Here is a 72,089-nt window from a genome sequence, read left to right as displayed (position 1 = left end):
TGCCGCATCCAAGCAAGCCATAGAGTTGGACAGGACGAGGATCTTGCTTGAGACGAGGGTCTAGAAGGTTAAGGATGATTGCAAGGGCTGGGCTAAAGTGGCAGCTAAGGCTAAAGACGAGGCCAAGGAACTACAGAACCTTGTCAAAGAGCTCAGGGCTGACATTGTTGAGAAGGACACTCGTCTTGACTACCTTCAAAAAAGGAACGACGAGTTGAGTGACCTTCTTAACAAGGCCAAAGAAGATGTTGTAGCGGAGTTTAGAGCTTCCAAAGGGTTCACTGATCTGTTGGACACCAACTACGCAGCTGGCTTTGAAGACTTTCGTATGGACACTATGGAAAACTTCCCTGAAGTTGACTTTAGCTCCATCATGCTCAACCTTGGTGCTACAAGCTCTCTGCTTCAGATGAGCTTTAAGGATGTTAATGTTGAAGATGATGCTACCACTCAGCCTGCCTAGGACGAGCCTCATGTCGGAGATGAACCCCCTTAATGAAAGTATTAAATTATGGCGTCTTAGTTTTCCTTCTTTTCTTCTCTTTTTTTTTTCTTTTTTTTTTATTTTTTTTTTTTATGTATGAGGTCCTCTTGTTTTGGACCATTTAAATTTATTTAAGTACATTTGTCTCATCTATAGTCTTTAAGACAAGCTTTCAAACAATTGTCTTCTAGGCTTCAACTTATAAGGGTTTTTGAACGATGGTCGTCTACCCTTTTTAAAACTTCATGAAGGAATGTTTACTTTCATTGGTTTACTTACTATTGAACATGTCATTGCTTGGACAAGTTTATCTTTTGTTTACACCATTCATGTTATACTGGTTTTTCAGTAGTCCGTTCACTTGTGATGTTTTGCTCGTCTATATTCTTCATTCCTTCATGTTCAACATGTTTGCCATTCTTTAAATTTTACAAGTATAACTCGTCCTATAAATAGCATTGATTTTACTAGTTTTGTTCGTTGAGAAATTTGACAACCACTTTTTTTCCTCGTCCATAGACCGGACAATTTACTTTCGTCTTTAGATAAGACGCCTCCAGCATTTAATTTGTCCAAATGTTGGATTGTCTTGGCTGGGTGTGTTTATCCATAGATTTCAAATATTTTTATACGTATGCTTTTCCTCGTCCATTCCTTGGACGTTTATGCTTAAGGTTTTATCCCGTCCTTTGGACGAGTATGCGTTTTCTCGTCCATCAATTAGACGAGTATGCCTTAAGCTTATTTTCTTTGCTTTATCCTCATTTCAAGGAAAGTTTGTAGACGTTACACCCTTGCGTCCAGGGATTTTTCTCGTCTTGGGCCTTGGCCATCTTGTGGAAGAAATTATGGGAGTTAGACTTATGTATCACATACATCGAAAATCCAAACTGCATATACATAATATAAAACATCGTCCACCAGTATGGCACACGCTTAGAAGCTAGTGCCTTAGGGAAATAAAAATAATTATACAAACAGCTAGACTAAGTATGTAACTTCATCCACCACAAACGTGTCTTTAGACAGTGCATAAGTTAGAGCCTAGTGCACTTCTTAGGGGATAAAAATGCTTAAAACACACAGTAGTAGTTATAAACATAGAGTAGTAAACGTGGATAAAGACGAGAGAAACACTTCAACTTCGTCCATGGTGCCGCTTGTCCAAGCTGGCCCTCTATTGATAGTACCTTCCAAAATGCTCAACGTTCCAAGAGTGCTCCAACTTCCGTCCATCTAGGGCTTCCAAGTAGTATGACCACTGCCTTTTGCAATTAATGACCCTATAGGGTCCTTCCCAATTAGGTCCTAGTTTCCCATAGGTTGGGTTCTTGGTTGCCAAAGAGACCCTTTAAAGACGAGGTCCAAGCTGGCCCTTTATTGATAGCACCTTCTAAAATGCTCAACGTTCCAGGGGTGCTCCAGCTTCCGTCCATCTAGGGCGTCCAAGTAGTATAACCACGGCCTTTTGCAATTAATGACCCTATAAGGTCCTTCCCAATTAGGTCCTAGTTTCCCATAGGTTGGGTTTTTGGTTGCCAAAGAGACCATTTAAAGACGAGGTCCCCAATGTTGAAGCGCCTAGGTTTCACCATCGCATCATGTTGCCTAGCCAGAAGATTTTTGTATCTTACTGTCCTCTGCTCTGCATCCATCCTTACCTAGTCAATGAGATCGAGGTTAAGACGAAATTTTTCTTCATTCTCCTCGTGTTGATACTGCATTACCCTAAGGTTGGCCATGTGTACTTCCGCAAGTATGACTGCTTCGCTTCCATAGGCTAGCTTGAATGGGGTTTCCCCTGTGGGGGTCCTCACGGTCGTCCTATAAGCCCATAGAACACCTGGTAATTTGTTTGGCCATACTCCATTTGCCCCCTTAAGCCGAGTCTTGATGATTTTCAGCAATGATTGGTTTGCAACTTCTGCTTGGCCGTTCGCTTGTGGGTGGGAGGGTGAGGAATAATGATTTTTTATTCCAAATTGCTCACAAAATTCCCTAAAAGGTGTGTTATCAAATTGTAGTCCATTGTCAGATTTTAGTACCCTGGGTGTCCCGAACCTGCATACAATGTTCTTCCATACAAATTTCTTGACATTTTGCTAAGTGATTTTTTCCGAAGGCTCGGCTTCCACCCACTTAGTAAAGTAATCGATCCCTACTACCAAAAACTTCATCTGCCTGGTTCCAAGCGGGAAGGGACCTAAAATTTTCAGTCCCCATTGCGCAAAGGGCCATGGGGCCATCATCGAGGTCAAATACTCTGATGGTTGTCTAGGGACGTTGCTGAAGCACTAGCCCCTTGAGGATGGTAGGGAAAACTCTACACATAATCTCATCTAGAACCCCCTGGAGGTGCATGGTAGTCTTGAAGGTGGCGATATGATCACACGGGTCGTGCGTTCCATCATATGAATCCAAAGAAGGCATCTTGAACTTTGGAGGCAAAGGATGACTGTTGATGGAAGCAATGAAAGGGGAGTCTGTTCGATGAACCAAATCATCCACTGGGTTTGCCCTTCTCATATTCTCCCTCATCTCATCCATAGCCTTCCTCATTTGGTCCATCTCTCTTTCCAAATGTGGCACCCTTCGCGAAGTGGTTTCCCTCGACTGATTCTCAGGTTCAGCATTCTCTCATCTATCTTCTTGACTCTGGGCTTATCCTCCCGCGTGTCTTTCATGGTGCTGCCTCCTTAAACTAATCTCCTTAGTCAATTCTCGATTTTGACGAGTTAGTTCCACCATGGCAGCTACCATGGACTGTATGTGTTGGATGGAAGGCGACTGCACGACAGGCGCTGACTGACGGTCACGGTAGGATTACTTGAAGCATCCCTACTCTCCTGGTGGCCTGGGCTAGTGGCCCCTAATCTTGTCTGAACCATACAGCCTTTTGTTGAAGAAAGGTAAATTGCAAAACACAATTAACACTCCCTACAGAAGACGCCAATTGATGATGTAAGAAAAATTAGTAAGCTGGATGCTTCGGGCTTCAAAGGACTAGCAATTGATTGAAAGGCCTTAGAAAAAGAACACACGATCAAAGGTGACCAGGGTGGACCAGCCAAGAACCCTCAGATGCCAAAGTTAGTTTCTTTCTCAACTTCTAGAGTTCCAACTTTTCAGGGATTGTAAAAACGTACCTTCACTTGATGTGAATAAGTATTTATATAGTGTAGTCTTGGAGTGGTTTACGTGTCTCATAACTTCCCCTACAAATGAAGAGGTCAGAGGGTTCAAGGTTAACTTCCACAATTGCTATAGGAGTTAGAATATTTCATCTTTTTATAACTATTGTTGGAAGTTAATTTGTGTCCTGAAATAATGACATATGGTTCAATTTACTGGCTCATGTGGATAATCCTCCATAGAATTTTCCAAGTACCGTGGGTTGTCCAGGCACTTGATTCATGGACGACCCTTATGCCTCTTAGACGACCGTCCTACAAAGGACGTTTATTTTTGTTTATTTGACTTGGACGACTCTCTTGGACGAGTTTAGAGTTGGTTCAATTCTTCACCATCAACTTCCATTAAGATACTATGGATGTCTTAATTGATTGAGACCAAACTAGAGAAATGTCTTTCATATTTCCTTGAAAAAAAAAAAAAAACGTTTGATATACCACTAACGTAACTACATCTATAACTATTTAAATCATCCATGATATCCATTTCTTATTGATAACTATAAAAACTACAACTAGCAAGGGAACATACAAAGTAATCAAGAAAAAATGAAATGAAACCAAACATCAATAGTAACCATTATTTGAAAAATAAAAAAGTGGCCAAGAGGAGTAAGAAATAAAATAGAAATGACTATATAGAGACATTGAAAACTTTATAGTGCAACAAACCCAACCATTACATTCACTTAATTAAATCAATAATCAACAATTAAATATAATAATACAAAATTTAAACTTAAAACTAATCAAACTCTAACTAGGGAAATTATATTTCCTATCATAGCTAAAAATGAGATGTTTTTTAGTAATTTAGAACTTATATTAGAAATAAAGTTGGAAAATTTTTATAATCTCATTTTTTGACATTTCATTTAACCTTTTATATATATATATATATATATATACACACCATGACTTAAAGAAATCTAATGAGCAATTCTATCTCTTATTCAATGTCTATATTATGCAGATCATCAACCAATAAATATACGATAATGGTAAGAAACATTATAAACAAGATTATAAAAAATATGATAAAACTATTTTTTTTAAGTTCTTTACAAAGTTTAGGAATTCAAATAGTATTTTTACCTAAAAATATCATGCGCAACGCGCGGGTATGCAACTAGTACTCATCTAAAAATCCAACCCAACTGGAAGTTTATTGAGATGTTATTAAGTATGGTACGATGTATTAAGTTTTAAATAATAAAAAAATTGATATGGTAATCTCTTATTGGATAATGTAAAATATGAATTTTACACCCCATCCGTACCAAATTCAAACTTGTATTGCATTTAGGTCTTAGTTTAAACTAATATTGTTTAGCACAACTCAATACTCTAAAACCAAATTGTATACATACATACATACATACATATATATATATATATATATATATATATATATATATATATATATATATATATATATATATATTGGGTTTCAAAAGCTTAATAACAATATTAAAAGTCAATAAAAAGTCCAAAGCATTTAATTATATTACAAATAAATATAGTATACATTTACATAAATCATTTGATCTAGCATATACATATGCATATCATTTATAAAAATAAATAAATACACATACAGATCAATAGACCCATTACAAACTTAGATTGGACGCCTTTGTACCTTTGAAATTAGATTCAAATAGCTTATATTTTTAAAAGACTGAAATGTAGGCCCTTATAATTCTTATTGTGTGCAAAATAATATAGGATTCAAAAAATTAAATTTAAAGTTATATTTGTACAATTTTTCTTTTTAAATTAAGATATATCGCTTACAGCCTACCGAAACTTAAGAAGTCGGAATAACAATCAACAAAGCGTGCGTGGCCATAATAGAAATTGGAAAAAAGAAATATAGGGTAAACGCCAAATGCATGGTCCAATTAGTACATAGTAGCTTCAGCCCACCACCACCACTCATCCAGACGAACGCTACCAATAGGATGGAATAAGATGGCATTATGGCCTTTTCAATTTCCACTACTAACAACAACCCCTGCGAAACAATACACTGCTAAGATGTAATACACCGACCTTGTTACAAAATGTGGCTAAAGAACCGGTACTCAGTTGGGACAATGGCCCTCCTTCCAAGTTGCTCCTGAATCGACAAAACTTTCTCATGGATACATAACCCATAAAATTATAAACAAAATTAATTTACAAGACCATCATTTGGAAACCTTTTTAACATTTGACCATAAGAAACAGTAGCAACTAGCAAGTGATTCTGAACCAAGAGCCATCCCAATATGTAAACCAAGCTGTGCCCACAAACAATGACCATACTACCAATTGATCAGAAGGCAATCCCATATCACAGGGAATGACGAACCCTGGCAGGGGACAAAGCTGGGAAAACCTCCAACTGTGCTTTGATGTCAATTGCCCACTTAGGCTTCAACAGCAGTGACTCCTTCCTCATCCGTAGAATCAGGTGAAACAACTTCTGTAAGATTTCCATCCACAGTCTCTGTTTCTGGTTCCTTTTGTGTCTCAGCGAGAAGTAGCTTCTCCTTGAGCTTTACTGTAAGTTCTTCTCTTACACTTTCATTCTGAGCCAAAAACTTCTTCAACGCATCCTTGCCACGGAAATTCTGATCATTATAATAGTAAAATGTACCAGCCTTTGAGAGAAATTTATGTTTAACTGCTAAGTCTATGATCTCTGTTTCCCGGCTTATACCCTTTCCAAACTCAAGCTCAAATTGGGCAGTTTTAAATGGAGGAGCAAGCTTGTTCTTCACAATCTTCACAAGAACTTGACTTCCTACAGTCTGCAAAAGAAGACAATAACATTAGGATGCATTGACAAGAAGAAAATATACAAAAACAAAACCGATTTTAGTCAAGGACTCTGGTTCAAAGAGTCCTTAGGCTTCCCCCATGTGTCCCTTCAACGAGGATTTAAAGATCAAGATCTACCAAAAAAATGGGTCCCTTCACATAATAGTAAGAACATTACCAGACAAGACATTGAAACTATACAAGTCATACAGAACAGCATCAAAGCTTCTGGCATTGTTTCTCACCAAGAAAACAAGCATTTGGAATTGCCAATTTCAAAACAGTCCAAATTTATTATAATACTGGCTTGGAACAAAAGAGTCCAAAGCCAAGAACATTTTAAGGACTCAGCATTCAATTATTCAGTAAACTACCCACACAGTGATCCTCTTATTAGCAACATTAAGCAATCCATTGATCCCCCTTTCAATTGCTTCAACTTACCACTGTTTATACATTGCCGTGATTGCTTAATTAAGGAAGAGAGGTGACTGCATGTTTAAGTAAGTGTGGTCCATTTAAAGCCAAGAAAATCTTATGGGACTACAGATGCAAATAGGGTACACATGACATATTGTAACGCCCTCTTCAGATACAACATTCATATTCATAAGTGAAAAGAGTAGATGGAAATATTATACCTCTTCACCCTTCTTGACAAGCCCTGTTCTCCTAATATTAATGCGCACTGAAGCATAAAATTTCAAGGCATTACCACCACATGTAACTTCAGTGGGCCCACCAAATCCTCCAAAAGTAGAAAGCTTCGATCTTACCTAGAAGATACATCTAATCAACTTAGGGAGGTATCATCATCAAGCAGACAACATCATATTTCAATGAGGTATCACGACAACCAATAATAAAGGGATGGAGGTCAGTTGTGGGTTCAAGACCCACTAGGAGCATGTGCTACCAAAAATTTAAAAAAAAAAAAAACATACCGGGACAATCAAACCATTATTAAGAGGATACATTGTAACATTACACAAACGTCAGTGAAAAACAAGTACCACAGCAGCATCTAATATCCAATAGCTCAAATTGATTCACATCATACCAACTATTAACAATGACATCTCAGTCAAAGATTTTATCTTCTTTGAGAAGTAATTACCTTAGTCAAACCGTAAACACAATGCAATATATGTGGTAGGCATCATACAAATTCCAAACCCAGCACTTCAATTAATGAAAAGCCCTAAATATCAGGCAGAATACTATAATCTTTAAGCTGGGAATGTAGGGGGAAGGGAGAAATCAAATGCTTGCTTTTAGGAAATGCAAAGAATAGCTACATATTATTTTGAAAGCAAAAACAAAACAAAACAAAAGGTAATGCATGCTTTTTAAAAAGAAATGCAAAGCATAGTCACATATCTATTTTGAAAGCAACAGCAGTACAAAAAGTATAAGAAAATTGGGCCTAACTGAGCACTGAGCAGGTCGAAGACCAGCCCTAGCTCAACCCAGCTGCTAACACCTCAGACTATGCTCAGCCCAAGTTTAATCAAACCCATGCCTTTCATTTCAAACCCACCTCATTATAATTATACAACAGCCTACAATAGTACAATCAAATTTAATACCTGATTTATAAATATCAATATAGTCTGTGATAGTGATAAAGAGTGGCTCAACTTGCGAAGTGCCTGGCTCATCAATCTAGCCTGCATTGCCATGTGAGCGTCACCCATCTCCCCATCAAGTTCCCCTTTGGGAACAAGGGCAGCTACCTGACATTAGAAATTCAGCTATTATTGTCAACATTAAAATACTGCACAAGAACTTAAATATGAAAAAAAAAAATCAAATCAAATCAGTAACCCGTCATATGCATGTTTATGCCACATGTTTCTATGCAAAGAAAACAGCAGAAAATTCTTCCAGAAAAGCCTAATAAGACAATAAGGGTATCTGAAAAGAAGCACCTAAGGAGTGGAGAAAAATAATATCACAAAAAGATTTTGAAAGAAACAAGTGTGTTCCAGCAGCTACCAACAATGATCTTGAATACCAAGCAAAAAGAGCATGAACAAATTGAGCACCTCACTTACACTATCAACAACAATAACATCAACTGAACCACTTCGGATTAGGGTATCCACAAGACTGAGAGCTTGTTCACCACAATCTGGTTGCGAAAGAAGTAGTTTCTCAGTTTTTACCCCAATAGCCTCAGCCAGTGCAGGATCCAGGGCATGTTCCGCATCAACAAACACACAGTAACCTACAAAGAAATGGCATGAAAACAGCTTAATTTCCTTGAAGAAGCTATGGACAAATTATTTGAAAAGGATAGAGTCATTAAAAGTTCACCAATATCTGCACATGGTCAAAATTGATTCTTCATTATCAAGGTTACAATACAAACACAAACCCAGAATAATTTAAGTGACACAAGGTATGCATAACATCTTTCTAAAAATGTGTATGTTTTTGTTTAACCCCTCTATACCTCAAATCGATGATTTCATAGTGCAGGCTATACCTTCTACTGCAAAGGTGCCATAAAGTATAAGATGTCCCATAACCATTTTTCCCAATTATTATGAAATTAGAAAGAATAACTACAAAAGCATAAAAGTATAACCTCCTTGCTTTTGTGCTTCAGCAATTACATGTAGACCAAGAGTGGTTTTCCCAGAAGCCTCTGGACCATAAATCTCCACAACACGTCCCTACAGACATCCGACAAAGACATTTTATGATCAGTGGAAACATATCACCTGAAATAAAAGGCTTGTTCTCTGTATACTTCCCTCGTACTCACAATAACATGCATGTACATTCATAGACATATACACATTATACATATAAATATCTATATATGTAAATAAACATATATCCATATATGTGTGTGCACAAGTAAAATACGTAAAATGGCATTTTATAGAACAAAGAGGCTTCTGGGTTAGGTAACTGACAGGAAAATGTAACAATTGTAGATAATGAGAGAATAAGAACAATCATTGCCATACAGAAGCTACAAGGGGAAGAGGCTGAAAACAACATAGGAAGCAAAACATTAAATACTGCACGACAACATACCAATCCTTATTGATTTGTACCTAGTTTAAGTGGTCTCGGGCATGAGGTTTTACTCATTGTACTTCCATTTTTGAGTTTCACACTTCTCATGAATTTTATGTTTGATTCATTGTAATTTAATACTTTGTGTTCATCACTGTGAACATGAACTAATTCTCTTTTTCAATAAAACTTTTACACTTATCAAAAAACAAGGGAAAAGGGTTGAAAACAGCAAAGGAAAAAAAAAAAAAACACACACACACACACACAAACCAGAAAACCACCCAAAACCTTGTGTTCTTTTAGCCACCAACATTGTAATTAATTTACATTTCAAAAATGAAATTTCATTAAACAGAAGAAGTCAAAGTCCATAAATTTCAGAACAGAACTGATACCTTAGGAAGTCCACCAGTTCCCAGTGCCATATCCAGAGCAAAAGAACCTGTGGACACCACCGGGACATGCCTTGTATTGACAGACGGACCAAGCCACATAATAGATTCCTTTCCAAATGAGGATGTAATCTGATCCAGGGCTTGTTGTAGAGCCAAATCTTTCTTGGAAATGCTATCATCACTGGACTCACATCCATCCGACTTAGACTTCCTTTTACCTTCAGGGAGATAGATATTGAAATTATTGATGATCCAGTAATTAACACATGTCACAAAGGGGAAAATGCTCATTTCTAGAATACAATCTTCACTCGGATTTGACAATAATAGACAGTATAGAAATTATTTTTACAGTGTATATGTAACCATACCCCCAGGATAAATTACAATTCACAATGTTCATCATCATACAGCATAGTAAGTATAACCCAGTGTTCTCATTTTATGTATGGAACCTGAAACACTAACAACCCCTTAGATGGCAACAAGAAAGTTTTGGTCCCTAGTTGTGTCAATCCCTCCCTCATAATTTCTAATGCACATCAACCATAGCATAGTTCCTGATAACATGTCCAGACATGGAAATATAATTACACGACAACACCAGAAATTCTATAGATCTAAATCAACATTTTTGTCGAGACCAAGGTAGCTTCAGCACCTTTAGTCGAAAATTCGCAGAACTGAGCAGATGTCCCTAATATCCCTCTCCTCAAGCCCTGCAAACAACAGAATCAATAATAAATAAACAGAAAAAACTAATGCACCAAACCCCAAAATTGTAGAAAACGCAATAAAGAGAGACAAACAATTCTATTAAAACCCTGACCAAATATTCCAACAACAACCATGCCTTAGTCCTAAAATTTCAGGGTCGCCTATGAATCCTCAACAACCTAATAAGGGTCGGCCACATTTATTCTTTTCGTCATCCCATTTTATCGGAAGTAACATGTTACTTTCTTAAAAACTAAACTTTAAGGTACCACCACAGCCCTCCTCCTTATGGTACACTAACTTTTGTCAAATAATTACAATTTGAAATGTGACTTTTGTCTTACTGGGGTCCTAGCTCCTAAGACATATATTACAATAAGTCAAAACGTTTGATTCCTTAAAATTTTCCTACACTTTCTCAGTGACCAAACAGAGTGTAAGTAACAGAGGCACCAAATAACAAACAAACAAATAAATAAATAAAGGGGTGTGAGAAAATAGCAAAGAAATGTGTGGAGAGAGTAACCTCTGGTGAGAAGAGAGAGCGTTTTAGAATGGAAGCGTTCCGAAGAAGCCTCGCCATAGACTTCCACTCCACTCCACTCCACGCCCTAAATAAATTAACTTCTTCAGAATCGAAACAGAAGGAAACACTTAGTTGTGATAACTATGCATGTCCATGACTGTGCGAGAATTTGAGGGGGGGGGGGGGGAAATAACACAGAGAGACAGAGACAGAGCTTGGTTTTTTTTTTTTTTAGGGTTTTAGGTTTGATTTCCCTCCTTTTTTAACTCAACTCTGCTGGTTAGAGGCGTGGGAGTGGGAGAGTGTGTCGGAGAGAGTTGAAGACTTTGGGCTGCTTGGGCCTACATCTGTGTCTGTGGTAACTGTTGGAAATTTATTTTTTCTTTTTTCTTTTTTCTGTATTTGTACTTTATTTGTTTTTGGGTTTAAGAAGTTGGGATTACTTAAAAATAAAGCCCGTTTAATAATATTGTTTTAGTAACATTATTTAAGTGTTGTGAAAATATGTGCGAGTGAAAGAGTATTATGAAAATACTTATTATGTTATTTAAACAATGAAAACTACTGTTTAAACAATACAACCAAATACCTCATGAATATCTCGAGCTTGACTAAAAGTAGATGTTGCAAACGGGCGAGTCAGGTTGGGTCGGGTCAATTGGATAGCGGGTTAAGTAGGTTGCAGGTTGTTAGGGTGCATTTTTTTTTTACACCTAATTTTATTTAAATACCAACTATTTATTTTGAAACACCACTAATAAGTTATTGGATTTTTCCAAATATTTTTTGCCCTATTATTATGTTAGTCACAAAGATTTCATATCTTATTCTCTAAATTAGGTCACGATATAAATTATCACAAAAAACCCAAAAAACCGATATCTTATCTTATTTTATTATTATTATTTAGTTGAGCCCAAAATTGGCCATACGAGCCAAATTCACACATCACATTCTTTTTTAAAGCCCAAGACTATTTATGCTTGACAATATTTCAAAAGCCCAATTTTCATTGGCAATATCAAAAGCCTAGTAAAAAGCCCAAAATTATCAATACTTGACAAAATACTATATCATAAGTATTTAACTTAAAGTCCAATGATTAACAATGTTTTAAGTTCTTAAACCTATTACTATAATACTAAAAGCCTATGAAATCTATCTTCTAAAACCCATGGTAACCATTTATGTTATGCAACACTATTCATTTTTCCAAAACTCATGGCAAACATATATCAAGCCCATGGAGAATTATGAATTTGTGTTACTATTTTTTTTTTTTTTTGAAAGAGTTTTAACTTATGGCGTCCACTCCTAATGATAACTCTTTATCATCAGACCAACAAACCAATTAGTTTTTGGTGTAGGCGGGGATTAAACCCCAAATCTCTAATACAACCATCAGAAACTTTACCAATTGAGTTAATGGGAACCCATAGTGTTATTAATATAAAAACCCATGGAAAGTTATGATTTATCTTAATCCCATAATATTTATTTATTTCATACCATATTATAAACCCATGGTAACTGATGATGCGAAGAAAATCAGTAGGCTGGATGTTTCGGATTTGATAGGACTACTTGCTGTCTCGGTGGCCTGAAAAAGAAAGGAAAGCGATCAAAGGTGACCGGGGTTGCCGGCCAAGAACCCTCCAATGGCAAAGTTAGTTTTCTCTCTATAGTTTTGGAGTTCACAACTTTTTAGGAAATGTAAAAAACCTACCTTTGTTTGGTCTGAATGGGCGTTTATATAGTGTCTTAAAGACAGTTATCAAACTTGTAACCTCCCCTGGATTCGAGGAGGTGTGAGGGTTCAAATATAACTTCCACAACTGCTTAGGAGTTATATATTTCTCACACAATGGTTACTGGAAATTATGCGTGTAATAAGGAATTATAACACACTCGGGAATTTTACTAAGTGTGAAGGCCTCGTCCAAGGATCTTCCTGTTGAGCATACCTCGCTTAGGAACAAAGGTCGTTCCTCCTATGGATGACTTTTGTTCAGGACTAGGTTTGTGGCTCTCCAGGACGAGACGACGTGGCTTTGTTTCCCTGATCATACGAATCTCGTCCAAGCTTCTTCCTCCATGGACAAGATAATCATTTACGAGGTTTTCATAGTCCTTGCTTCACTGGCCTTAACCTGGACGACCTCTATGGACGATGTCAAGGTTGGTACTTTATCATACCCTATTAGTTGCCCCCTCGTCCAAAGGTCGTCCAAAGCTCTTGGTCTTTGGACATGTGTTTCCTTATTCATGATCATGCATTACTCCAGGTGTCACGATCTTAACGGTCAAGTTCCTATGGTCTTGGATTGTGCCACGTGTCATAACTTTATTGGTTAACCGTCGCGTCGGTTTGTGTTTTCGAGGAAGTTGCCATATGGCTCTTCCTGATTGATCACGTCGTCCCAGGTATCATTTTTCAACGCCTATAAATAGTAGATTTCCTCTCATACCCTCCACATTTTTCAAATTTTCTCGTTTGACATTCCTCGTCCATCGCCTCGTCTAGAAGTATTCCAGCGTCCCTAGTTTCCCTTCGTCTAGAGCCAGGTATCTTCTTTACACTTGTCTTTAGGTTTCCCTTAAAATTTTTAAAATGTCTGAGGTTGTTTCTTCGTCTAGTAATAGTACTGATAAAGAGATAAACGAATACCACAACTCAACTAGTTACAGTGGCTCTAGTATTAATAGTAGTAGTAGTGGGGGGAACATCACAGACGAGTATATTTCTAGGGTTCCTGGGGTTCCCTTGGAAGTCTTTCAAGAGGAACTTAGGATGAGAGCAGCGTCTGGGTCTGGGGCTAGTCCCTCCAGCGCTCCCTCGTCCACCCCTCAAGACGAGGTTAAGACCATATACAGCTGTGCTGTAGGGGTTCCTTCTAAGACGGACAATAAGAAGTTAACGTCTCTTAGGAGCTGGTACCAGATCTCAAATGAGTTAAACCCTAGGTTGGCTGTTCGTGATGAGTGGTGTTGTCAACCTCGTTTTGGTATAGCAGTTTATGAGGCTTATCTTCTAGGAGGTCTTAGGTTGCCTCTTAATGCATTTGCTAGGGAGTTACTCACTAGATTAGGTTTAGGGCTGTGTCAGTTTAACCCCAATGCATGCAGACTCATCGTTTCTATGCAAATTTTGTGGAGAGAGGTTTTTGAAGGGGATCGTCCTCTTACTGTGGACGAATTCCTTTTCTGCTACAAACCCTCTGAAATTAGTCAATGCCGTGGCTTTTATCAATTTACAGCCAGAAGAAGAGATTGTAGGATAACAAAGTTGTTGGTCACATCAGATAGGAATTGGAAGACGGAGTTTTTCTTCGTCTCTGGTTTTTAGGCAAGACACCCTGTTAAGGTGGGCAGGGATCCATTTTCCCCATATACAAGAGAGTTAGGGAACCTTCGTCCTGAAAGTATGCTTTTACTATTATACTGTTTCTTTTATCATATATGTCGTTCTATACTTACTAAGCTCCTCGTCCTTTCTGCAGGTGTTAGAAGGCCGTCCTTGAACAAGTTTTATTTGGGACGTGTTCAAAAAGCTCGTCTTCACCCCGAGAGGGACTTCCATTCCTTGGTTACCTTTCAACGCCTTGCTACTTGGGGACTTAGTCCTGAGCCCTCTCTTGAAGCCACAGCTCACGAAATTACAGTCCGTAAACGTAAGTTTTTGCCTTGAGAGATTCCTTTGTTATTTCTTTCATTTCATCATCATCATCATTTTTTTTTAAATGATGCTAACAACTTTCTTTGCAGGAATGGCTACTATGAAAGAGAATAAGGGCAAGGAAGTTGTGGACGAGGCAAGCAAGCAAGACGTTGAAACTTAGCCTCGTCCTGCCGTAGGTGATAAGAGAAGCCTGTCGAAAGGTGTTGATTTTGAGAATCTCCCTAGCCGTCTGAAGGGGAAGAGGGCGAAGCATAAGAGGTCGTCCAGGGCTGGGGTCATCACTCTTGTTGTCCCCATTCCTCCTTCATCTCAGCCGCCGTCCATCCAGATCCTGGACATAGAGTCGTCTGAGACTACCCACACCCCATGGTCCAAAACCACTACTCCTACCTCGTCCTAGCCTCCTCTGAAAGTTGCTTCAAACATCGTCTAGAATGAGGACTTGGCCTGGGAGAGGTTTGAGAAGGCCATGTCTGGCGAGGATGTTGCTGCGTGCTACAACATGTCCTTGAGAGAGTTTGAACACTCAGGTGTCCATGACCTCTTCAAGGTAATTAGTACAAACTTTTCTCCCTTCTTTTTTATTTCGTCCGTGTCTTCCCTGTCATATGCTTTATTTATTTGCTTTACACGAAAATTCGTGATCACTTGTACAGGCTATGTCGAAGTTCATAGCCGCATCCAGACAGGCTACTGAGCTGGACAAGACGAGGATCTTATTGGAGAGAAGGATAAAGGAAGTCAGGGACGATTGTAAGGGCTGGGTTGAAACGGCAGCCAAGGCTAAGGAGGAAACTAAGGGGTTGTTGAACCTCGTCGAAGAGCTGAAAGCTGATATAGTAGAGAAAGACACTCGTCTTGATCACTTTTAGAAGAAGACCGATGAGTTGAGCAATTCTCTTGAGAAGGCCAAAGAAAATGCCGTAGAGGAGTTTAAGGCCTCAAAGCAATTAACTGACCTGCTGGGCGCCAACTATGCGGCTGGGTTTGAAGACTTTCGTATGGAGGCAAAGGAAAAGTTTCCCGAGGTTGACATCAACTCCATTGTGCTTCAATTAGGGGGTGCTGCTAGTTCTTTTCTTTAGACGAGTTCTGAAGATATCAATATTGAAGATGACGCCTCGACCAAGCCAGTCCAGGACGACCCCAACGCTGATGCCCCTGCTGCCTGAAGACGAGATTTTGATTAATTATTCAAAGTGTTTTTGTTTCTTTGTTTTGGTCCATTGTTCTTAGGACCTTTTTTTAAGATGTATTTGAATACAATTCTCTCGTCCAGAGTGTTCTGGACGAGTTTATTAACAATTGCCTTTTAAGGCTTACTTTGTAAGGGTTTTTGGACGATGGTTGTCTACCCTTGTTTTAGACTTTGATGAATGTATACATTTATCCAGTATTTAATTTTATTGTATGGACGAGTTTATGCTATGTTTCCACCATTAGATGTTATTGGCCTTTAAACAGTGTGTATTCGAAGTGTTGAATGGTCGTCCATGCATTTTTCTTATGGACGACCTACCTATGCCTGGACATCTTTGTTAGCCATTTCAAAATTTTCTAAGTATAACTCGTCTCAAAAATGACAATGATGGTCATGCGTCTTTTTCCTCGTCCATGGGCTAGGTAGTTGGCATTCGTCTTTCGCTTAGACGTTTCTAGTGTTTGCCTCGTCCCAGAACACTTGGGCGTCTTGGCCAGATGCTCGTCCATGGACAAGTTTCACTGTATGCCTTTTTCTCGTCTGTTTATCTTCAGACGAGCATGCCTTAGCTTATTTTCCTTTTCTTTATCCTTATTTTGAGGAAAGCTTATGAACATTACATCCCTGCGTCTAGAGATTTTCATTCGTCTTTGGATTTTGCCCCCCTTGTGGGTATCATTATGAAAATTAGATTTATGCATTAAATACATTAGAAATCCAAACCATATTATTGTATGAACATTGTCCACAAATATGGCAGATGCTTAAAAGCTAGTGCCTTATTAAAATACTTTAAGAAAATACTTAAGAAAATACATAACCTCGTCTTTCATAAACTGGTCTGTAGACGATGCAAAAGTTTAAGGACTAGTGTACCTTTTATTCTGAATACACACCATAGTAGTAATAGTAGTAATAAAAACACAACAGTAAGTATTAGTAAACACCATAGCTGTGACCTCGTCCATATCTGTACCCTCGTCCTTGGTGAATCTCATCCAAGCTCATTTACTGATAGTACTTCCTCAGATGTTTCACGTTCCATAGATGCTCTAACTTTCGTCCGTCCAGAGCTTTCAAGTAGTACGACCCCTATCTTTTGCAGTTGATTACCCTATATGGTCCTTCCCAATTAGGTCCCAATTTTCCATGAGCTGGATTCCTAGTTGTCAATGAGACTCTTTTAAGAATGAGATCCCCAACACTGAAGCGCCTAGGTTTCACCATGGCATCATGCTGCCTAGCCATCATGCTGCCTAGCCATGAGATTCTTGTATCTTGCTGTCCTTTACTCCGCATCCATCCTTACCTCATCAATGAGATCGAGGTCAAGACGAAGTTGTTCTTCATTTTCTTTCTCCTGATACTTCATCACTCGATGGTTAGCCATGTGAACTTCTGCTGGTATGACGGCTTCACTTCCATAGGCTAGCTTGATGGGGGTTTCTCTTGTCGGGGTTCTCACAGTTGTCCTGTAGGCCCAAAGAACACCCGGTAACTCATCTGGTCATATCCCCTTTACCCCCTCAAGCCAAGTCTTGATGATTTTCAGCAGGAATCGGTTCGCTACTTCTGCTTGTCCATTCGCCTGCAAGTGGGAGGGTGAGGAATAGTGATTCTTGATTCCAAACTGTTCACAAAAGTCCCTGAAGGGTGCGTTGTCAAACTGACATTCGTTATCTGATACTAGTACCCTAGGTACTCCGAACTTACATAGAATATTCTGCGAAACAAAATTTTTGACATTTTGCTGAGTGATTTTTGCAAGAGGTTCGGTCTCCACCCACTTGGTAAAGTAATCAATTCCTACTACCAAAAACTCCATTTGTTTGGTTCCCGCGGGGAAATGACCTAGGATATCCAGTCCCCACTGTAAAAAGGGCCACAGGGCCATCATTGGGGTCTGGTACTCCGACGGCTGTCTAGGGACGTTGCTATAGCGCTGACACTGGTCACACACCTTAACATAGGCCTTAGCATCTGCCTGAATTGTAGGCCAGTAGTAGCCTGCACGGACGACCTTATGAACAAGAGATCTTGCTCCTAAGTGATTCTCACATACTCCTTCATAAACTTCCCTCAAAACATAGTTTGACTCGTTTGAATCCAAGCACCTTAGGTAAGGTTGAGAAAAGCCTCACTTGTAAAGGAATTCATTTATGAGAACGTACTTGGCTGCTCTGACCCTTAGCTTCCTAACTTCATCCTTGTCTTCTAGAAGCCTGCCATCTTTAAGATAGGTTACTATTGGACTCATCCAATTTTCTCCTTCTCCTATTTGCTGTATATCTGGGAGGTCTATGCTTGGCATGTACTAGATCCTGTCGTATGCGTTCATAACTCCTCCTCCCAAAGCTGCTTTTGCCAAGGCATCCGCTTCCATATTTTCCTCTCTTGGGAGTTGAACAAAACTCACTTCCGTAAATTTTTGGACAAGCCGTCTCACTTTACTAAGATATTTCTTCATCCTATCTTCCTTAGCATCACACATTCCATTCACTTGGTTGATGACGAGCTGAGAATCCCCTTTGACTATTATTGATTCCGCCCCTAGGGACTCAGCCAATTCTAGCCCTTTAAGTAGACCTTCATACTCAGCTTCATTGTTGGTGGTTTGGTACTGCAAACGAGCTGCGTACTCTAATTTGTCACCCTCCGGGGATTTTAGTATGACTCCAATCCCTCCTGCATATAGTGTGGATGACTCGTCTACATTAATAATGCACCTTTCATCTCCTTCGTCTTTGTTTAGCTCGTCCTGGCTGGGAGTGAACTCCGCAATAAAATCCGCCAACGCTTGTGCCTTGATCGCGCTCCTTGGAAGGTATCTGACATCAAACTCGCTAAGTTCCACCGCCAACTGGATTAATCTTCTTGCAGCTTCCAATTTGTTCATTGCCTTCTTTATGGGATGATCCGTCAAAACGTTGATAATATGAGCTTGGAAATAATGCCTCAGCTTCCTGGAAGCCGTAATCAAGGAAAATGCTAGCTTTTCCATCATCAGGTATCGTCCTTTTGCTCCTCTCAACGCACGGCTTGTGTAATAAACTGGTTTCTGGATCCTCCCTTCTTCTCTGACCAACGCCGAGCTTACTGCGTGTGGGGACACCGCCAAATACAAATATAGTTCCTCTCCAGGTACAGATGGACTTAGCAATGGCTTTGTCATGAGGTAAGTCTTCAGGTCTTGGAAGGCCCTCTGACACTAGTCCGTCCACTCAAATGCCCTCCTGAGGACATTAAAGAATGGCAAACACTTGTCAGTAGCTTTTGAAACGAACCTGTTAAGGGCGGCAACTCGTCCGGTAAGAGACTGGACTTCTTTAATGTTCTTCGGTGGTTCCATATTCAGTATTGCCTGGATTTTGTCTGGATTTGCTTCAATTCCTCTGTGCGAAACCATGAACCCTAAGAACTTCCTCGACGAAACTCTGAAAGCACACTTGCTTGGATATAATTTCATGTTATACCGCCGAAGTGTATCGAAGGTCTCTTGAAGGTCGTCTAGATGCTTTTTCTCATCCAGGCTCTTTACCAGCATATCATCCACATAAACCTCCAAATTTTGCCCGATTTGAGGGTGGAACATCTGGTTAACTAGTCTCTGGTAAGTCGCCCCTGCGTTCTTCAGACCGAAGGGCATTACCTTGTAGCAAAATAACCCTTGGCTAGTAATGAATGAGGTCTTTTCTTGATCTGCCTCGTCCATCTTTATCTGGTTGTAGCCTGAGAAGGCGTCCATGAAGCTCAACAACCTGTGACCTGCCATCGAGTCCACCAGCTGGTCGATGCGTGACAATGGATAATAGTCCTTGAGGCAAGCCTTGTTTAAGTCAGTGAAGTTCACGCACATTCGCCACTTGCCGTTGGCCTTCTTTACCATGACAACGTTCGCCAACCAGTCCGGATAATAAACTTCTCAAATGAAATCCACGGTAATCAACTTCTGGACTTCTTCTTTGATGGCATTATCTCGCTCAGGAGTAAAAAACCCCTTCTTCTGACGCACTAGTTTGGAGTAGGGACACACATTCAGATGGTGAGTAATGACATTCGGATCAATTCCCGGCATGTTCTCATGACTCCATGCAAAGACATCAAGGCTTTTCTTCAAAAACTGGACTAGAGTATGCTTTGCCTCTTCTTCCATGTTCGCTCCAATTCTAGTGAACTTCTTGGGTCTGCTCTCATCTAAAGGGACATCTTCTAACACCTCAGTGGGTTCGGCTGCAATCCTTCTCTCATCTATGCTCGTTGTCTATACGTGCTCGTCCATCGCTAGTATGGCTAGGTAGTACTCTCTGGCGGCTAACTGATCTCCTTGTACTTGGCCCACCCCGTGCTCAGTCGGGAATTTGACAGACAAATGATAAGTAGAGGTTACCACCTTCCAACTATTCAAGGTTGGCCTTTCAATAATAGCATTATATGATGATGCACAATCAACAACAAGGAAGTTTACCTCTTTGGTTATCTACTGGGGATACGCTCCAACCACCACTAGTAATGTGATGGTGCCCACAGGCTGCACCTTCATTCCTCCAAATCCCACCAGTGGCAAATTCACTGGTCGGAGTTGATCTCGTCATAACCTCATTTGCTGGAAGGCGGAGTAATACAGAATGTCCGTCAAACTGCCATTGTCTACCAACACCCTCCTAGTCATGTAATCAGCAATGAGTAGGGAGATGACTATCGCGTCATCGTGTGGGTGGTGAACTCGTCCAACGTCCTCGTCTGTGAACGTAATGGCTTGCTCGTCTGCTTCCCTTGTCCTGGGAGGTCGTCTAGAAAGCTGGACGTTTTGCACCACCTTCAGGTATGTTTTCCTCGACTTAGATGACTGTGCCGTCGAGGTTCCTCCAATAATTACTCTTATTTCTCCAAGTGGGGGTCGTGATGACTCCTCCACCTTAGCCTTCAGTTTCTCGTCTCTCTGGTCTCGTCCAAGGAAATTCCTTAACTTTCCTTATTTGATAAAATTCTCTATCTGCTGCTTCAAATCAAAGCACTCATTCAAGTCATGCCCGTGGTCTCTGTGAAAGCGGCAATACTTGTTCCTATTGCGCTTGTTAGGATCTCCTTTCATTTTGTCTGGCCACTTCAAGGACGGATCATCCTTGATTTGCATAAGCACCTGCTCTAGTGGCATATTCAGGGGCGTGTATTGCTGGTTTCTCGCTGAGGAACTCGCCTTCTTACCATCTTTCTCTTTTTTATCTTCTGCCCGAGCCTTCTTCAGACAAGGACCTTGGTCTGGGTAATGCTGGTGACCTGCTTCCGAGCATTCTAATCTCTTTCTCTTCTTGGCTATAATAGCGTCCTCAGCATTCATGAAATTCTAAGCCGAATGGATGAGTTCGGCCATAGTCTGTGGTTTCTGCTCGTAGAGCTTATGAATGAACAAGTCAAAGTTGACCCCATTGTGAAAGGCGGCCAATAACAACTTGTCGTCCATTTCATCTACTGTCAAGGCTTCTCTATTGAATCAGGTAATGAAAGACCGCAAACTTTCGTTTTCCCCTTACTCAATAGTTAGCAAACTAGAAGAGGAACACTTGTGGCGTTGCCCTCCAATGAAATTGTTGACATACAACTTACTCAACTCCTTGAATGAGCCCACGGAGCTTAGGGGTATTTTACTGAACCACACCCGTGCTGGTCCCTTAAGTGTGGTAGGGAAAGCTCTGCACATAATCTCGTCCGGGACCTCTTGAAGATGCATGATCATCTTGAAAGTAGTAATGTGATCACACGGGTCACGATTTCGATTATACGAATCCAAGGAAGGCATTTTGAATTTCGGAGGTAAAGGGTGACTATTAATGGAAGCCATGAAAGGGGAGTCCGTTCGGTGAACTAAATCATCCACGAGATTCGCCCACCTTATGTTCTCCTTCATCTCATACATGACTTTTCTCATTTGGTCAATTTCCCTCTCCAAGTGTGGCACTCTTCTTGAAGCAGTACCCCTTGTCTGATTTTCGGACTCAACATTTTCTCCTCCACCTTCCTGACTTTGGGCTTGTCCTTCCGCGTGCCCATCATGGAGCTGCCTCCTTAGATTGATCTCCCTGTTCAACTCCTGATTTTGACGAGTCAATTCCGCCATAGCGGTAGCCATCGACTGTATATGTTGAACAGAAGGCGGTTGCATGAAAGGCACTGATTGGCGATTGCGGAGGGGATTACTAGAAGCATCCCTACTCTCCTAATGGCTTAGGTTGGTAGCCCTTGATCTTGTTCGAACCATTCAGCCTTTTGTCTAGGAAAGGCTAATCGTTGAAAACAAAACAGATAGTTGACCAAAAAGAACACTCTTTCCCACAAACGGCGCCAACTGATGATGCAAAAAAAATCAGTAGGTTGGATGCTTTGGACTTGAAAGGACTACTTGCTATCTCAGTAGCCTGAAAAAGAAAGGAAAGCGATCAAAGGTGACCGGAGTTGCCGACCAAGAACCCTCCGATGGCAAAGTTAGTTTTCTCTCTATAGTTTTGGAGTTCCAACTTTTTAGGAAATGTAAAAAACCTACCTTTTTTTGTTCGGAATGGGCGTTTATATAGTGTCCTAAAGACAGTTATCAAACTTGTAACCTCTCCTGGATTCTAGGAGGTGTGAGGGTTCAAAGATAACTTCCACAACTGCTTAGGAGTTATATTTTTCTCACATAACGGTTACTGGAAGTTATGGGTGTAATAAGGAGTTATAACACACTCGGGAATTTTACTAAGTGTGAAGGCCTCGTCCAAGGATCTTCCTGTTGAGCATACCTCGCTTAGGAACAAAGGTTATTCCTCCTATGGATGGCTTTTGTTCAAGACGAGGTTTGTGGCTCTCCAGGATGAGACAATGTGGTTTTGTTTCCCTGATCATATGAATCTTGTCCAAGCTTCTTCCTCCATGGACAAGATAATCATTGACGAGGTTTTCATAGTCCTTGCTTCGCTGGCCTTAACCTGGATGACCTCTATGGACGATGTCGGGGTTGGTACTTTATCATACCCTATCAGTAACTATTTACGTTACGTAATAATATTCATTTTTCCAAAACTCATAGCAAACATATATCAAGCCTATGGAGAATTATGAATTTGTGTTACTAATATAAATGCCCATGGAAAGTAATGATTATCTATTTTAGACCGACGACATCTATTTATTTCATAGCATACTACAAGCTCATGGAATTTATATAAGAACATATGTTCACTATCTATCTTATATCATAACATTCATAATATCTATTCCCAAAACTCATGATAATTATTTATCCTACAAGCCCCTTATGATTATCTATAGAAAAACTCATGAGAGTATCACATTATAGTGGTTGTTACCATATTTTATTTGAAACCCATGGATATTGCCTCTATTTAAAACTCATGATAAATATTATTCTCAAGAAATATTGGAGGTTATTATTTAAAAGCCTCGAAGAAAATATCATTTACAAAAATAATCCACAGCAAAAATTATGAGAAACTATACAAGTTGTTATTTAAAACCCATGGAAATTAATGCCCAAAACCTATCATAAATATTTATTAAAGCTCATGGATTCATTTTATTTCTACTAACAACTAAATCCCATGTGGAATAAAAATCCATGGCAATATATGGTAGCTTTGTCCACTTTGTAAGGTTTGCAATGGGAAAACAAAATGATAGACCCAAGTGGTGAGAACCACCAAGTTAGAGGCCCACCAAAATACTCAACCCTTATGGCCAAGCCCAACATGAAATCTCAGCCAAAACAGCCCATGTGTGCAAACTGACCCTGCTGGAGAACTCCATTCAGTTCTGCCTTCTGCTGGAGGTCACCTCAAGAAGCATCTAAGCTCCTAAACCAAATCAGGAACTAACCACCTGTCCCACTACCAACTCTGACGTGAACAATACTAGAGGCTAACACCTAAAGGCTAATGGGCAATAAATACCCTTCTTCCCCAAGTTTTGGTCACAACTCAAGGAAGGCATAACCAAGACCGCCAAACTCATGAAATCCTCAACCAAATAGTTTATTTTATTACTAAAAATGTATATAATTGGTTCATGAATCAAGCCCCTAATCATAAAGGGGAAAATTTGGGAACATGTGATTTGGAAGGCATAAAGGGATCTCTAGCATAACCCTCTGAAGTGGACTTAAACTTTGACACCTGGCTTGGAGTGTTGAATCCTACTTCCTAGGGTCCAAATCTCAGTTGCAGCACTAGGATGCCTCCTTAATACCTGCCTTAATCCCATTAGCTGAACACAATCTCAGAATTCTAAGCACTTAATGCAAGACTATGCTGATTTTTACCCATGTGTGACATTGCCCAAAGAAGCAAAACAATCCCAAAAGCAAATATCCCATTTTAGGCCAAATCTTAGGATAATTACATCAGCTATTCTGTCCTTAAATCAATCCTACGTTTTGGACTTTTGCTAATTAATACTTCCTTAAACTCCCCTATAAAAGCCTAAGCATACCAACCCACAACACACCAAAAACCCTCTGCAAATCTCTGTTATTCTTGTTATTTAGTCAAATTTTAGCTTGTAGTTAGCCCCACTAATCCACAAATAAGCCACTTCTATCCACACTCACTTAGCCTCAAACATTCCCTTTCTTTTTTTGCATATTCGCAGCCCATAAATGCTTCCTAATTAGTCATAAATAACTCTTTACCCATTAAAGACTTAGTTTCAGCATTAACTCTGTCATACCATCACAAGCTTACATACCCACTCACTCAAAACAACCTATACTACCATATTCATCCCCCACATATATATTCCCCAAGAATCATAATTCAACATTTGCTGCACTGAGCTAGAATCTCTCTCTTTCTCTCCCTTCATTCCATCCTATTTTCCCTCTTTTACTTGTAATTATGAAGCCTTTAATCCTTGTTTATTGTTGTTATGATGAAAGTCATAATGTTTTGGATACCATGGAAATTTTCTCTTATGTTGACTTAATAACAATAAAGAAAACATATGATTTTTACCATGTAAACACGTTTATTAACCTATCAAACGTCTACTGCTGAAGGTCTGTTATATTCATTGTTGGAGCGTTTTTCCTCTTGTGTACTTGTTATGATGGACCCACTTTTATATTAACCAACTATGGAGGAAAATTTCACCAAAAAAAAAAAAAAAAAACTATGGAGGAAATGCATAATTTTTACTAAGCAAATACTTTCATTGATTTTCCAAACATCTACCGTAGGACGTCTCTCTTGCTTACCGTTGGACTATTATTTAAGCACTCATTGTGGTGGGCCATCATTTGTGCTAGCTTATCTTTGAGGGAGGTATTTTGGGGACTTACTATAATATTTGTTGGATGCAACTCGGACTTTGAACAAAATGGGTCTTTTACACTTCACCGATAGCCTTTGGGCCATATTCCAAGCATAAAGTCGAGTCTCGGTCTTGACTCCCCTAACATCATGTGGGTGATGAGTAAAAAAAGCCCCCAACACGAGTCAAAACATGTCACTCTAAATTGGTTAGAAAATGGGTTGGGTCCATCTAGCTGCAGGTCGGGTTGATTTGACTTATATTTTTCACATGAATTTTTTTTTCTTTTTAGAAAATAACATGTGTTTGTCATTTGGAAAGTCACGCAGCAAATTAATTGATGTAAAATGCATTACTTTGAATTCCCCACTTGTATAAAAAATTAGCTTAGCTAAACAATTAACACTTGTTCAATAATTTAAAAATTATACAAATCCCAACATTCTCTAACCAAAACAAAATAGCACAAAGGATAAGTAAAACAAATACACAAGTTTCATTTCTACACAATATCAACGTCTCAAAACATAAAACAAAACTACAAATGCCTTATTGGATAACTAATTTGACAACGAATAAAAACATATAAGAAATTTATAATCTTGAAAACTAATTTTATAATCTATTATCAATTGTTGGCACTCTCTTTCAATTTGAGAATTTAAATTAAAGTTTGATTGTTTACTTATTTATACATAGTCTTTTTTGAATATCATGTCACTGTTAAGCAACACACATTCTAGAAAATATCATAATTTATTTTCAAAAGCCGTTTATTTTGGATATGAATTGTTAAAAAATAGACCTAAATGTTCATAATTTATACTAATTTCATTGATACTTTAACTTCACTATTTTCACACTTATGAATGTTTCTCATACATGTCTATAATTTTAAATATAAATTTTTAACTCTATTATAACCAAATTATCTTGGCATGTACTTTGTTATTTAATATCTAAAAATCTTTATTCATTACAGAATGCCTCAACCATTCATCTTTCGCTTCATTTGCATGCAGTTATGTAAAAGTCTCAATTGTTTCCTTAAAGCTCAAAACAAACGATTTAATCAAATTGTCTTAATTTTTTTTTTACCAAAAAATAAAAGTTTTAAAAAATGATTTGGGTTGGGTTGACCCACAAAAAATCAAGTCAGGTTGCGAGTTAACCTGTTTTTGCTTTGGGTAAAAAAAAAAAAAAATGGGGCTCGAGTCGGGTATTTTTCGAGTTGCGTCAGGGATTTCTAACCCTTTTTGCCATGTCTAATTAAAAGGCCTTGCTCAATCGTCTTTCTACATATTTAGTATTTCGGCTTCATGATAAAAAATGATTATTAAAGAGCATAATATATTTTTTTAATTTTATAGTTTATAAATAAACTTATGGTTAGAACACTCATTTTTAAATTGGTGCACTATTAATATCACTTTGATGTTTCTCAGAAAAAAAAAAAAATAATATCACTTTTATCATGTGGCAATCACAGTAAAATTTGGTCAATGACTAAAAATATTGTGAAAAAACTTGTCACTAGACTTAGGTTATGGTTATTGTAGGTGATGAGATTATTTGAAAGTTTAATAGTCCATTGAAAGTTTGAAACTTGAGAGGATTTCATCTATTTTACAATTACAAATCTTATCTATGATGACCCTATAATTCTTGTCAAAGAGTAATGTTAGAGATACTACACCTTTTACTCCATGGAGCTTATAAATGGATTTGTCATTAATCATAAAAATACAATTCAAACATTAATTTATTATGCGGTTTAAGTCCACTAATCACATATAATGATACCAAAGATGGTCAGTCGAATTCCTCATTTAACATGATAGAAGACCAAATGTATCCTATAACAAGGCTGAGTACTAGAGAGTAGTGACATTGGAGTAGTGCCGGCTAAGTACCCTCCGATAGTATAAAGTTAGACACTTGGGAATGAGTATAAAATATAGTATATGTTATTGAAAATAGATTGAGTGCCTCATTCTATCTTTGGAGGCTGATTTATATGGTTTTTCTCCTAGTTAGCAATTAGAGACCTATTCTCAAAAAAGCAATTAGAGACTTAATTGTGGCGTCGTAATGGTAGTTGTAATGCTATAGGTAATTAATGGTTATTCATGACTATACCAATAGTTATTTTTTCATTCTCTTCCGTCGGTTATAAAAGAGTTATTGATGCTCTTAAATGTTGTGATCATCGTCTACCATTATGAATGACTATTTTTACTTAATTAAACAACATACATTATTGTATCAATTTATAAGTTTTATACGGTAGAACTTGTATTCTTTTAAGCTTTAGCATTTTCCATTGCCAATATCAAAACGATTTGTGGACGTTACTTGGAATTTGGATATGCACGGGGTTGCCACGTGAATCATAATGTTTGAAATTTTCTACTGAAGAAAATACTAACTTTACCGGAATACGATTGATTGAGAATATTTATATGATGCGCTCGCTCATCATACGAATAACTTTATATTGTTGCTATAGGTCCGTTGAGCAGCTTGAGCTGTCAGAAAACATCATGGAAACAGGCCACGCGATAACCTAGAAAAAAAGAGACAGCTCTAATTGTTCCGAGCTGCCAATGGATCTAATTCAGGAAGCTATTTATCAAGTTTGAGCTTGGATTGGTAGAATCTACAACTAATAAAGCAAATAGCATGTATTTAGATCCGATCCCCAGTAAGTTTTTTTTTTTTTTTTTTGAGGTGCCAGTAAGTTCTTTGCTTATTTTAGTATGTTCGGAAATGTAAATTTGGCAGGGAAGAAGAAATAGAAAAGAAATAGAAAAGGAAAGAAAAAAAAAATAGACCTTGCAAAATACTACGAAGTCTCTGTAGTAGTTCCGTTAGAAATGAAATTAGGAATGCAGACTGAGCAAAAGATTAGGGCATGTTTGGTACATGTGTTTAAACACATGTTTTTAATTTTTAAACAACATTATACGTATTTTTACATACTTTTTCACTCACACGTATTTTCAAAAAAATTGAAAACTGTTGTTTAAACACACGTACCAAACAGACCCATATAACCCTAATAACATCTAAATTAGGAATGCAGACTAAGCAAAAAATTATATAACCCAGTTACAAATGAAATTGAAATGCAGACTAAGCAAAAGATTATATAACCCTAATAACATCAAAATTAGGAATGCAAACTAATCAAAAGATTATATAACCCTAATAACATCAAATAGTTCGTCAAATTGCAACCCTCATCAGGCTACAACATTTACATATAACGTCATCACTTTCACCATTACATGCACTCTCGTCTGGCTACAACATTTACATATAACGTCGATAACATCATCACTTTCACCATTACATGCACTCTCGTCCGGCTACAACATTTACATATAACATCGTCACTTTCACTGTTACATGCAGTATACCTGCTTCACCAATTTTTTTTTATTCCCTTGCTGGGTAAAGCTAATGAGAATTTTCACAGTTACATGCAGTATACCTGCTTCACCATTTTTTTTTTTTTTTTTATTCCCTTGCTAGGTAAAGCTAATGAGAATTTTCCTGTGGGACGCCTTTCCACTAGGGAGAGAAGTGTTGCAGAATGATCTAGGTTATTACAGATGTACTTGGTAAACTAATGGCCTGTTTGAATTGAGGGAAGAGAAAGGGAGTAGAGAAAAGTAGAGTAGAGTAAAGTTGACTAAAAATAAACTAATTTTAGTTCAATTCTCCTCTACTCTACTCCCCTTCCCTCCCCCTTAATCCAAACGGACCATAAAGAATAAGAAGAAGAATGTATATGTCACGTGAATGAGAAATATAGGATTGCACCCACAGATATTTTCACCATCGTTGAGTTGCTAAGTTAGTCAACCATCCAAAGGTCAATCATCCAAAAGTCTATCATCATTGATCACACAACAGTCGCAGAATGTTGACAGTGATGACTGCTCTAATAACAGGATGAACCATTCAAGAGAACACAAAAGCAATCATAAAAAAAAAGGACTGATAAAACATAGATATAGTAGAAGAGTTTCTGGATACATTGACATTCAGATAACCCCAACATGCATCAACAAATCACAGCCCATTTCTCACTATAAAACCAGTCTCTTCAAACCAACATGGAGGAGGAGAAAAAAGACTCAAATCATTCACCATAGAGGGAAAAAAAAAAATGAAAAGTAATAAGAACCATCCAAAACTGCCCAACAATCCCTTCTCAATCAACATTGCAGTGACCCCAGGACAACCCTCATGCATTTAACATCTCCTGCTACAACAAACTCTACTATTTTACTGTTGCTTGCATTCTGGAGGCCGCTCACCCGGCTGACCATCTGCAGCTTGTGTTCTTCCACTCTTCTACAGATTATAACACCACAAGTGATCAGGACATTCCAAATAAATTAAAAACAATTAACTAGAGAAATGAATGATAAGATAATTTTGGGTAAGGTATATTCTTTTCTGAGGGAAAAAGAAAGGACAGGCGAAAAAAAAGGGGGCCGGGAGGAGAGGTAATCTATAATGGAAATGAAGGAAACAGGAAAAGAGGTAACACACCTTGTGTCCGGCTGACGACTGCAGCAACATCCCAAAACAATATGACAAATAATGATTAGCATCAGTTTTAAAAACAAAATAAATAGAATAATAAATAGAATAAAATCTGGCCACATCAATAGAATACCCACCTTCTTTTTGGGCTTGGATTCCTCTTCATCTTCTTCGTCGTCGTCGTCATCATCTTCTTCTTCATCATCATCCTCTTCATCATCATCATCCTCTTCAACATCATCCTCTTCATCATCATCCTCTATGTCTCCAAACTCATCTTCCTGAATAGCCTCCCCCGTAAACCATGACACAGCATGGGGGATGATCTTATCTCTAATAGTTGACCTACATAGAGCATTATCATGAAATTACAACATGCTTCATGCTACTAGGAATCAGGGTTTCAGTTCAATAGTATAGACAAAGAGCTCTAACAGAATTGTAACTTAATAGATCTGCCCATTGACAACAGAAAATGTATGTACTCACCCAATGTCATAATCTTGTTCCATTTGATTTTGGAGCTCCTCAGCCTGCAAGAGGATTAAAAATAAAATAAATCACATAATATGCAGTCAATAATCATCAATTATTTCTCAAAAAACTGTTGTGATCTAGGTCATACAGCATCTTCATCGATATCTTCATCATCCTCAGGGACTTGAGGGGGATTGAAAAAGTTGAAGAAGCTTTCACAACTTTCAGTTTTTGTAATTGGCTTGGCATTCTTCGATCCCTTCTTAGGCTTCTTCTTAAGAAGCTTCTGTGTCAAGCATTTTCCTGGATACCATTCAATTTCAGTCCTGCAAGGCACCAAGTACCAATCAAATACTGTGTACAAGCCAATCAGATGATATACCTATAAAATGAGAGGAATTTTCAGGTGATAGGAAGGTAGTATCCAAAGTTACCCAATTGCTTTCTCTAGAATAGGTTCATCTTCATCAATCATGTGATATGTCTTTGTCAAGACAGCATTCTTGAAATAAGAATTGGTCTCAAAGAAGAACTCGAGCTTGAACCCCTTTGGATTATCTATCCTAGTCCACTTAATATCTTTGAGATGTTTCAGAGCTCCTTCATCACGCTCAGAAATCTGATTGCATAAGAAAAAGGAGCAAAATGTGACATTCACTCTTATAGAGGCACCAAGTATACAAAATTATGATACACAAGACTAACCTCATCAGCTAGCACCTCATTATTTTTCATTGCAGTCAGCCAGAACTCAGGCACTCCTTTCTCTGCATGAAAACATTACTTCGATATCAAGCTACAAATGAATTCCACCAAATAGAATTCTCGGGTATTCTACAAGTAAAGGTACCTTCAGCAGCTTTATCTTCCTCTTCTTCCGTTTTTGCTTCATCTGCAACTCCTTCAGCTTCAACAACACCATTTACAATCTCATAACGCTGCAAGAGTTTAGTACATAAATAAATAGGTAAAGAGATCAACACTAATTAAATAATTTCAAAATAGTTAAAAAGATGCTAGCATTCAAACACAGTAAGCATGGTAAAAGAAAAGCAAGAGACACCACAATGGCTGGGGTTCAATAGCCTGGAGGTATGTAACTTAGGCACCTAACTTTAGGCCTTCAAGGAGTACCACACTAACTAGTAGTGGGATATGTATTTAATGAGAAAGCAACAAATTGTAAGTACATAATGCAACACTAAAATATCTTTCAAATACATTCTTCAATTTTTCACAACACATATACTTGTCCCGGAATCAACCTCTCCAAAAATATTAGGGGTAAGGTTGCCTACCATGACCTCTCCCAAACCCCGCAAAAGTGGGAGCTTAGTGCACTAGGCATGACATATACTTAAAAGATGACGGAGAAGAAAGAACATGCACTATGTATGAGTAACACAGACAGAGCATAATCAACTCTCATCCTTAAAGCAGAATATGATACCTTGGTGTATAGTGGTTGATACAACTTTTGATATTTGGCTTCAAGAGCTGCTCTCTCCTCGAAAAATTTTGCCTCTAATTCATCATGTTGGCTCTGTAAATTAATAAAAAATTTAAATACTCCGAATTTTATAATAAGAACAAATCAAGAAAATGAAAAGGCTCGTGAAAGTATCACCCAAAAATTCTATTTTTCAATTTACGAAATAACAATAATAAGCAAAATGCAAAGCATGGAGTTAGAAAGCAACAGGTGAAATTCTTTAACAGTATTAAGCAAGCAAGACTGTTATCTGAAAGAGCAACAAGATCTCCATATAGAGAATCACTGGCATACTTATGAAGCATTTGGATTAACATTTTGATGGTAACCTATTAACTTATTTGCTTTTGTACAAATTTTTTGAAAGCATAACTTTTTGTAGGTATAACTGTACTTTTACCCAGTTTCAGCAAATCAGTAAAATGCCAATCTAAATGCACACTTGGCTTAATCAAAGCTATTTCAAATCAAGTAGGTTGAAACTTAGAAAATGAAAACCAAGCTGGAGTTAGATTTTTCCTGCATAGAAAATTGCCCTAAATCCAAAGATGGTGTCAAATGATCCTTTAACATTCTGCACAAGTTTGCAATTTTGTAACAAACTTGCAGAAAGTTCATGTCATGCTAAAAGAATGAGTTGCATATACACGACAACTAGATCTTATCGCGCACCATTTAAAACAATAGACACAGACTTTTCAACCAACAATATAACATTAAAGCACATTGAAGATAGACATAGACATGCCTGGATCTCTTTGAGAAACTCGACACGTTTCCTGACTTTCGGAGTAAGATTCTCGAGCACATCGGAGTGTTGTCCAGCCAGAGACTGAATCTTATTCTGCACACAAACACCACAATATCAAAAACCCTAAACCGCAAAGACATGATTTCCCAAAAAAAGAAGAAGTTAATACTCTGTTTGGTTGGTTGCCAAAACAATCGAATGTTCTTTTCATTCCCCAGCTGTTTTCCTTCGGGTTTTCTCAGCTTCCAAACAGATAAAATGAAGGAATGCTACTAACCTTAAGAGCATTGACGAGGTCTGCTCGATCCTCCAAGTTGAGAGCTTCGCACACAAAAGACAAAAAATCAAAGAAAATAATAACACATTATCACAGATGATTCGAAAAACAATCACACACAGAGAGAGAGAGAGAGAGAGAGAGAGAGGGATATTAAGGTTTTAGAGAATTCGAAGGTACCTGCGTTGAGATCGGACATGTTGAAGTTATCCTTTTCGTTGCTCATTGTGAATTTTTTCCTACTTTTTTGCTGAAAAATATGTGAGAGAGAGACGCAGAGGGAAGAAGAAGAAGAAGAAGAAGAAGAAGAGGAAGAGGAAGGCTAAAACCCTAGAAAGAGGCGAAGGGGTAATGGTAATCAGACTCTGAGAAAAAGGGCTTTTAAAACGTGGCCCTCCTTAAATCCTCGCTCCCCAGCTCTTCTATTCTAAAACCAAACACCTAGGCGCTTTATTAGTAGGGGGAGCACTTTTTTGAGTTTTTTTTTTTTTTTTTTAATTACCTTCCATAAAAAAAAAAGTTAGGTTTTTTATTCTTTTCTTTAAGGTTAAAATGTAAAATACATTTTCTAAATTTTGATTGAAATTCATTTAAATTCTTTAACTTTATTTTCATTCAATTTGAGTCATTTAAATTTTAAATTTATTCAATTCAAGTCTTTCCTCAAATTTAGTTACAAATCTGTTATTAAAAAGGTATTTTTCTCACATGAAAAAAAAAATTATAAATTTTTTTTATTCAATGCAAGTTTTTGTCCAATTTTGTTAAAAAATTGCATTTAAATTTAAATATGTTCTTTGAGGACTCAATTGAATAAAAGTAGAGTTAGAGGGCCGAAATGAATTTCAATCAAACTTAAAGTGTAATTCGCATTTTAGCCTATATATGTTTTTTTTTTTTTTTTGGCTGAGTTTTTTAATTATTCAATTGCTATAAAAATTGGAGCATTCAAATCTTCACTTTATTTATAAAGGAAACCAAATAATGTCACTTAACTATAATTATTTTGATTGTAAACATGTATGTTAAACTAGTGGTATCTTATGTATGTTTGTTTAGGACTTGCTTATTTTTAGTAGTTTATTTACATAGTATGAGACAAAAAAAAAACTAATAGCTAGTTCATTTCTAAAAACACTAAGTGAAATGTCTCAAAATATTTGGGTTACATATAACAGATACAAAAGAATAATTCTCGGTATTAAACATATCAATAAACTAAATATAAGTCTTAGCTAAAAGTCATTTCTTCAATTTGGATTCACACCTTACTTAAATTTTTTTTTTTTTTTGAGGAATACACCTTACTTACACACGGTAATAATGTTTTTTTAGAAAAATGAGTCATTTTTCAAAAAGTGTTTTCTATAAAATTATCTCATTTTTCTATACTTAGTAGTAACTTTAAATGAGTTGAAAAACAATCTTCTAACTTCCTTTTATTTAGATTACTATGAGATAGAGTTGTTTTTCATAGAAATTTTTTTAAAAAAATAAGCCATATTTTTTATGTTTCCCAAAGATAGTTTTTATTTGACTTATTTTTTCTAATGTTACCAAATACAGAAAAATATCTTTACATAATGTTTTTAATCAAAACAAACGGTTCCTTAATATGACTCCAAGAGCTAAATGCTATGCATTTCAAGGCATATATTGGCAAACTAGTTAGTAATCCGTCAATGCAGGAAAAGGTTTTAATTTTTTTCTATTTGAATATGAAATTTGATAATAATGATAGTTATTAATAGTCTTTTATTTATTCATTTATTGTCTAAATATAAGATTTATAAATTATGGTAGTTATTGATAGGTAATTATGGTAATCTTTTATTATAATTGTGTAGATATTTTTATGGAAGGTTTAGATATAGAAAATAATTTAAGCTCAATTTTGCTACGAGGTTAATATTTTTTAGAAAATCAATAGTTTTCCATACAAATATTTTCTATAAAGATATCTCATTTTAATAGGTTTAATAGCAACCTTAAATGAGTTAGAAACAATCTTCTAATTTCTCTTATTTAGCTTATCGTGAGATAGAGATTTTTCCAAAAAAAAAAAACATTAGTGGAAAATAATATCTAAAAAATAAGTCATACTTTTTTTATATTGACCAAAGATAGTTTTCTTTTAACTCATTTTTTATAATGTCACCAAACATTAGAAAATGCAGAAAACTATCTTCACGTAAGGGTTTCTATCCAATCAAACAAATGTAAAAATATATAATAAAATAAGTTATGCGTCAAAATATTATGATTGCAACAAAAAGTTAAACATCTTCAATTTTATATAGCTGTATATTATAGACTTATTAAATCTATAGGGTTTACATGCTTTCCATTTTAATACAAAACATCGATTCTTCATTTTATGGTAAAAAATAAAATTTTCCCGAATTCAACTATATACATAATTGTATATCATTTAAAAACCTTACTATATCAAACTAGTCAATAACTTGTACAATACATGAGAAATTTTATCAAAGCATTATTTTTTTTAATCTATTTTAGTAATTTTTTTCTAAATATTAAATTTGATAATTATGGTAGTTATTAACATATTTTTATTTATTGTCTAAATATGAAATTTAACACCTATGGTAGTCAATAATAATAATAATAATTTATTTTAATTGTGGCAAGATTTTAATGGAGTATTTAAATATAGAATAAATTTTAAACTCTATTAAACAATGCATAATGAATAATGAAGTGTAAAATTGGAAGACTTCTAAAACTTATGTAGCAAAATGATATGAGGTTAACAAAAGTCAAAGTTTGAATTCAAAAAAATAAAAAACCTCGTTTTTATGTAGATTATAAATAATAAATGGTAATCAATTTAAAATATATACTGTAACATGAAGTACATCGTTAGATTAATTTCATGTTCATGCTTTTTTTTTTCTTTTGTTATGCCAATTTAATGTTTGTGCTACCATGTATCACATCTTTAGATTATTAAAAATAAATATCCTATAAAAAAGAATATTAATAATGAATTTTCACGCTGAAATGTTTCCTCTTCCATTAAAAAACAAATTTAGATGATCCTGTCATACAACATTGAAGGACATTAGAAATGATTTTATTCTCTCACCTCTTTAAAGTCCTTGAATTCTTTCCAAAAAAATAGAAAAAGATTGTTTTAATCAAACACGATATTGGTTTGAGTTAGTTTTGGGTAGCATAGAAGTATGATCACAAAGCATTGAATTCAATACACGAAGTGTTTTGGTATGAATTCTGATGTGTTGATTGCATTTTTTTCATATGTTTGATGTTATAAATATTTCTTAAACAGTGCTCATAGGGAAGAAATTTCTTTAGCATGACCAATTCTAGCAAATTGACAGCTAAATGTTGCACTTTGTTTTTGCAAACAATCAAAAGCATTCAAATGGGAATCGTGGCATATCCAATCTATGATTAAGTTTTGAGTTGCATCTTTTAATTAAGAAAAAAATATTTTTTGTTACATCTCTCATCATCGGCTACCAAATGAAGCCTAAAAGAAAATCTTGTACGCACACTGAATCATTGACTCCTTAGCCAGCATCAAACACATGCTTTATTGGTGCGCATTGGCTGTATTCGGGTCCCAAAATAAAGTATACCTTGGTGGTCTATTATTGATCGTTTTCTGTGGATTTTTGTTAATAATAATATCATAACGTCATGGACATTAAAACAGCACATTTAGTGTGGGACAAAGTTTTCATAATATATGACATTAAAAGAGTACATTTTTATTGATAATTTTATGTGAATTTTTTTAATAATTAATGTCATAATGGCATGTACATTTTCTAAAAATATAATGATTAATTAAATCATCTAAGTCACATGAATATTAGTTATAAACAACAAAAAAAATCATTTAGTAAATCATGCAACTAAAATTACATATAAATAGCTAACATGTAGTAGCCGAAAAAACTTTCCAAAATTCTGTCCTTTAGAGTGAGTTTGGGATGGTCTATTTTTTGATTTTTTATTTATTTAGAATAAGCTGAGTAAAAGTAAAGACAAATTTAGAAAATTAGAACCAAAAGAGCACTTATTCCATGTTTTATAAACATGTAAGAGAATTTACATCACATTGTGAAAAAATTCATATCTGTTTTTTTTAATATAAAAATTTATTTATTCTATTTTATACATTCACTTTTCAAAAACTGTCACATTAGATTATCTATTTTACACTATATATCATTAAAATATTATTTATTTATCAATTTTTATTACTCTCTCAAATCTCTCTGTGTATAGGAGTAAAGAAGTATTAAAAAAAATAAATTTGCATAGTTTGATGTAGGTAATTTTTGGAGTTAGATGTGCAAGATCATCCCCTTATGTTATTATATTATACATTGACTAACATTGACAAACGGGAGTACTCTAAAATGCATTAAATTCAAGATTGTCAAAGAAAAAAGAGGGTAAAATAATATTTGTTGCCATTTGGCTTTACATACATGCAATAACTTGAACAAGGATCACTTTAGTTCATCACATTCCACCAGTTGAACAAAGAAAATAATTTGTGAAACTGCTCCAGATTTGTTCACGCTATATAAGACTTTGTGCAGACCACTAGCGGGAATAATACTGCTGACATTTTGTAAACAACTTGGACAAAAGATGTCTGAAGATTGAAGAGGATGGCCCATTAATGCTCCCACTTTTTTTCAAGTTTCCACTGCCCACAATACTAAGCACAGAAATTAACCAAAAAATATTAAATTATTAAGAGCAATGTTCCTCCGGGGGTTATCAGTTATCACCATATTGAATTGGTTCTATTCTAATCTATTTCAGGTGGCATTGATTCATAACTTTGCCTAACTAGGTGAAAGGAAGCCCATAATCTAGTTCATCACCAAGTAGTTGAATCATAATTAACTAGACATTTTTACAGGTTTTGCTTATATCCTCCTCACCCTGGTCATGGAAGTGGCATTATGTGAAACCGTTGTATGCAATATCCCTCACATATGAAAGTGGGTCTCATATTTGTAGGGTCCAACCCAACATAAGAGAGATGTTGTATGCAACATGTTACACAAAATAATAAATCCAAGTGGTTTTGGTGGTTTTGGGGAGGGGTTGCTAAAGCATTCCCTAAAAATAGATTCAATGTTCAGGGCAGCAGCTTGCACAACATTTAGTACAGTCGTTTTCTTTAGGAACTTTTGACACCGCAGCCATTACATAACACTTAATACCCCTGACGTGGTGTCGTGGAGTAGTACCAATATCACCACACAACTTGCAGCCTTCCCAGAAAAGATGAGACTTGTTGTCCAAAGTTAAGCAATAGTGCAAGACCACACTGTCTTTCTGGGGGATGTCCAAGTAGAAACAAAAATTCTTGATACCCGCACCCCCTAAAAAGAGATTAAAGAAACAAAAATAAGATCTTAAAAATTGCAATGAAGAGTTTCATGGGGTTCTTGCATCGTCTTCACCGTCTTCTTCACCCTTAGAGTCATTTGAATGGTCAGCATTAGCTGGTTTCTCTGGGGTCAAGATGCGACCAGTCATAGGATCGATGGGACGAGTGTCACGTGGTCCACCTTTACGTCCCATTGCCATCATGGGAGGTGGAGGTAGTAAGCCTGCTCGAAAAAGAACGCGCTGCACAGGTTCTGAGGGTTGCGCCCCAACAGAAAGCCAATACCTGCAGACAGTGAGTGTTAAATTAGTAAAAATCAATTAGATACGAGGATGGGAGCAATGACTTGGAAACCTTATGCCAATAGAAAAGTTTTCCCTATTCTCACGCTTATAGAAAGTCAACAAAACCACAATGCTACATTGTCTATTTTCCTAAGTTTACAAATTCAACCAAGTATAATAAATCCTACAACTCCAAATCATACAAGAATGCAACGGCACATAAAAAGGTGTTGTTAAATCCTTCAATGCCAATACAGACTACAGAATATATCAACAATATTCAAAAGAGAGTAATTTCAACTTTTAAGCATCAAAATAATGCATGTATGGATCACACTTCAAAGCAGCCAAGGTTTAACATATAAACAACAATAAAGTAACCTAAAATTGTAGGATTCAAGCTTCAAACTGCCAAGTCCTCAGCTGGAAGTTTTAAATTTTAGATCTTGTTAAATTAATTAAAACTTTCAAAGCTTTTTTTTTTTTTAATATAAGTAAAGAAAATTTTATTCAAAGACATAAAAAGGACTCACCCGAGTATACAGGAAGTATACAACAAGGGACCAAAACAGTCAAATACACATATTACAAGTATCCATCAACTCATAAACCAAATAAAAAGAATGACTTCCTATGATAGACATCCAATCCGATAGTGTTTTAAAGAAGAAAAGTTTTAAGTCGGCTATTGTCCTTTCAGAATCTTCAAAATATTGGTTTTTTCTCTCCTGCCAAATGCACCACATCAAACAATAAGGGACAGCCATCCAGATAACAATATTACGATGATGACCAAATTTTCCTTGCCAATATTCCTAAAACTAAGAGGGTAAGAAGTAAAAAACTATATTATTTACCAGAAATAACCATCTTCAATAAACAGTGTTCCACTGAATTTCTAGTTAAAGCCAACAGCCATAATAACATGACTGATTTTAACCCTATTGTTCCTTCATGATCCCAATTCAATTATCTTCCTACAATTTAACCCTATTGATCCTTCATGATCCCAATTCAATTATCTTCCTACAATTTAACCCTATTGATCCTTCATGATCTCAATTCAATTATCTTCCTCCACCACTCCTTCAACGCACACCCTGCTCCCTGTCCGATGACTAGGGTTTCTCTTGAAAGGGTTTTCTCCTCAACCCATCCCTGCATTTGGCTGGGCCCACCAACACATAGCAAAGGTACAATGGTTTTCCCACCCAATTTCCCTACTTTGGTGGCTTCACTGTGTGGACCAGGTTTGCCTCCCAAATATGCTGTTACCTTGACCTACTTCTACATTCTACCATTCTCCCTTTGTCTCCACCCCTCTAACAATGTGTTGGAAGTTTGGAGGCATAGAAGAGTAGAGAGAATGAGGGGGAAGTAAAGAAGAGGGGAGGGGAATGGTTACCTCTTCCAATTGTTTGGATGTAATAAAAGTTAATTAAGGGAGAGCAGAGTGGATACCCCTCCCTTTGGATGTTTTAAAAATTAATAAGGGAGAAGAGGGGATGGGAATGGGCGTATAAATTGACAATTATGACCCTTATTTGATCATGTTAAAGAAATAGGTATAAATTAATATCATATGTAATTAATTGACATTTTAATTTTTTTAATATAAGTGGAACCCCTCCAAGGTAATTAAAAATGAGGGGTTCAGAGGGTATAAGTTTGGTATGCAGGAATAGATTCAGGAAATTTGTAATCATCATGTAGTTGTTTGGTTGACTTTCCATTACAATAAATAGCCATTCCTAAGAATATCTATTCTTTAAAATAAGGAATAGCTATTACTAAGAATATCATCGAATCATGTTATACCTAACTGTGGATTACAGATTCAGCGTTCCTACAAAATAGATGCATAGGAATAGTTATTCCATTACATCTTCCCAAGTAATCGTCATTATAATGTACCAAACATGCCCTAAGAATGTATATTTTATAGTATACAAATTTCTCTATTCGTAAGGCTCCACCCTTTGGGGGTTTACAAGGTGTCCACATCCACACACACACACATGCAGTATCCCAGTTCTAAAATGAAAAATAAAACTTAAAAGATTAACCTTCTTCCTTTCAAAATCCATCCTTTGTAGTTCAAAAGTCAGGGTTTGGGGGGAGCTAAAAACAATTAATTTTGAATAAATTAAAAAGAAAAGGAATGAAATGAAAGTTTCCATTTCTGACCAACAACTAAGCTAATATCTTCAAATGAAACTTTTCGCTGAGAATTCAAAACATATGAATTGAAAGTAAGAAAAAAAAAACACTAAATTGAAGAAAATTACTTACTTCACTCGTTCAAAATTAAGACCCATTCGTTTGCCACCATCTTGGCCTACATAAATTCACACATATAGAAAACAATTAGTAAAAAAATAAATCATCAATCCTCCCTTTGGTTGCCAATGATATGGATTGAAATATATATATTACCATTATAATTATTTGATCATGTCTATTTCTTTTGTCCCTTAATGTAATTGTTTGAAAGATATTTGAGGGTATAAGATTCAACATTATAATTATAATTATTTTCCAACTTAAACAATTTCTTGGCAACCAGACAGTAGTCAATGGGGCAACGATATTTTGCCAGAGTGCAAAGAGCCTTGTAGCTCAATTGGCACCGCCTGGTGTTTCTATCGAAAATGTCCATAGTTTAAATCCCCCTCCATCGTTGTAACTATCGAATTATCACAAAAATAATATTACCATAGCCATTTTGTTGTTTCTGTACACATTGCATGCGTTTAATTAGACATCTAAAGGCCATGGAAGCAACAAACAAAAACAGCGCTAGCAATAACCCTACCCACAGAAAAATAAAATTCCGAAACGTCAAATTTTACTTTTTCTCTTTTTCCTTTCTCACTAAGCCTAACATAAACGTTTCGATTCCTTTTGTGTTCCCAAATTTACTCAGCATCCAAACGCATCAAAAGCCCTATGACTATGAGTATGAGTATGACATTCCAAAAGGAAATAAGAGTCGCAAGAATATTCATTTCCATTGAAAGCATTATAAAGAACAAAAATAGCAATCAAGTAGAAAGTTCACTAACGGAGAGAGAGAACCTGGTAAGGGATTGTAGTAGCCTAAGACTTCGAGATGCTTGCCATCGCGAGGAGATCTACTGTCGGCGGCCATGACCCGGTAAAACGGTTTGTTTTTGCATCCGAACCGAGACAATCGGATCCTCACCACCATTTTCTCTCACCTCTATTTCTCACAATTACCACACAACACAACCCAAGCTTATTTCTTTTCCCCTGAAGGTAACACACAAGCCAAGCCTAAAGTCTTAAACCACCATTTATTATTTTACGCTAGGGTTCTGGGTTTTACTTAGTGGCCTTTGGTACGGGGTAATATTTTAAGATTTTAAGAATGTTTAAAAATTCTCATGTTTGGTTGTAAATCATACCAAGAATCAAATGTGAGGAGAATCTGGATTCTCCCCTCAGTAGGAATGTGGATTCCGTTTAAAACAGGTGGGAATCCAGATTCCCAAGCTTAAAGAAAATTGTATTTTTTATAAATTGACAATTTTAACCATTTTTTCTTATCATTTAAGCAATTAAGATAAAATATAAAACAAATTATTATGGATTAAACTCTTTTAAAAATTATTATTAAGGATAAAAGCATTTGAAAATTTAAATAGTTATTTTTGTATTGTACCTATCATTTTGAAATATTAGACTATAATTAATTAATTTTAATGAATTTGTCATAATTAATAGTTTATATTTGGTTTTTCATTATTTATTTAGAGGACTATTTTTTTTTCTTTGAAAATGACTTGGTAGTTCATATTCAAATCTAAGGATAGAATGAGAAAAATAAATAATTCATTTAAGATTCTTGGAATAAACCAAACATTATCATCTCACATTTCTAAGAATTTTAAGAGACTCCCAATAAAACCAAACATAGAAATAACTACATTCTTAAGAATGTGGATGCCAAGAATAACATGGATTCTCCCGTACCAAACGCCACATTAGTGTTAATAAAATTTAAGGCTAAATCCTAAATTCCCATGATATAAGTACTTGTAGGAGGTTCCTCAAAAAAAAAAAAAAAAATAGTACTTGTAGGTGTGAAAGGTAATGGCTGGGATTGATGTTTCGTTTTCAATTTCATCCCTAAAGTTTTAGATTATTTGTTTCTAAAAAATTATAATTATTTATTTATTAAAATAATAAAAACATACATTTCTCTCTACAAATTAATCACTATTCCTCGATTGCCCAACAAACAAACTTATGAATATGAGTAACTATTTCATTATAATTTATAACATTTTTATTTCTAATAATAAAAATTATTATTCTTAACACAATCTTCATTCAATGTACCAAAAGTGTCTCTAATGTTCAAAGAGATCCAAAATTCAAATCCTCCCTCTTCATGGTTGCAGATTTGCAGCTACCAAAATATATATTTTTACGCACAATTTTGATTGTTAATGATAAATTCCAAAGATTACTATTGAGGTTTGGCTTAATGCTATGCACTACCTTCCTTTTCAAAAATATCAAATTTGCTCTCAACACAAATGGTTAAGGAGTCTTTAGGACAAACAAAACTTTATAATAATATTACAATATTCCGAAATTAACATTCCATCTTACACATGGTGACATGTGCCATTAAGGATTATATCATTTATATGTATTATTGTGTTGAAGGTGGGGTTTACATGGCTACAATTTCAACAACGAAAAAGAACATCATTTTTCTTGTCGTTAATTGAAATGATCTAGAATGGAAGGACACGAAATAGGAAAGATCAAGTAGAATATAATACTCACAGAAAACAAGATCATGAGTCCATTCCTATTTTTCATAGGAAAACGTGTAAACTTTTCAAAAAAAAAAAAAAAGTTTAGTTACAAAATTAGTTGTAATCTTAAACTACAATTTTACTCAATAAAATAAAAATTACTACATATTTTGAAATTATAAAAGTTAAATTGCATGTTCTTTATACTCTTAATACACATGTCAAATATTGTGTCAATTGGATATTATTTACTATATAATCTATAAGCTTATATTTTATGCATAATTTTAAATTACAAACATTTGTAATTTAAACAATTTATTGATGACATATCTATTGATCTTTAATTTTTTATAAATTTTGCAAGTATGAAGGATATAAGAAGAAGAAGATATAATACAATGGTAGATTTGTAAAAATTCACCTCTAATAAAAATATATTAAATAAGATTATAATTTAAGGCTACAACTAATTTTGTAACTAAACTTTATCATTAAAAAAAAAAAGATGTATTATTGTGTCAAAGGTGGGAATTAAAAATAAAATAGCTTCATTATGAAATATGCCCTCTACTTGAACCTATTTTTTATTTATTTAAGTTTTACTCTTTTTTTTTTTTCAATAAAGTTTTTTCATCTAATTCCATCCAATTTTGCCGTTAATTATATTATTTTTCATTTTCCAAAGGGATCAAGAACAATGTCATTTGGGTGAATTTAAAGAAACTAGTTGGAGGAAGGATTAAATTGGGAAACAAAAAGAAGTTTAAGGGTCTGTTTGATTGTGTTGCTTAAACAACTGTGTTCATTGTTTAAGGCCTTGTTTGGAAGGAGAGAATGAATTGGAATGGAAATGAATGAAAATAATAATTTTAGAATATACTTCTCTTCCCTTGTTTGTGAGTTTTAATGAAGAGAATAAAAAACTCATTCCCTTGTTTGAGAGTTTAAGTGGGAGGGAATGAAATAAGTAGGAGGGAACACTCATTACTCTCTATTCCCTTAAAATCTCAAATTTTTATTTCTCAAAAATTGGGAGGAATGGGAGGGAATGAAATTAAATTTAATGATTTTTTTATTAAAACTTCTAAAATACCCCTATATATTCAACCGTTTATTTTAAAATAGTGATCTAATAGTAATATTGTCATAAATTGATTCCATTCCATTCCATTCATGTTGCTCCCAAACAAGATTACTTACATTCCATTCATTTTCATTCATTTATTTTAAAACATCCAATGTTATTTAATTTAATTTAATTTCATTAATTTCCCTTACTTAAATACATTCCATTCCATTCTCTTATTATCATTCCATTCCATTACATTCCTTTATGAACTCCCAAACAGAGCCTAAACAACCTAACATATATTTTCACAACATTTTTTCACCCATATATATTTTCACAATACTTAAACAACATTACCAAACGATTATATTTTCAAAGGACTGAAATGAAAAAAAAAAGATATTGACAACTGAATTTAAAAATAAGTCAAAGTTAGCAGTATAATTTGTAATTTAGCCAAAATATAATTGGCGGTGGTGTTCTAACTTCTAACCCTCATAGCCTTGTAGGCTCCCTGAACCGTCTCTTTCCTTCGCTTCGCTTCTCTCTCTATCTTTCTTAGAAGACAATAGTAAATTCATGTGTAGAAGATTGAAGGTTTTGTAATCCTACACTCTTAGAAAACGGCACCGCTTCCCTAATCTTTTGGAAAAACCCTGGGTTTTTGTTTTGACAATGGAGAAAGCAGAAATCGAAAGCTCAAAACCTTCGGAAACTCCGTTCTCTTTCACTCGCCGCCGGTCACACCTCAAGAGCGAAACTTACTACACCTTAGTTCGGATTCTCTCACATTGCTACGACAAATCTCAGTGTTCTCTCGCTGATCAAGTTGTACCTCAGGAGCAAAATCCAGGTACTACTAATTTAGTCTTTAATTCCCATGCTTTTCTTATTTTTTTTTTTTTGGTTTTGGAAATGTGAATTTGCTTTAGTTAAGGATTAATTTTGTTAGTTAGCCAAGTAAAATTGATTCCAAATTGTTTAGTAAACAGTACCTAGTCACACACAGAAATTATATACAAAGTTTAAGCATATTCAAGTGTTTGGCAAAGGTGTTCCATTCTTATAGTTTGGAAATCGAAAAAAGCAAGAGTCATAATGATTTATATCCAGAGTAGAGAATTTGATTGGGAAAATATAAGTTTAAGCTATGAGCGATGCTAGTTGTGATTGATGTAAGATCATTTTCATATGGACTCATTATTTATTATGCACCAATCATAACAGGTCACGTCAGCAGTTGTGAAAAAAGTTTATGAAAATTGTTGTATCACTAGATTTATTGTTTCACTGGAAAATCTTAGTCTTAGTCATGCTATTCTTGTTTTTTGTTGATTTTATTTATTTATATTATTTGAAGATTTTGGCAATGATGAAGTGGGGAAAGCAACTGGGAATGAAATGTGTGAGAGTGTTGAATTGGTTGGACCTGATAGAGTGGAGCCTAGTAATTTGGCAATTCAGAAAGAGACGGTATCTAATGAGAGTTTCGAAGCTGTTGGTGTCCAAGACAAAGGGTTTAGTGATGCACAAGATATGGTGATGGATGAGATAGAGAGAATAATGGCAGTAGAAGAAAACGAGGACTTGCTAAAACAGATGGACATGATGCTCGGTGAGAGGACTGAAGAGGTTGGCCTCCAAGATAAAAGGTTTGATAAGGAAAGAATTTTAATGGATGAGTTAGAGAATATTGTAAATGGCAATATGGAACCTGTCCATGAAATTAGTGATAATCCCTTTACAAGATCTTTAGACAAGAACCAAAGTGGCGGTGATAAAGTTGATTTAATGAATAACCCCGAAGAACATATTGATGGTCAAGAATTTGTTATGGAGAAAGCTGGGACTGCTCAGAGGAATTCTAAGCATTCTGACATGTTATTAGACAATACGGAGACTGGTGAAGTTCAATATCAAAGAGAGAATGGGGAAGAAAACAGCTTGTCATTGAAGGCTAATTTGTTGGGCATAGAGCATGAGATGCATCATGCAGACATGGAAGTGAAGAAATCGGTTCCTTATAGCTGTGCAATGAATTCCACTATTCCTATCAGTGAGAATACTGAAATTGAGAAGGGAGAATGCTCTAGTCAAAAGATTTCCAAAGCCTCTGACTTGTCTTTAGATAAAGATATGATCTGTGAACCTTTGAAACCAAGTGAGAGTATGGAAGAAAAAAGCCCCTTGCCAAAGAGTAGTGCATTGCAAATGGAGTTGGAAACTCATCCAAATGAGAAGGAATTGGAGAAATCAGTCTGTAGTGGTGACTCATTGAATTTTCCCAATCATATGACTCTAGATGGAGACATTGAAGAAGGAGAAATTTCTGGTGATGATGGAAAAGATGATAAATTATCGTATATGTATGTAGAAGATGCTATAGTGTCAGAGAAGAAGAAAGTAGATGAGGTGCAAGTATCTCTAGATCAAATTGAGAAAAAAAGTTTCCATTGTGGTGAGGTGAATGGAGCAAGTAAAACAAGTTTTGGGTTAACTTCCTCTAGAGTGGACACACTTGACGAGACTAATGATAGTAGGGAAGTTGAACCCAAAGAAAATGATAGAAACAACATTGCACTTAGACCTAAAATGGTTGTTCACAAAAAGTCCTTGAATGCTAAAAAGACAGATAGGCACGACCTTTTGCTAAAGGAGGAAAAAATAAAAAAGAAAAACAGTGGAGCCAAGGAGGGCATTGGTAATCCACCAGCTCATCCTATAAACACAACCATTTCCCATGGAATCACATCTACTGACAAGGTATGATTTTGATTTCCATTTCTTTTTTTCATTTCACATACAACTACAAGTTGATTTTGCACTTCCTCATACGAATCTTTAATATTTTTGACGATTAATATTGGGGTTCAAGTGATAACCTAGTGGCAATGGCATACTCTGTGGTGGTGCCCCATGTCTGAAGTTTGAACTTGCATGTCAAAAAAAATTTTCGTCATCCAATATCATTGAGTTGTCTGTTATATATATATATGCTATATTAATTCTTTAGAGACTATTTTTATTTGCACAACAGTGTTACTTTTACTGAATGACTTGGATTTTTTTGTTTTAAAAGATAAAAAAAGAAAAATATTTGTCTCCTCTTGTCGAGTATTTTACATGTGCATTTTACCATAAGTCTTTTTTTTTTTTTGGGGATGTTTTGTTGTAAGTTGTAACCATCAGCCTTAATCCCAGAACAGTTGATTCTAAAACCTCTTGTTTTTTTATAAGAGTTGATTCTAAAACCTCTCTCTCTCAAACACACAAATCCTGTCATACGGACACACATGCAAGCATGCAATGCCCATTCTTCCTTCATCACTCTTTTCAGAAATGTTTAGAGTTTAATAATTATGGTGTTTGTTCACATGTAACGTGATTTGATGTTTTTCATCTGCAGCAAGATGCTAGTTCCCATAATAAGAAAAAGCGGGGCCCTTCTTCTGAAGAAAAGAAAGCAAAGAAAAAGGTGTTATTTATGTCTCTTTTTTTTCCTCTATTGCTTGAATGCATTTTGTGTGTTCTTTTGTGAAGCTAATTGATAGCTCATTGTTGCAAATAAAATTTAGACTGTATCAACCTAGTGTTCCTCCACAGTGTTCTACAAGATTAATTTACACATTTTCTTTAATACGAAGTTTACTATGTACATTGAGAATATAATTCTGTCTGCTTTTAAATTTGTTATCAATTTTTTTATGATAATTGTATTCTGCAGCAAAAAGATCGAAAGAGACGAGCAGAAAAGAACAGAGCACTTGGTGTTAAAAGGTTGAAAATTCATCCAGTAGCGATACCAAAAAAAATAACATATTGTCACCATTATCTCAAGGGACGGTGCCAACAGGTTGTACAGTGTTCTCTATCATATTTTTCTTGTTCAATCTATATATTGGGTTGTAAACTGCTCTGAAGTTTTACATTATCCTTGCAATGCAGCAAAGGCCAAAGCTGCACGCTGATGTTTAAACCATAGTCACTTAGAAATTTGTTTTTTATCAGTTACTTGGGTCTGCAATTGCAATAATCATCTGTAATGTGTGTGGATGAGCAGAAATTGCTTATATGTTGACACAGGATAACCAGAACTTTGCAACAATAAAATTAAACAATAGGAAATAAAAGGATAGAAACCTAAGAGTCAACATCTAGGCTTGCTTGGAGTCACTGCCAAGCAAAGGGAAAACCACTAGGCGTCTACACCTAGGGTTGGCTAGAGTTGGCATCAAACCAAAAAAACCAAAAGGAAACTTCCGCTCATCAAAATCATTTCTAGATCATCTTCAAAAAGGAGTGCAATAGTTTTTTATGTAGGAAAAGTAAACCTTGGTTCTAATTGGTGTAAGAATCCCTAATTGCCTTATTGCAAAAATAACCTTGCTTCCAAATATTAAAATACTAATAGCCTAATAAACTACTAAGACTTAAAACATAAAAATACAACTGACTTGTAAAAATATATATATTTTTTATAAGTAATAAACTTCATTGATAGAAAATTAATATGAAAGGTCAAAGCACTTGGACGTTTACTAAAGTAGGCATGAGAACAAAACAGAACTAAGAATTATAAAGACTACAACCATCAAGCAAATCAGACAAAGAATTAAAATGCATTTCTAAGGAAGTGTATGAAAGTTGATTATTTTATAAATCTAGTATTCTTATAGGATTGGTTTCATTGAATCATGTGGTTGTCATTTCTTTTGGCAATAACAGCACGCTATCTTGCTAAAATAAAAAAAGATTTTGTCCATTTCTTTCTGTTCCAGATCAAATTCAAATTCTTGCTGGGGGAGATGATGATTTTGCTAGTTTCCATGCTTTAAATTCTGGCCTGCCTTTTATTTCTGCCTCTCCAGTTTTGCTTTTGTTTCAATGCACGCAAGAGGCTAGGTATTTAACAAGGTCATAAGGAAGTATAATTCTCTGGCGGCTGAACTCTTGGCTAGCAAGGAAATCTTGTTGCTTGTTGGGTCATTTAAATCTAATATTGAACCTTCTGCGCCTTCTTTCTTTTTTTCTTTTGTGTATTTTTTTTTGGGGGTTATTGTATTTCTTTGGTAATAGATGATCTACTGCCTATGGATTCTTCCTTTAGCCATATAACTCATACAATCATTTATCCTTCTTGTTTCACAGGGTGACGAGTGCAAATTTTCACATGATACAGTACCTTTGACAAAATCCATGGTATATTTTTTTGACTTATGCTTTCTTGAGATGCTCATAGCTGCATTCTACCTCAGTAAATTGTTTCATGAAGTGTATGCTGATTACTCTAGGCTGAGTAGCTATGGTTGTAATTGAAGCATTTAATTGGCGGTTTGGTGTTGCTAATTACCATTGGCTAAGCATCTGCTATTTCATTCTAGCTCAATGGTCCAATTGTGAATGTGTAGTAAAAAGCAAATATGTGCTACTTTAGTAACATCTCTTGAAGACTTGACAGATCCTCTTTTTTCCATTCTGTTATTACAGCCCTGCTGTCATTTTGCACGTCACTCATGCATAAAAGGGGATGACTGTCCGTATGATCATCAGCTTTCCAAGTATCCCTGTGACAAATTTGTGAAAGGTTTTTGTAGCAGAGGCGATGATTGTATGTTTTCACACAAGGTGCCTTCTTCTCATTTGCTATGTCTTTTGAGGTCTTTTAATATTTTGAAATAGAGTAGCATTTTTATTCATGAATTCAGTACAGTATATTAAATGTGTATTAAATACTATTTGATCCCCAAGCAAACAGAACAAATAAGTAAATACGCAATGAAATATTTTCCCCAATTATTTGGATTCTTTTTGATAAGTTTAAGATTAATGCTTAAGAAGTTGTGTGACTTTTCCATTGGTTACTGTCATCTCAGATACCAACAAAGGAAGATTCTGCAGCTGCTTCAAATGATTGCAAACCTGAAATGAAGTCTCCATCCTTCCCAGGTAATACAAATGTTAGTAAGCAACTGAATGTCACAGGCAGTTTGTTGAAGAATGTTGATGTCTTGCCTGCTTCCATGGGAGCACATTGTCACGCGAATGTGAAGACTCTAGTGACACCACCTGCACTTGCACCCAAAGGAATTAGCATTTTCACTGCTGGGAAATCTTTAGTGGTTAATTCAGGCATGCTTAAGCAAGGAAGCTCCTCTCCAAGTAGGAATGGAGGAGCTAAAGTTGGGAGTAAGGCAGTTCCAAGTGCGTCAGACTCACTTCAAAATATGAATGTGATTCCAACAAGAACTTCACCATCTGTGGTACCGAAGGGAATAAATTTTCTCTCATTTGGCAAAGCTCCTTTGGACAATTCTATTAGTAAACAAGTGGCTAGCTTGCATTCAAACAGGGACAGTGGTACCAAACTTACAATGTTAGACCATTTAAATTTGCAGAAACACAATAGTTTATCTCCAAATAATGATGTTAGCATCAAAATTGGCAACCAGGCAAGCCAAAGTGCATCAAAGACAATTCAAAACTTGAATGAGATGGTAAAGAAAACTCAACCTCTGACTACACCACAGGGAGTGAACTTTCTATCTTTTGGAAAAGCCTCAGTAGATGATTCTAGTAGTAAGATGAAGGCCAGCTTTCCCTTCAGTTGCAGTACAGGTATTGATAGAGCTATTCTACAGGGACAAACTGCACCTGATCAATCTCAAAACACAAGTGCAATCTCACTAAGGCTGCCTACTTCTCCACTTGCTTCAGCTCAATCTTCAGACAACTCAGCATCTGTGAATTATAAAGATGCATCAAAATCAACTCAGAAAGCGCTATCATTGATGCTATCTGCAGCAAAATATGGATCAGAAATGCGATTGAATCGGTCTGTTGGTGCTCTCAGTGTCAGTGCTGAGGTTGGTAAGGCAAATACTAGAAATATAAGTACAAGTTCCCAGAATGATTTGGCAAAAGCTTCAAAAATTTTGGACTTCTTGTCTAGTGGTGCTAGTAAGACCAAGCAGTGAAGAGTAAAGACAGTTGCCCAAGTGCTGAACAAAGAATATATGTACATGGAGATGAGTGGCATGAAAGTTTCCACGTAGGCAAACCGTAAGTTGGGACTGAGGCTGTGGTGTCTGATCAGTTGGAGTAACACACAGCAGTATCAAGGTTTTCCTTCTAAAGGTGTTATGGCTTCTCTTTTGTACTTCAGTGGTACAATGTTGTATCTTTCAGCTTCTTTTCAGAAGCTGTAAATCAGGTGGAATTTGCATTTCTATCAATGTTTTTTTTGCTTTTGATTGCTGATAGTAAACATGGAAAAAGACTAACTATATGTTTTTTTTTGGAATTCCAATTGTAGATGGAATATGATTGCCCAAGATCTATGCTTTGAAAGGGACTTCAGATTGGCTTTATTCTTGTATATTCTATAAACTGTTTCTATTGAAAAGCCAATCACATGTGACTAGCATCTTAAAGTTGAGCTCAAGGTAATTGATCTAGTTATCTTCTTTCAGTTGTAACCTTGGTAGTTCTTATGACATTGTCTAGCAATTCTAAGTTTTTTACTGTCTAACTTTTTTACTGCCATATTGATACAGAGTATTGTAGCAATGGTTTTATGGAAATTACCCTCTTTTACATTGAGATCGATTCTCAAGTGTTTGCTGCTTGCCAACTCTTGATGGGATATTGATAATCAATCTACCTTTTAGATGCCTGTTCCTTGCAAGTTCCCCTTCTCTCATTCGGGTGGAGCCCTTTGCCGTATATTCAGGTTGCTTTTTCAAATGCACTTGTCTGCTCTTCCCAATATTATAGGTGTATGTTAGATCGATAGAAAATCCTAGTCAATCTCTCACTTATGGTGTCAAGTTGAAGATCCAATGCTCAAATTTACAGAGGGTAAATTTTGAAAAGGGAATGTGTCAATGCTGCAGGAAAGATCAGTATATGATTTTAGTGCTCGACCATGCTGGGTAAAATATCCATGTCATTGTATCAGATGATAGAAAGATGGAAAACCAGTCTAGTTTCCTCAAAGCAGTCTCCTTGAGTAATTCAAAATTCAAAATTCAAAAAAAAAAAATTTCTCTTTAAAGCTTAATAAAACTTTTGGGAGGAATATTCATCTTCTTTGGTCTATGAACATGATTTTTGGCTGGTTACTTCTGTCGTGCATTTCCTATCACCAAACAGAAAACCCAAAATAATAGACGTGCATCACTTCACGGCTGTCTTCAAAGAAAACTGTTGCATACTAATAATCCAAGTAACCTTGGATCTGATGAAGACTAGAAAAAGCCCCCTATCTTAATGTTGTCTCCAACTTGGGTAACAAAGTTCAGGATGATTTGTACCTTATATATAAAGCCTGATTGACATCCGTTTATTTTATTGAAACTGAATTTTTTTTTTTTCCTGAAAGTACTGTAGATAAATGTAAAAGTTAACTAAACTAGTACAATGAGACCTATGAATAGTACATAAAAACATAGTAAGGCTAAATAATAGCAAAAATAAACTGAATAGTAAAATTAACTAGATTTTTAATTTTTGATAAACACACACATATGAGAGTTGAATTATATGTCATTCAGGCTTTTTGATGCTGGCAAGTGCAATTCACGTGAGCCAATATCTATCAATATATTTACGGAATATACAATGTAGGAGCATTTGCCATTTGCTTTCCGTTATGATAAAAGGCATTAAATTGGGTTAAAACGTTAAGAGTGTGGGTCTGTGTGGTGTTCCTGGGCTTTAATCTGGGCATACTGGAGGCCCTTCTTGCCCTTGGGGCTAACCTTTTTAAGCATTTGTGTACTCCTATTAGTAATGCAATGAAGAGCTGTGTTCATTACCTAAAACATGATGTTGTATGAAAAAGAAGAATTTAGCAACAAAAGTTAAAAAGAAACAAGAAAAAGCAACATCAACATAACGTTCCTTTATTCTTGAAAAATTTTCAGCTACATTCAAATTTGTTTGAAATGTGGGACTGATGACTTTTTGATCCTTTCAACACTTTGAATTTAGTTCTAAGATCTGTGATTTTTCTTTCCTATTAACCTAACACCCCCATTTTTGCAATAATAGTTGATACTCCAACTGGCCCATATATAAAAAGTCACGTGAGTAGTAGTCTATCATTATGGAGTAGTAGTAGTCTATGTTCACCTTTATTTTTATATCTAAATTATTTTAAAAAAAAACTTTTTACAAACTTTAGAGACTAAAATAGTATTTTACTCAAAAAATTATCATGCCCAATGCGTGGGTTTGTGACTAGTATATATAAAATTAGAGATCATAAGATTGTGCCATGTGGCGGATTCCTTGAGGTTCTCTTTATTTAGGTTTCTACTTCAACAAAGTTTGCATTTATATCTTAGTATTATTTCATTGAATTAGCTAATAGAGTAAATGCATCTATAGTTGTGCATTAATTATCTTATATGAAATGAATTGATATAATTATTTTTATAAACTCTATATAAGAAATGATTTTTAGTTGGAATAATAATAATAAATTTAGAATATGATATTGTTCCTCATAAAAAAATTAAATATTTGTAAATTCACAAAAATTAATCGTAACCATTAAAATTTCCTAACTCCTTATGTAATTAGAAAGATTACTAATAGAATAAATATGTTTATTTTGTTATATTAATTATTTTAAGCATAATGAAATTTTAATATAATTTTTTCTAAGATATATATGAGAAGCAATTGATTTTTTTTTATGAGAAAAAAAATTCATTTGAAATATGGTATTCTTGCTCAAATTTAGTTGTTTTTGCAACAATTGAAACAATGTCCAACAAAAGGGGGGAAAATAATAACACACAATCAAGAATTAAAAAAAAAAAAATAAAATTGAAGGATATTTACATTTTTTTGGTAGGCATGAAACATGCCTTATCTATTCATGCAATTTTCAATTTGTAAACGTGCACGTGCGCGCACACACATACATATAGTATGACCAAATCACTACACTACACTACACTTATTGTCTTTCTATTTTGTCTATAAAATAACTAAAGATTACAATGTTTTACAAGGAAATTTATTGAATTTTTATTTTTATACATCAATAGTTGAATGTGGGGATTTGAACCCTCATGTTTATGTTGGAAACACTACGAGGTGTCAATCAATTAAGTTACAAGATTCTTGAAAAAAATTATTGAAATATTGAAAAAAAAACTAATAATAAGTTATATCGCATATCATGTAGGAATTCAGCTAGTAATAATAATAATAATAATAATAATAATGATGATGATGATGATGATGATGATGATGAACAAATCACGTGGACGCAAAACCAAATTGGATATATTAAGCTCACCTGCCCCTCTGTACAAAGCTTAAACAAAAATTTCTTTTTAATCTTGTGTTGTGATGGAGAAATTGATCAATGACAATGCGTATAATGTTCATACGAGCGCACCTAGAGGTGGGATAAATTCATTCGAAAATACTATAAAAGAGTGACTATCGAATAACTGAATAATGGAGAGAAATCCAAAAACCCAAAAAACGATTATAGAAACATTCTACTCCGATTCCAATTTAGAAACGTACTACTCTAATTCTGATTTGGTGCTTGATCTCAAGTATATTATTTCCCTACTATTTAGAAATATGTTCAAGCTTACATTTCCAATTTTCTATTGAAGAACTAATAAGAGATTAGGGTTAATTTAGCTGATTATGAATAGATAAAAGAACAGTTTCTCTTTCCAACTTTTTGTTAATACAATTGTATTGAAGAACTAATAAGAAATTAAGCTAAATTTGGCTAATTATGCATAGATAAAAGAAAATTTTCTCCATGAATACATTGCTTTGCTTGCTTTGAAAAATCTGCTGATGAACAACAATGGAGTAATTAAGAAATTTATTTATTATATTGTTGATGTATAGCATTTTATCGGAAGAAATTATTGTCAAAGTGATTAGGTGAAAAGTGAAGAATAGACTGGAAAGTGGCAGCAACTGTAATACTATTCAAAACAGGGCAATTTGCTATTTCTAGGGCATTTATTAAGATTCTTTTCTAAAGAATACAAGCAGCTAAAATATTGTATTGTAATGGTTTTTATTGTTCTCTATGTAATGTTTTCAATTATTGTGTTGTGGTTGTTTTGCTTTTGTAGTTGCAATGTTGTGTTTTGGTGCTAAATTTCTTGTACATTTGATCTTTAAAATGAAATTTGTTCATTCATAAAATAATATTAAAAGTTTCGTGTTAGAAATGGTTCATTTGGACTGATATAGTTGCCCTATAATTTTAGGAAATGTTATAGCACGCATGAGTGGTCTTTTTATGATTAAATGTTTGTGATGAGTGGTCTCTCATTTTCCTCGTTTGTTGAATTTCTGGATCTATGCTCATTTTGCTGATATTTTTAGTCTATTGAACTTGTAAACTCTTTCTTTGTAAGTAATGTTAATCTTTACCAACAAAAAATTATGAGATGAAGGGTGAGATGTGAGTTCAAAATCCATGGAGTGCATGTCTAATTTTGCGTTATTTTTTTGCTATATAATTTTTGTATGAAATTCTCAAATATTATTGTATTATATCTTCAAATAAGTAAAGCATCTCTCAATGAATTTTGTTTTTACCTTAATATTGTCCATTTAGACACCTTAATTATTATTCTTTATTTTAGGTTTTATCATTATGCCGAGAAAAAGCAAACGATACATATAGAAATATAGTGAGCATACTATAGTGATACATTATGCTCACTATATTTCATAGTATAGTGAGCATACTATATAATGAAATATTGTGAGAAGTTGCAACAATCCATGTTGGGATTATGGCAGTGGCTAAACACTAAATCTATCACTCAATAGATGTTGTTTTTACTTTAATATTGTCTATTTAGACACGTTAATTATTATTATTACTAGTAAGTTATTTGTGTGATGCACGAATAATTTTGTGATATTTTATGTAAGATGGTTTTGGAGAATATAGTACATTAATTATAAAGAAAAAGTAAACTAAATTAGAGTAATGAAACATATACATCATATACATTTTTTTTTCCATACCATTCAAGGGAGAAAATATTATATCAATTCATGTTAGAGTAGGACTAGCTGCTAGAAACCAACAAAAGTGCATTGGCACACGAGTTGCCAAGCAAGCTACAACTCTCAAGTCCTTTACAACTACAGTGGGTACCCAAAAGACATCACAGCAAACACCATTTTGATTTAAAAACCTTAGATCAGTTAGCCTAGTACTATCTAACCAATCAATAGCTGTGTTGTGCCTATAAGTTTGTATAAGACTTCTGCTATTGCTAAGAACCTAAATCTTCTGAAATCCTTGACTCTTTGCTATCAGAACAGCTTCAAGCATAGCCTCCAGCAGTGCTCCAGTTGACGTCCGAGCATTACTACTAATAGCTCCAAAAAACACCTTCTCCCCTTGAATTGTTAGACCCTCATAAACAGTACCATATCTATGAAACTTTCTGCTTCTACTATTTACAATCTTGAAAATTATCTACCAATCCCCTGCTACACTCTGCCTCCCTGATCTGCTCTGTTCTGATGCACTCTCCCTTCCTGATTTGATGCCACTGCCCTCCCTGCCTCCTGGATTGTTCCTGTTTGAGATTGTATCTCTGTACTTGCAAGCTAGGTGTTGAGCAGGTAGTATTACTTCCATTGGATTTAGGTTAATCCCTTGGTGAATTACTTTGTTTTTACGAGTCCATAGTGTCCAAAGTATGGTAAAGACATCCTGCAAAAAACACATTGAATCCACACCATTCCTATTATGACTTGAAATGAGTTGCTCAATCCACTATTGGACAGATAAACGGTTGAATTCAGTTGAATGAATAGATAGCATAGAGTCATGCCAACAAGCCCTGGCAAGGGGGCAATGAAGAAAAAGATGAGTGAGGCTTTCTTCCTCCTAATTACACATTGGACAACATTTGACATTAGTGATGCCCCTGATGTGTAGATTGAGTAAAGTAGGAAGACAATTGTGCATAAGTTTCCACATGAAAGTACTGATTTTCAAATGAACTTTGATCTTCCAAAAAGACCTCCACCAGCCATTCTGAGCATGCCAAGGTCTAGGTTGTCTTGCTATGTCTTGGGCAATCAACTCATACGCTCTCTTCACTTGATAATTCCCATCCCTTGAAAACTTCCAAAGAAGCTTATCCTGCACAGAATCAGTCTTGGGTATAGGTATTTGAAGAATTTCAGCTGCTTGAGGAAACGGGTACAACTTTCTCACCAAATCCACTTTCCAAATTCTATTATGATGATCAATCAGATCCCCCACAGTGCCTGTTGGGAGTTGATTTTGTGGTACTTGTAAATTTCTATGTGTGAACCAATTCCTATGATTTAGGGGAATGCTATACCCATTTCCAACTCTCCACCTACCCTCCTTCAAAAGGTGATTTTCTTGCTGGATGATACTTCTCCAAACCCATGAATAATGAGGTTTTGACCTACAATCCTGAATAGTACCAGCTGGGAAATACCTAGCCTTAAAAGTTTTAGCTACAAGGAGTTGAGGATTCCGACTTATTCTCCAATACTGTTTGTGAAGCATGGCCTAATTCATATGCCTGAACTTCTTAATGCCCAATCGACCGAACTTCTTAGGTTGACTAACCTTATCCCAGTGAACCAAATAAAGTTTGTTCTCACTGCAATCATGACCCCACCAAAATGCTCTTATGATTGAATCTATCTTATTATACACATATTCAAGAATTTTAAAGCATGCAAAAGTGTATAAGGGTAAGGATTGAAGAACAGAAGTAATTAAGGTTGTTCTACCAGCTTGGGATAAAAGTTTGATTTTCCAACCTTGAAATTGCCTTTAATTTATCGATGAGGAATTGAAAGTCAGCAATCCTATTACCTCTCAACTTAAAATGAACACCAAGATACTTACTGGGTTGTTGAACCAAATTAATCTGGAGGGTTCTAGCAAGGGCTTGTTGTTCCTCCAAAGGCATGTTAGGTGAGCAAAACACATCAAATTTGGCAAGATTGATAGACTGGCCTGAGATAGAACCGTACCAATTCAGGATGATTTGAAGATTTTGTACAGAGGCATTGTCCTTCCTAAAAAACAACAATGAGTCATTCGCAAATAACAAGTGAGAAAAAGAGAGTCCACACATATACATTTTGAAATATTAAAAATTAGTTCAGTAGCAATTTTGTTTTATGAAAGTACATTTTTACCCCCTTAACAATATCATTAATTCTTTTAAGAGTATTATTATAGTCATAAATTTTTCTATAGCATTTTTACAAACTGTTAAGGTATCAAATTTTTATTGGTTCGCATTTGGGCCCACCATTTACATTATTTTTTACCACTCGTTACATCAGAATTTGTAAAAAAGTTTGCAACTCTAGAATTTTTCACATTTGAAAGGCCAAAATTTTATAGATCTAAAATCTAAAACAAAATATACAAGCCTAAAAAAATTAGTCCAATAGCAAAAATTACTAATATTAAAACTACAAAAAATGAAGCCTAATCAACCAATTTTACCCAAAACAAACAACTTGACCCTTTAAAATTTTTTAAACAAAATAATTTTATTCTTATCAACAACTAAGCAGCAGTAGAGTCAAAAGCCAAAATCACTACACACAACCAACAGCAAAACCGCCCCCTAACTCTAAGTTCTAGCTTTGTCTCTAAAGAGTAAGTGACGTCCAAGACGTGCCATATGATTGGCAAACCGATTCAGCCCTCCAAAAAGTGAAAAGCATCAACTTTGAGTCCACTCTTCTCTAGAATTGAATAATCTCCTTGAAATGAAATGTTAGTATAGGAAGGGGGTCCTTGTTCATCAGATAAGCAATGGCATCTTCACAGTCCCCAACAATAAGTCGGTTTTAAAAAAAAAAAAATAGTGAAAAGGTTTAGGAATCAAGTTACACCGATGGTAGCAACAATAATACTGAACGATTTCTTTAAACGCCTTACAAATGCTTTTCTTCTTAGATTTCTCATTTTCTTCCCTACGCCTTACCGATGCTTTCTTCTCAATGATAGTTTTTTTGTTTTAATATATACATCCTATGTGAAATGGAGAGTTTTTTTTTTTTTTTGAGAGACACACACAGATAAGGGAAAGGGGATGAGATAAGGGAATACACTCACATGCCAACACCAAAACTGCATGCATGTGAAATGGAGAGTAGATACTAAAACTTAACGGACAAAAAGAAAATGTACAACTATTCGATATTTTTAAATGTATATGTGGCATAAATTTATATAGGCGCGTAGCGCGATAAGGAGTGGTAAAAAAAAAAAGTCAAAATTTCGCTTTTATATTCTTGATTATTATTATTCTTTATTTCAAGTTTCATATTTATGCCAAAAAAAAGCAAATGATACATATAGATATCTGGTGAGCATGCTATAGTGATACATTATTCTCACTATATTCCATAGTATAGTGAGCATAATATAGTGAGAATTTGCAGCAATCCATGTTGGGATTATGGTAGTGGCTACACATACAAAAATAGAGCCCCATTGGTTGATGTGGCAGACTACGATATTGGACTTTCTTGGCTGTTGAAGAAAATGACTCCACATGCTGATATGCGCGATTGGTTTTTTTTTTTGTAATTTTTTAAAGTCTAATCATTATAATCAAGGCAAAGTACAATCTTAAAATTCAAGATTTCCAAGTATATCGAAAATTAAATGCATCAATAGGCTCTGGGGAGACATTAAGGGTTCAAATATAGCACCTACAACAATCTAGCATTGCAATTCCACCACCATGCACATATAGAAACTAATATATTATAACAAAATGTACTATTGCATTACAAACTTTCATCATTTACATATAATTAGTCTTTAACTAGAAGCTACTCAAACATACACAAAATTTATATTTTTTCACAAATAGTAAAGTTCTATATCTTAATTTGGATATAAGAAAACTTACCATATATAACACAAAATTTCTCCATCGATTCCTTCTAGTCAAGCCTCTCGGTCCGTCATTATACCCTGAGAGGTAGAAAGAATTACAATCCCCATCCCACCTAAAATTCTAGGAATTCGTTGATAACTAGAATAGATTCGTAGACCGGGTCGACTGATCCGTTTTAAATTTAAAACAGTTTTACATGGACCTTTCCTATTCCTTCTATGCCGTAGGGTTAAAACCAATTTTTTTTTTTGTTGTTTTCCTAATGTTTCCTCACATTTTCAATAAAACCTCCTCTTAACAATATTTTAACAAGGTTTTTGGTGAGGTTAGTAGATGGTATTCGAACCGTTTCTTTTCAATTCATGACAGCATTGCATATAGAAATTATTATATCAGCAATAGTGTCTTTACCCATGATAAATTAAAATTATTGTTACCCCCGAACTTTGATATAATCAACATGCTTTTTTCTTTCTATTTTATGAATTGTTAAAGATATATGCGTGAGACAAATTTACTAATTAATCTAGTTTACTCTATTCATATTTACAAAAGTTTTCCAAAATGACAACTATAATTAGTGTTTGACTATGCAATCACTTCCAAATTTTCAGCTATGCTATCTGAAAAATTTTCAAGTAAAATATACTATCTAAGATGTTTCTCCATTGTGCAATAATGTCCAAAATGTTGTCTAAAAAACTGTCCAAAAATGAAGTCCATTAGCTATGCAGTATAATGTCCAAAATACTATCCAAAAGAGTTTTTCTTCATACTTCATTATTTTTTAGCAGAGCTCTAAAAAAAAAAAAAAAGAACGATATTAGGGGAAAAGAAAAATAAACAAAAGCACATATTACAGCTCCCCCTCCCCCTCTAACATAACAAGTTTAAGGTTATAGAATGTACTTGATTCAAGTGTGACATTGAAGTACTTTCTTGAAACATTCTTGTAGAGTTAAACATAGGATAAACAACAAACATTTCCGGGGAAAACAATGATGTATGAAGATCTTCTAAAAAAAAAAAATGAAAATTGTAACAAATGATTAAACTTAACAAGCAAAAATAAGAAATAGCTTCTGAAGCTTGTGAAATGGTTGCATCTTTTATTTTTCTTATGTTCTTTTTTTCCAAATGATTTTCTTGAAGCATTGTTGTAGAGCTAACCATAGGATTAGCAATAGACATCTTCGGGGGAGAAAAATGATGATTGAACATTTTCTTAAAAAAGAAAAAGAAAAAAGAGAGGAAATAAGAACATACCATTAAACTCAACAAGCAAAAAATAGGAAAAAGAAAGCTTGAGTATTAGTTTTGTACTTACCATGTACCATAGAAATAGCTTTTGGAGCTTTTGAAGTGGTTACATTTTTCACTTTCTTTTTTCTTTGTTTATTTTCCATTTGATTTTTTATTCTAAAATTGGTTATCCTTTCTTTCTCATATGTGGCGGATCAAGGATTGGTCTTTTACCATCTAAGCAAGGTTGCACATCATCATCATCATCTATGAGATCTTGAGGACATTTTTTACCAACATCTTTCACCCTATTTGTATTTGCTAAACTCTTTTCAAGCATGCATGATAGCTCTCTTAGACAATCAATTGCTAATTTGGTCCCATTATCGGTCAATGCAACCTTATCACAACATTTATATCACAAAAGATTTAAGTTGCTCATACACAATACATGAGTTGATTTCTCATTTGATTTAAATGAATCAACAAAGCAATACAACCTTTTCTTGGCATTTTTTGTCCATCTACTTGATATATATTTGTCAGGTATATTATTCACAAGAAACATTCTTAAAACATGGCAACATAACAACCCTAAAGTCTCAAATAATTTGCAATCACAACAAATATTTAATTTAGCCTAGTTAAAATGCACAATATGATCCCTTCTACTCTCTCCAGAGCTTAGGCTGCGTTTGTTTCGGGTGTAAAAAGAATTCGGAAAATATTTTACACCACCGGGGGTGTTCGGCTTGGCCGAAAAACTAAGTCAAATGGAAAATCATTTCCATTGACTGTAAAATATGAAGGCCTGAAGTGTAAAATAGATTACATATCTATTTTACCTTCAAACCATTTTCAAAAAAAAAAAAAAGAATCGAACCAAGAGAGAGAGAGAGAGAGAGAGAGAGTGAGAAAGAGCCGCCCATCGTCAGAGAGAGAAAGGCCGGTCACCTGAATTTGAGATCGACTCCACCGCCGTCTAGGCCGTGCCTCTCACTGCCGATCAAGCAAAGCTCGACTCCACCGTCGATTTGCCCTGTTTCTCTCTTCCTCCCTTTGCTACCCATGTCACCGATCTACCTTTTTTCTCTCTACCCATGTCGAGCAAACCATCGCAAGACAAGCGACCAACTGTGACCCAGTCGCCTCCGCCGTGCGATCTTGCCTCTGCCACCTCTAAATCGAACCCAGTCGCCCCTCTCTTCCTTCTTCTCTCAATTTAACCAGATTTGATGAATTTTTTTGTTTGGTTTTGTTTCTTTTGTGTTTATCTATTGAGAAATGATATTATATATTTGTTTGGAAGTTGAGAAAATGTGAGCAATAAGTAGAAAATGTGTTTTCTATAATATTTTCAAGATCACAACCAAACACTAAAAAATATTTTTCGAAGTATTTTTTAAAATGCCACCAAACACCTGAAAATATTTTCTTTTCTAAAAAATATTTTCACCTGAAAATATTTTACACTTGGAAAACGTTTTACATAGAACCAAACATAGCCTTAGTGAATATGTAAAGTTATCCTTACAATGATTAGTTTCAACACAACACAATCCCATACTTGAATTGAACTCTTCTTCAAACATTCCAAACAAAACAAGAGTATAAACTTTAGCAACATGACTTAAAATGCCTCCATGCTTATGAACTTTCCCAGGTACACCATTCTTGCAACGAAAATCTTCATTTATTTCATTGTGTCACATTTGTGCTACCTTTTTCTCATAAAATTTAAAAACTTCCATAAGTGAAGTAGATGTTTTCATAATTTGAAAAACACTATTTGTACTCTCACTTCTTTGGGTAGACTTCATTTTTACAGAAAAGAAATCTAGATTGAAAGTTGGGCACCACTTTTCTCGAATTTGGTATAACCTATCAAGCCATGCATTATCTTTTAAATTATACCTCTCAATCATTTCACTCTAAGTTGAGTCAAACTCCATTTCTTTTGAACATCATCATATAAACAATGATTAAATCTTTGATTAAAATCTTGAATACCATAGATTCCAACAAGGTTTTTTTGAGCATTTTTATTAATATGCCATAAACAAAGTCGATGACAAGACTCAGTGAAAATCATATTAATAGCGTTTGTCATTGCTTGGTCTTGATTTGTAAAAATAGATTTTGGTTGCCGACCTCCCATTGCAATCAAAAAATTCTCAAGCAATCAAATTAATGACTGAGTTGTCTCATCTATTAAAAAAGCACAACCAAATAAAACATTGTTCTAATGATGGTTGATTCTCACAAATGGTGCAAAAATTAAGTTGTACTTATTAGTTCGATACGTAGTGTCAAATATAAAAATATCCACAAAAGAGTCATAATCTAATTTTGACCTACCATCTCTCCAAAAGAAATTTGCAATTCTATTATCTTGGTTTACTTGCACTGAATAAAAAAACATTGAATCTTCACTCTATTTATCTTTGATTAATAATACTTTGCCCATCACCAGCTTCCATAATTTCTTTTCATTTTGTTTGCACAAAATTATGACAATCTCGTTTAGAGAACCTAACATTATTTGCACCACCAAGTTCTTTTGATAAAAATGAGTAAGACTTTGTTGCTTTTATACCTGAACAAACCATTGTGCTAATTATATTCCTTCCCGATCTCAAGTTACATCTTTCTTCTGAAGTTGCAAATTCATGATTGTGTGTGTCATTTAAGTGTAAAACACTCCAAATATTATTTTTTACATCAAACTGGATTCTAGCACGACAACTCATTCTTACATCTAATTTATGATACTTTTTAGCATTAGAAGGGTCTTCAAACTCTTTATAACCTTGTTTTGAACACACAAATTCTTATTGCCTAATAACACCATTATACTCTCGTTTAATCGCTTTTCAAATGCTAAATCTCCTTTTTAAAGCATACTCATTATAAAGGTTATATGCTTCTTCTTCATAGCTCACTTGCATTCCAATTTTAATTTCAACACATTCACTCCAAGTTACATTTTCAAAATTTTCCCTTTTATCACTGTCCCCAACAGCAACAAAAGCATTTTTGAAAAATCCATGACAAGTCGAACCTAATCATGAAAAAAAGATATGTTGAATGAACATCATGAAAAGATCTCTCTCTCTCTCTCTCTCTCTCTCTCTCTCTATATATATATATATATATATATATATATATAACATAAATTAGCACAAAGTCATAAAAAAGAATTGCGGCTAGCCACCTGCTAGTCCTTAGTCATAAACACACACGCACACACACACACACTTAAGTGGGCTTTACACAAATGTTCAAAATATCGTAATTTTCCATAATAACTCAACCAAAAACTTAAACTAAAAAAGGAAAAAAAAGATAGCTAGATTGTATACCTCAGAGGAGGATCTTAGGAAGAAACTATTAACTAAAATCAATTCTCTCAACAAAAACAATGGAACAAACGCATCACATCCATCCCTGCACCAAGAAAAAAAAATTATTACAAGGAATGAAACAAATTGTGAAACTATATTTTAGAATTTATTTTAGAATATATTTTCTTATTTATCAAGTTTTACAAAGCCATTAAATAGGCCTTTAAGTTTGTAAACGTTTTTTTCAAAGTTTATTATCAATAAAAATTTAAATTTTTGTCTATGGTTTTTTCTGGTGAATTTGAGACCTATCACTTTGTGGATTTAAGGAAACTCTCATGGATTTGAGATTTACTACCAGAAATTAATAGTTTCTATTTCATCAAAGACAGTATCGTGTGTGCTTTCTTCAGGTTTCTGCGACATCACTCATGCCATTGTTTTTTGTTAGCAATGTCAAATTTCTTCAACTATGTTAGCTACGGTTGCACATTGATTCTTCTTTTGAATGTTCATTTGATTTTCATAATTTGTAACCTTGAATTAAACAATACACATATATGAATAGTTTGGAAACTAAGAATTGTCAGCTTGAGATTTCACTTTTATTTTCTAGCTTTTTCTTGATTGTTTGTTCTTTGTAATTGTGCTATGTTTTTTATGCACCAAAAAAGGGTTCCTATTTGTTTCCATCACTTTTAATAAATTTTTTATCAATTTTCTTTTCCATTAATTTTTTACCAGTCTAAAGTTCTGTGGCTTTACTTTGGGTTTAGATGCTTTTTATTATTATTATTATTATTATTATTATTATTAAGCTGGCATCCCGTACTTGATATGTGACATATTTCTCAATAATTGTGGACATTTGAATGGTTTCCTTACAATTTAAAATAATTCAAATAAATATTTCGTTAAACAAAGTTTACTATTTGTTCCATTTCTTCTAATAAATTTTTTATCAATTTTATTTTCTAATAATTTTTTACCATTCTAAACTTTTGTGGCTTTTCTTTGGTTTTTTTATACTCTTTCTAATTTTTTTTTTTAAATTTTAAGAAACTCAATTTGAGAGTTTGTAATGACATGCTTCGGGCTTTAAGCATTTGTATGTTTGATATGTGAGGGATTTCTCAATAATGGTGGACATTTGAATGGTTTCCTTATAATTTAAAATAATTTAAACAAAATTTTTGTTAATAAATTATCCCGCACAAGGCATGAGTTATTACTTAGCTTAAAAAAAAAAATTTACTAGGTATAAAGCTTTAGGCTTTTACAACTGAGCAAGATATCTTAAAGAAAAGAATAAAAGAAAAACGGTTCAAAATCCGAAAATTTCTTTAACAATCTACTTAGTATAATCTGAATTAAAATTTACTATTTGATTGAGATTTTTTAATATGTCAGTTTTTATAATTACAAACCAACAAATTATGTCATTACAGACTTATATATGCCTATATAGGCAACAATTAAATCCTAGATTAAGCCATAGCCCCCAAAAAAAAAAAATTTCCTTTAGGGTGGTTGTTCATTTTGAATCTCTCATGGGAAGTTTTCGTTTTTTTGAGACGAGGGGCAGGTATGTTACAATCTCAATTGGTGAGATGTTTGGGTATACTGTTGTATATCTCATTTGCTTAAATTTTCCATGTGATGCAATTATATGGCACTATAATATCCATTCTTTCTTAGGTATATTATATGCCTGAATTATCATATGTATAAAAGAAGCAGGAAAGTGAGATTTTGAATCATGGTTCTCTTTATAAAAGAGACCAAACAATGTTACTAAATTACAAGAGTCTTAACATACACTAAATCTTCAGACAACTTAGCATCTGTGAATTATAAAGATGCACCAAAATCAACTCAGAAAGTGCTATGCTATTTGCAGCAAAGTATGAATCAGAAATGCGACTGAATCGGTCCGTTGGTGCTCTCCGTGTCCAGGGGCGGAGGCACACATAAGCTTGGGGGGGCCATGGCCCCCCAAAGCTTTTGAAACCAATACTATATAAAAACAAGCTGGCCCTACAAATGTATCGGTTGGTCCCTTCAAAAAAATTCACATATCTAGTTTAATGTTAGTTTTAGTGGTTTCCCCTTTGAAATATGTTGTGGTTGTATTATCAATCAAAGGGCTAAGGCAATTATCTCTCAAAACTACATAGAATGACATACTAGCACAAGTGATAAAAAATATTTGATACCATAAGTATGTCTCAATTTTATTGGCTGACAATTAGATGTATCCAAAGCACGGAACTATTAGGATTAAAGAAGGTATATAGAAGTAATGAAAATAATTAGCTAAGTGGGGTTGTCTAGCAAATTATTGCATATAAAATGACTAAAACAAAGTAAAAGTATTAGTTACCTTTCAGTCATTAGCCTTTGGTTCAGCAATTGACTAGAGCAATTGTCATGCGTTTATTTTGTTGTGGGTCTTATGCATCAGACAATGTTAATTTCTTTATAGCATTCATTTTGAAATATGACAATTTTCTACAATTATAATATTTTAGTTTCTCAAGCGGACTTCACCCAACAAAACACACGTTTTCACAAACCAATACACACACACACACACACACACACAAAGTTGTCTAGATGCTATTTTTTTTTTTTAAGTAAACAAAAGTGCACTATGTTTGTGCATGTTCAAATGTGAAAGTCGCTAAAACTAGTGATTTTTTTAATTGTTTTGCTTAAACTAGTGATTTTTTTGTGTGGCATTCTTAATCTTTAAGTTTCATTTCTTTATTTCTTTTAACTCAATCTATCTCACACGTACATAGACATAAATATATGAGTTATGACTAATGTACAAGCATGTAATTCGGCCCCCAAGTTAAAAATCCTGGCTACACCCTTGTCCGTATTAGTGCTAGCTAAGGTTGGTAAGGCAACTACTAGTAATACAAGTAGAAGTCCCCAGAAATAGAATGACTTGGCAAAAGCTTTAAAAATTTTGGACTTCTTGTCTAGTGGTGCTAGTAAGAACAAGCAGTGAAGAGTAAAGACGGTTGCCCAAGTGCTGAACAAGGAATATATATGTACATGGAGATGAGTGGCATGAAAGTTTCCATGTAGGAAAACCCTAAGTTGGGACTGAGGCTGTGGTATCTGATCAATTGGAGTAACACACAGCAGTATCAAGGTTTTCCTTTTAAATGTGTTATGGCTTCTCTTTTGTACTTTACATGTGAGTAGCATCTTAAATTTGAGCTCAAGGTAATTGATTTAGTTATCTTCTTTCAGTTGTAACCTTGCTAGTCATTATGACATCGTCTAGCAATTCTAACTTTGTTACTGCCATGTTGATACAGAGTATTGTAGCAATGGTTTTATGGAAATTACCAACTTTTACCTTGAGATCAATTCTCAAGTGTTTGCTGCTTGCCAACTCTTGATGGGATATTGATAATCAATCTACCTTTTAGATGCCTGTTCCTTGCAAGTTTCCCTTCTCTCATTCGGGTGGAGCCCTTTGCAGTTTCTTATTCAGGTTGCTTTTTCAAATGCACTTGTCTGCTCTTCCCAATATTATAGGTGTATGTTAGATCAATAGAAAATCCTAGTCAATCTCTCACTTAAGGTGTCAAATTGAAGATCCAATTCTCAAATTTACAGAGTAAATTTTGGAATGGGAATGTGTCAATGCTGCTGGAAAGATCTGTATATGATTTTAGTGCTCGACCATGCTGGGTAAAATATGCATATCATTGTATCAGATGATAGAAAGATGGAAAACCAGTCTTTTTTTTCAGAAGGTGTCTCCTCAGAAAACCAGTCTAGTTTCCTCAAAGCTGTCTCCTTTAGTGATTCAAAAATTCAAAAAAAAAATCTCCATTTTAAAGCATGTATAATAAAACTTTTGGTAGGAATATTCATCTTCTTTGGTCTATGAACATGATTTTGGCAGGTTACTTCTGTCAAGCATTCCTATTATCACCAACAGAAAATCCAAAATAATAGACATGCATCACTTCACGAGAGTATGTTTAAAGAAAACTGTTGCATACTAATAATCCAAGTAACCTTGGATCTGATGAAGACTAGAAAAAGCCTCCCCATCTTGACGTTGTCTCCAACTGGGGAAACAAAGTTCACTATGATTTGTACCATATAATCTGTAGTACTGAGTTGAATTATATGTCATTCAGGCTTTTTGATGCTTGCAATTCGGGTAAGCCAAAGTAGGAGCATTTGCCATTTGCTTTCAGTTATGATAAAAGGCATTAAATTGGGTTAAAAAGCTAAATTAATGTGGGGCTGTGTGGTGTTCCTGGGCTTTAATCTGGGCATACTGGAGGCCCTTCTTGCCCCCTTGGGGCTGACCTTTTTGAGCATTTGTGTACTATTATTTGTAATGCAAAGAAGAACAGTATTCATTACCTAAAACATGAAGTTAAATGAAAAAGAAGAATTTAGCAACAAAAGTTAAAAAGAAAGAAGAAAAGAAAAAGCAACATCAACATAACGTTGCTTTATTCGGCTACATTCAAATTTGTTGGAAATGTGGGACTGGTAACCTTTCGATCATTTCCTTTCAACACTTTGAATTTAGTTCTAAGATCTGTGATTTTCTTTCCTATTAGTCAAATGTAATCATGTCGAGACAGTTCTCTCACTTTTCTCCTTGATCCCATATCAAATTATGACCGACTTTATTTAAATTTGAATTTAGCTTCACATTTGTCCAAACGATAAGGGAGAAAAACAAAGAACTTTGGCTTCACTTTAGTGACACCTATTTAAATAACCATATAAGATAAACCCTTAAACAGGATATATTGTACAACATTATTTCACCAAACATGGATGTCATTATTATCTATGCTATTATTTAAGGGGCTTCTCCTGTTTGGATTCCTCATTTTCATGGTTCTAAAATGCCTCTATATCCATATGTTTAAGTAGAGACAAAACTAATGGATAACAGGATAAAAATACAACTTTAACTCTTACTAAAACATTGCCTAAAAAATAGGGTTACTCTCCTGTTAATTTTCAAATTGCTTTATCTACTTATAAATTAAAATTTCAAAATAAAAATTATATATATGTGTGTGTGTGTGTATAAACAAATGTTTTTTTTTTGCTGCAAAATAGGACTACTAAAAAAAAACCTCACTTATAAATTAATTTTTCAAAATAAAAATTATATATATAAAATAAAAACACGTTTTTTTTTTTTTACAAAATAAGACCACTAAAAAATAAAAAGCCTCATCGCGGCCTGTGATGAGGCTAATATATTCTTATGCTTGTGAATCATTTTTTGTTTTTTTTGTTTTGCTTTGTGAATTTAATTATGCTTGTGAATCATAGTGACCATATTAACCTAACACCCCCATTTTCGCAGTAATCGTTGTTACTCCAGCGGGCCCATATCTAGAAGGACGGTCATGTGAGTCGTGACAGGGAAATAATAATGGGCATGATTATAGGCATAATGGAAGCTAGGTGTCCCAACTATGCTCGTATGAAATTAAGTTTGACTACATTATCAAGCAACTGGTACTCGTATTTCTCGGTCTCTAGAGTCTAGACAATACCACATGGAGGGTTTGATATTTTAGAGAGCCTTTTTCAGATGCTGCCATGAAGAGCCAGCTCTCATGTGGCCCTGTAATCATACGAAATTGAGACCATGTTATAATACATCCTTTCTTAAGTACTTTATTATTATAGTAAAAATCTTTGATGCAGAAAGCTTTTTTTGATGCAGAAAGTATGTATTAACATGATTCAATTTATTGTTTCTCAAAAAAAAAAAAACATGATTCAATTTATGCTTTATTCTTGTGAGAATAGGATACAAATTAAAGTTGTCATCCATCTCAAATGATTTTATTATGTCTCCAAGTTATGTCATATTTGCATAAGATTACCAAGAAAGTTTTTCTTTTCTTTTTTTGAGAAAGAGATTACCAAGAAAGTCAATTATTAAAAGAGCTGAAAGATTAGAATAAATACATAGTTTTTCATTTTTACTGTTAAGAGCTCAAAGGTGTGCAAGAAATATATGACATTCACTCTTTATCTTGTGCCAATCAAATATTTTTTGTACTCTTAAAGGAGGAAAAGCCATGATCTCAAAATAAAATTAAAGCGATTTTGGGGGGAAAAAAAGTTAAGTAAAAATCCAACATGACTCTCTTTTTGTTAAGTAAAGAAAAAGGAGAAAGAGAAGATGTAGATGTTAAATCCCAATCTACTTCAAAGAAATAATATTTTATTTTTTCAATATATAAATATGATATTCAGGTTTCTACTATAACAGATTTTATAAATTGAGTTAACTAAAATCACTATTCTAACCTTACTTACCAATATAGATGTTCATTATTCATGAAAAATCAATAATAGCTCTATATTGACATATATTAATACAACATTTATTGGCCCTACTCTGTGTGTGTGTATATATATATATATATATTAAAAGTCAAATTATTTGGTTTTTCAATAATGGGGAAAATTTCACTTTCAGTCTTATAAATTTGAATAGGTCAATTTTTTCCTTAACTTTCAAAATTAGATTAATGTCACAATGATAAATAGCACCATCATCAAAAGCGAACGTATAAGTTGAAATTCTATAAATAAATAAATGAATTGTTAATATTCATTATAAAGGAAAAATATATAAACTCTCATGTGCTTTTTTAGGAAAGCATAGAACTTCCTTAAAATTTTAATGTAACACTTAACCTCCTATGATATTCTTCTATTAAAAAAAAAAAAAAACCTATGATATTATTTTACTTGTAATCCATTAATTGTATAACACGTAAGCCTCTTACGTTATGATAATGTTTCTTATAAAAAATAATATGAATACATATTATCACATAAGTAATTCATTGTTTGTTTTCATATATTTTTATTGGTTTACACATAAACCAATATCACATGAGAGTTAAGTATTATATTTAGGTAATTATGTGAAAAACTACATAGGATTTTGTATAATTAACTTTCTATAGTTATTAGTTAATCAAGTTCAACTTTTAAATGTTTATGGAATGAAAAGTTTAAAAACTTCTTAATAAGATAAAATTGAATTTAAAAGTAGAATGAAAAAATTATAATTTGGACAA

The 72,089-nt window shown here is 34.7% G+C and overlaps 5 protein-coding genes and 1 pseudogene across 5 annotated transcripts; 1 reads left to right on the top strand and 5 right to left on the bottom strand.

Moving 5' to 3' along the window:
* Positions 1–5,521: 5,521 nt before the first annotated feature.
* Positions 5,522–11,410, bottom strand: LOC142635244 (DNA repair protein recA homolog 3, mitochondrial). Its single transcript, XM_075809438.1, has 8 exons — positions 11,158–11,410; positions 10,576–10,633; positions 9,915–10,132; positions 9,077–9,164; positions 8,541–8,713; positions 8,073–8,219; positions 7,125–7,259; positions 5,522–6,473 (listed from the first exon to the last, which is right to left on the bottom strand). Exons 1-8 carry the CDS (start codon positions 11,212–11,214, stop codon positions 6,090–6,092), a joined length of 1,260 nt encoding a protein of 419 aa, XP_075665553.1. The 5' UTR covers positions 11,215–11,410; the 3' UTR covers positions 5,522–6,089.
* Positions 11,411–15,917: 4,507 nt separating this feature from the next.
* LOC142630197 (uncharacterized) lies at positions 15,918–19,038 on the bottom strand. The gene is made up of 2 exons (XM_075804161.1): positions 18,538–19,038; positions 15,918–16,004 (listed from the first exon to the last, which is right to left on the bottom strand). The coding sequence occupies exons 1-2, from the start codon at positions 19,036–19,038 to the stop codon at positions 15,918–15,920; spliced, it is 588 nt and encodes a 195-aa protein (XP_075660276.1).
* A 10,286-nt stretch (positions 19,039–29,324) lies between these two features.
* On the bottom strand, positions 29,325–33,323 carry LOC142606708 (nucleosome assembly protein 1;3-like). The gene is made up of 12 exons (XM_075778047.1): positions 33,075–33,323; positions 32,895–32,938; positions 32,615–32,710; positions 31,825–31,917; positions 31,225–31,312; positions 31,080–31,141; positions 30,809–30,993; positions 30,523–30,700; positions 30,387–30,430; positions 30,035–30,242; positions 29,904–29,921; positions 29,325–29,702 (listed from the first exon to the last, which is right to left on the bottom strand). The coding sequence occupies exons 1-12, from the start codon at positions 33,118–33,120 to the stop codon at positions 29,634–29,636; spliced, it is 1,131 nt and encodes a 376-aa protein (XP_075634162.1). The 5' UTR covers positions 33,121–33,323; the 3' UTR covers positions 29,325–29,633.
* A 4,676-nt stretch (positions 33,324–37,999) lies between these two features.
* On the bottom strand, positions 38,000–41,887 carry LOC142631306 (small ribosomal subunit protein bS16m/bS16c). Its single transcript, XM_075805476.1, has 3 exons — positions 41,664–41,887; positions 40,878–40,923; positions 38,000–38,586 (listed from the first exon to the last, which is right to left on the bottom strand). Exons 1-3 carry the CDS (start codon positions 41,794–41,796, stop codon positions 38,349–38,351), a joined length of 417 nt encoding a protein of 138 aa, XP_075661591.1. The 5' UTR covers positions 41,797–41,887; the 3' UTR covers positions 38,000–38,348.
* A 3,060-nt stretch (positions 41,888–44,947) lies between these two features.
* Positions 44,948–52,652, top strand: LOC142621476 (uncharacterized). The gene is made up of 9 exons (XM_075794728.1): positions 44,948–45,303; positions 45,811–47,213; positions 47,857–47,925; positions 48,175–48,303; positions 49,599–49,649; positions 49,938–50,075; positions 50,324–51,660; positions 51,763–51,892; positions 52,004–52,652. Exons 1-7 carry the CDS (start codon positions 45,126–45,128, stop codon positions 51,422–51,424), a joined length of 3,069 nt encoding a protein of 1,022 aa, XP_075650843.1. The 5' UTR covers positions 44,948–45,125; the 3' UTR covers positions 51,425–51,660; positions 51,763–51,892; positions 52,004–52,652.
* A 9,165-nt stretch (positions 52,653–61,817) lies between these two features.
* LOC142630187 (protein FAR1-RELATED SEQUENCE 5-like) lies at positions 61,818–65,400 on the bottom strand (annotated as a pseudogene).
* Between the last annotated feature and the right edge of the window lie 6,689 nt (positions 65,401–72,089).

This window comes from Castanea sativa, chromosome 1, assembly GCF_040712315.1.
Source record: "Castanea sativa cultivar Marrone di Chiusa Pesio chromosome 1, ASM4071231v1".
In the NCBI taxonomy this organism is placed as follows: Eukaryota; Viridiplantae; Streptophyta; class Magnoliopsida; order Fagales; family Fagaceae; genus Castanea; species Castanea sativa.
This window is presented reverse-complemented; position numbering and strand designations above follow the sequence as displayed.

What these genes read in the sequence shown, in the direction of transcription:
- LOC142630197 (XM_075804161.1), bottom strand. Translation starts at nt 19,038, where the DNA reads ATGGAAAAGCTAGCATTTTCCTTGATTACGGCTTCCAGGAAGCTGAGG. An exon ending in CTCAGCTCGTCATCAACCAA is followed by an intron (nt 16,005 to 18,537) that starts GTGAATGGAATG and finishes TCTCGTCTTCAG; the next exon opens with GCAGCAGGGGCATCAGCGTT.
- LOC142635244 (XM_075809438.1), bottom strand. Translation starts at nt 11,214, where the DNA reads ATGGCGAGGCTTCTTCGGAACGCTTCCATTCTAAAACGCTCTCTCTTC. An exon ending in TGAAGCACAAAAGCAAGGAG is followed by an intron (nt 8,714 to 9,076) that starts GTTATACTTTTA and finishes ATTTCTTTGTAG; the next exon opens with GTTACTGTGTGTTTGTTGAT. An exon ending in TATTGATATTTATAAATCAG is followed by an intron (nt 7,260 to 8,072) that starts GTATTAAATTTG and finishes TGTATCTTCTAG; the next exon opens with GTAAGATCGAAGCTTTCTAC.
- LOC142606708 (XM_075778047.1), bottom strand. Translation starts at nt 33,120, where the DNA reads ATGAGCAACGAAAAGGATAACTTCAACATGTCCGATCTCAACGCAG. An exon ending in CATGTCCGATCTCAACGCAG is followed by an intron (nt 32,939 to 33,074) that starts GTACCTTCGAAT and finishes TTGTGTGCGAAG; the next exon opens with CTCTCAACTTGGAGGATCGA. An exon ending in GGAAGATAAAGCTGCTGAAG is followed by an intron (nt 31,142 to 31,224) that starts GTACCTTTACTT and finishes GTTTTCATGCAG; the next exon opens with AGAAAGGAGTGCCTGAGTTC.
- LOC142631306 (XM_075805476.1), bottom strand. Translation starts at nt 41,796, where the DNA reads ATGGTGGTGAGGATCCGATTGTCTCGGTTCGGATGCAAAAACAAACCG. An exon ending in CTACTACAATCCCTTACCAG is followed by an intron (nt 40,924 to 41,663) that starts GTTCTCTCTCTC and finishes GAATTTATGTAG; the next exon opens with GCCAAGATGGTGGCAAACGA. An exon ending in CTTAATTTTGAACGAGTGAA is followed by an intron (nt 38,587 to 40,877) that starts GTAAGTAATTTT and finishes CACTGTCTGCAG; the next exon opens with GTATTGGCTTTCTGTTGGGG.
- LOC142621476 (XM_075794728.1), top strand. Translation starts at nt 45,126, where the DNA reads ATGGAGAAAGCAGAAATCGAAAGCTCAAAACCTTCGGAAACTCCGTTC. An exon ending in ACCTCAGGAGCAAAATCCAG is followed by an intron (nt 45,304 to 45,810) that starts GTACTACTAATT and finishes TATTATTTGAAG; the next exon opens with ATTTTGGCAATGATGAAGTG. An exon ending in TCAAGGGACGGTGCCAACAG is followed by an intron (nt 48,304 to 49,598) that starts GTTGTACAGTGT and finishes CTTGTTTCACAG; the next exon opens with GGTGACGAGTGCAAATTTTC.